The sequence below is a fragment of the Panicum virgatum genome, chromosome 1N (genome assembly GCF_016808335.1).
Source record: "Panicum virgatum strain AP13 chromosome 1N, P.virgatum_v5, whole genome shotgun sequence".
Lineage (NCBI taxonomy): Eukaryota > Viridiplantae > Streptophyta > Magnoliopsida > Poales > Poaceae > Panicum > Panicum virgatum.
The window spans coordinates 44,575,479-44,646,713 of NC_053145.1; the positions used below are offsets into that span (position 1 = coordinate 44,575,479).

Genomic DNA, 71,235 nt, shown 5'->3' on the forward strand with positions numbered 1-71,235 from the left:
TGTTTTACACCATAATTAGCAGACAAAATGTCACTATTCACTAATCAGAACCAAACCAAACAAAGCCTAGCGGCTGGCGGCTGGAATAGTATCGGCTGGCTCCATGCTGTTGCTGCTGGATTGTTTGAACTAGCGGCTGATTGGCTGCATCCAGACGGCAAGCCGCCCACCATTCCCGGCGGCCGGCGCCGAACGGCTGGGCTGAGGCCGGGCTGACCCCAGCCCGTCCAGTCAGCCGAAGAGGCCGAAAATCCAACCCGAGCACTGAGTAGTGCTGCTGTAGCCTGTTGTAGGGAAATAACAATCTTATACGGTGGCCTCGGTAACCAGAGAGGGTTTTGGCATGTTTTCTCTTCTCTTTTTTTATTAGATTTTTTGTGCTTAATATTTTTACTTTGTAACTTTTCGTAAATACTTTTAAACAACTTATGAGCATTATTTTATTTCATACAATTTGTGCATACAATTTATACTTTTTGCATAACTTATGAACAAGAATCTATGTGCATAATTTTTACTGTGGAATTTATGCACATAACTTTTGTATCATACAATTTATGCAAATATTTTTATGCTTTCATGTATAAGAGCATCTCCAAAAGTTTAGCTAAATTCTCATTTAGAGAGCCATTTAGATATTCATTTAGCTTTTTAAAGGGTGGGGCAACCAACAGTTTCACTAAATCGACTATGCATACTCCATCTGTGAGCGGAGCTCCACGCCATGCCGGTGGCTGAGCTCGACGCCGCCATGGGGAAACCAGCGTTCGCCTCGCAGTCTCGCCGAGAACGCAGACGCACGCGGGGGAACGGCTTGCCATCGCTGAGCACACCGTGTTCCTGTGGACCCGCTCCATCGGCGCCGACTCCGGCATCTGGGACGCGGACGCGAGCTACAGCAACACCGCGGTCGATGATGTGCTGCTCCTGGCGGAGGAGGACCCCTTCCCGCTCCCCGAGGCCTCGTCCGCGCGCGTCGCCGTCGACGGTCTCGCGCTGGCGGCTGTCATGCGGGTCCTCTCCGCGACGGCGATGGCTGCGGCCAGCGCGCGTGCTTCCCCCTGCTCCGCGGCAGCTCCGCCGCGCACGAGCTCGGCCCCCGCGCGCACTCCGCCGCTGCAAGATAGCTCCGCAGGCCGCGCGCACGCTCCGCCGCTGCAAGCGAGCTCCGCCCGCCGCGCGCACGCTCCGCAGCCGCAAGCGAGCTCCGCTGTCGGTGGGGCCGGGCCAAGGCAGAAGGTCAACCTCCCGCCGATGCGGGCGCGAGCTCCGCCACCGCCGCGAGCCGGACAAGGCGAGGCGAAGCCGGGCGGCGCGGCCGCCGCTGCCACCATGGGCCGCCGCCATCGCAACCCGCCCTTCCCACCGCCGCAGGCGTAAGCTTCGCCGCCGCGGCCGGACGAGGCGAGGTGAGGCGGAGCCGGCCGGCGCGGTAGTTGCTGCCGCCGAGGGCCGCCACCGCGGACGTCGGAAGTGGGACCCGCGTGTGGGGAGCAGATAGCGAGCTGCTTGCGCTCGGGGAATGAAGCCAGCGGAGGGGAGCACATACAGAACCTGATGGCGCGAGGGGTTGTATAGGGGTTGTATGAAGAGGCTGTTGGAAGATGTGTTTACTCCATCCTATCAAGTTTACCTCGCCAAAATAAGCTACTCTGTTGGACTTGCTCTAACTTATGAAAAAATTATTTATATATAAATTTAATATCTAATAAATAATGTATGTAGTTTTTCGTAAATAGTTTATGCTGACATTGTTTAGTTTTATGTTTTTGTTTTCTAAATTTTTTTTGTTGAGCATGATAAAAGAGAATGGAGATGACGGACTCACCGTGTGTATGTGGGTCGACAGTGCCTTGGATTTTTTTTGGGCAAGACAGTGCGCCTTGGAATTGGATAGGCTCTGGAAGTCGGAACGGATAGCAGATATCTGAATTATCCGATATCTGTATTTGCTTAAACATCAATATGTATATTCGTATCCGTATTTCTCTACTCCTTTAAAGCGTGAGTGGTTCGTGCGTCACCCATCCGACTCGCTCGAGCGGTCCGCCTCTGACAAAAACCGCCCCAGCCCCCACCCATCCGCACGTTCTATCATGGAAACAAAAGAAACCTACCTCCCGATGACCTTGTTCGGTTCCTCGAAGAAAAGGAAACCGATCCTAGATCCCCTGCCGCCGCCTGGCCCTCGCCCACACCACCATCGCGCTCGCCCGCGCTGCAGCGTTGTCCGCCTCCGCGCCGGTGTCGCCCGCCTCGCCCTCCGGCCCCCTCCCTCCAGCGCCGCCACCACGACGTCCGTCTCGCGCCGCCGCCCCCTCCGCCGTGCTCCAGACTTCCAGTATTCCACCTCCCCCGCCGACGCCCTACGCTACCGGCGCGCCCCGTCGGCCGTCGCCTCCCGACTCCGGCGCCGCCCCGGTTACTCCTCCGTACCCTCGTCCTCGAATCCCGCTGATATAGGCCCATCGGCGTACGCTCACATCCTTGCACGCCGCCACCTGCCTCCAAACTCGACCGGTCGACCCACTCACTTCCGCTCCCCCATCCACGAGCGTTATCAGATCCCCGTCGCCGATTCTACCACGACAGCGCGGCTGCGCTCATCGTCTCCGCATGGCTGCGCCTCTCCCTCCCAGCCGTCGTGACTACCATGACCCCATCGCCCACAAGTCCTCACTGTCAATGAGCCTCCACTCTTTGTTCTACCTCGTTGACACAACAAGGTCTGAAGGGGGAGAAGAAGAATAGGGGAGCAGCACGACCACCGACCATCTCTTCTGGCTCGGGCGGCCAAATAGCACAACACCGCCGACTGTCGCCCCGCCTTTCTCCTAGGTATCATATTTTGGATTTATTCTTCCTCTCTTATCTCCCTCATATTCTGCCCACAACTATTGCAGAAAAGAGGATTCGTATAATAGCCCCGAGGTATGCCCCAGCCATATCTTCAATTAATCAATCCTTAGCATCCTACCAGATGATACAACATGTCTAGATGCACAAATAAAAGGGTGTTTGTAATCAATCGCTGGGTGGCTGGCACTGAAAATATATCTCTGTTCTGTGTTTATGGTTATCATTTTTCAGTTGCCTCTTTCAGAGCGAACTTCAGATTCAGTTTCAGCCTTACTGCTTTTTTCTAACACCGATGAATTTTTCTTCTAGCAGTCTTCATTTTCCAGCACAAGATCGAAGTCTTCATTTTTCAGCACAAGATCGATGGTGCCACAGAGCGAGCCTGATGAGTTCACTTGTCACGCTGGACCTTAGCTTGATGATCTATAGGGTCTTTCATCATAATTAGGTAACTGACAATTAGAATGGAAAAACATATGCCAAGCATGGTGAATCAACTACGGCTCATGATTGCTCTGTACATATCCTACTTAAGCTATTTTTATTGATTGCTACTTCTGATGAAATCTCAAACTGAAGTTGCCCCACCATGAATATGGAGTAAATTCCCTCTATGCCACTGAGAAATGTAACTCATCCCTTATGGCATTGAAGGGATGTTCTAATTTTCAATGGCACATAGGGGATGAGTTACATTTCTCAGTGGCATATAGGGAATTTACTCATGAATATGTGATTTGTGCGTACACAGCTCTCTGATTTTTTTAACAAAAAAACTAATACTATCTACAATTATAGGTGCAACAATTGTAAGTTTGTTTAACTTTTTCTTACAGTTCCATTCAACAAAGGTAAAGCATGGGCGTGGGCAAGCGGCGGAGGCAAGAACAGCGGCGCAAGTGGCGGAGCGCCAGCGTGGTTGAATATGCTTTTACTAATTCTACATACAAGGGTGAATATGCTTTTACTAATTCTCTGTAGTTTTTGCAAGGTGATCGGTTTTTTAGACATCGAAGCTCTTGCTTTGGAAGGTTGTCACCATCCCAACCTGGATTTGAGGCTTAACTCCTTGCCCTCAAGTGCAACAAGCTCACCAGCCTATATCTCACTTGCACTATTGGTGAGTGCTGCTGCTTTTCTGATTTCTTCAGCTGTTCTAATAGATTACTGAAAATCATTTCTTCTATTACTGTTAATTTCAGGCTGTGCTGATTCTCTTTTTTCCATAGTTAGGTGAATATCTTGGTATGCATAGATTAGTTCTCATAATCGCATGAACATAAAAAAACTTCAATTCTTAGGATGACCATTCACTCAATGTATGGAACCGTAGCATATAACTTCTGTCATTTTGTTTGTCTATTGGTAGTTTTGGCCAGCCATCAGTACTACTAAATATAATAGTAGATCCATGATTTGTGACTCATATCCTATGTGGTACCAATGTGTTAAAAGTACTGCTCTATGTTCACATATTTGGACTTTCTTTTTGGCTCAAACATGCTTCATCACTACCTGTATGATATCAGAGCAGCATGTTATCCCCCCTCTCCCTCTTTATTCTGATTTGAATAGAGTTCAATTCTTGTCCTTAACATGTGCAGTTTGAGATAAGCCAATAACCATTGGCCTCGAGTGGTGATCGAAGGATTTAATTTGAGAAGCTATTATGCTACAACTGCTGTCACTTTATTTCATTTCAACAGAAGTTTACACCAGTTTAAGACTGAGCTATTGTCAGGTAACCAGCATGTATGTGGTTTTCAAAAATTAGTTGAAGCATGGAAAGGTATAATTATTAATGAATTTGGTCCATGGAATCACGCACCGATTTGATGACCATACTGGTGATTTGGCTTTTCCTCTAGCTAGAAATTACAGATACTTGGCCAGTGCAAGGAATATTAAGACTAAAGTTGCTTGTAGCCATGAAAATAGTATTTTCTAGGTCTAAGTTCTTTCCCTATTTTTGGTAGCATGTTTGAATTACAGAATTATGTTCTTTCTGTCGACATATACACCTTTGAAAATCATAAATTAGAACAATGCTTGTTATTTAGTATATATATATATGTATATATATATCGCGTCAATATTTTATGCCACCGTGACAACGCACGGGCACTCTACTAGTTTGAATTTAATGTGTCACTAAAGTGGATATATCTGAATCCGATTTTTATTGATTTTCTCTGTCCGATTATTCCACATTCGTATTCCACAATATCCGACACTATTTGTATCTGTTTTCATTGAGACACTACTTAAAAGATTATATTTATTTCTCACCACCCATTTTTACTTTTAATTATTCTAATTTTATCTTAAAATTACTTTTATATTTTTTATTTATATAATAAAATTATTTATATGTTTATTGCAATACATTTTTATTTCTAATTTTATTTTATTTTATGTATTTATTTTATGTATTTATTTATTAATATATATATTGATAAATAAATTATTTTTAACTAGCTATCTTTGTTATATTATTATACTTTAATTTGTATATGTATAACGATTTTATAATCTAAAGCTACTAATAAAGAAAATAACTATACGTTAGCTCGTATATCAAGTCAAAATCTGAATTAGAATCCGATCCGAGACATCCGTTTTGCAGTTGTATCCGAGAATATCCGAATCCGTATCTGTATTCGGTTTAAAATGTGGTAAAAAGAATTCGAGGCATCTGTTTTGCATTAGTATCCGAGAATATTCGAATCCGTATCCGTATTCGATTTAAAATGTAGTAAAAGGTGACATCCAAATCTGATTTTATGATAATTCAATCTGTTTCCATCCTTAGTGCGGACTGCGGAGAGGAGCCGGTAATGATGGGTTTTGTCTGATAGATCGGCAGAAGCTATTCTTGTGCGCGCCCGCGAATTAGAAAGCCCCCACGCGAACTACTCTTCTTTCTACGAGGTGTGGTTTCGGGTCAAATACGATGATGCGTCAGATTTCAACACGTGTGACTCACGTGGGAGGCCGTGAGGCTACCTGTACGGTGTGACGTGGCAGTGAGACTGACCTCAGCAGTCCCCCCACCCGTCGCCCTCCCCCCCCCCCCCCCCCCCCCCCCCCCGCCCCCAACCGCACACGTGGCCCAGCCCCGACCCCGCCGCGTCCGCCCCACCCCCCACCACATCACGCCACGTCTGCCTCCGCCACACGCCACAGGGGGACTGCTGAGGTGAGGACACGTAGGGGCGGGGCTTGGGCCTAGGCTTTAGATAGGGCTATTCAAAATTTTCCAAAGCTAAATTTTTTTGGTAGCCTAGAGTATAGAATCATAGCAGATAATTCTATACCAATGATATAAAGTTGTTTCTAACTTGAAATATGTTCAACATGTAGATAACACATGTACTAAATGATCAATATATCAAAATGGGTAGATTTGAAATAAATAGAGGATAAAGTCATAAAATAGAAAATTACATTGATAATGATGCTTACAAATTACAAGACAACTTTACAATCTATCATGGCTTGAAAATGCTTGTCGGGATCCTTAGGCTGCAAATTCTTGAAAAATGACATTGATAATGATAAAGATCCATAGCTAGCTAGAAGTATTCTCTTTCAATGACACAAACTAGCACCAATTTGAGAAGTTTCAAACTACATCGCTGCCCATTTTTCACAAATTTATAGGTAATCGCAAATTGCAGTGGCATATTTTGGCAAAATATTCACCAATTCCTCAATCCTCACTTCGGTGGTTAACACTTCACGCTGCAGTCCGTGGCTTCATGCTCCATAACTTTTGCTGCTATGCGGCTTGCTGGCAGCTGCTGCTGCTGTACTGATCATGAGCTGCTCGACCCGATCGAAAGAAATGCACGGACTAGGCAAGAGCCAATATTTTTTATCAGGCTGGAAGTTCAAGATAGTCTCGGGTTGCAATTTTAGCACGCAGGCCAGTCCGGTTGGTAGGGTCCTTGATCCTACCGCGGCTGCGCAGATTGTTGGGGTGCGAGGAAGGAGGGCGGGGTTTAGGCGGTCGCCGGCAGGCTCGTGCCGTGGCTGCGGGTGGTGGCGGCGTGTGTGGAGAGAGAGATGAGGGTTTGGGGCGGCCCCTTGAGGCCAAGCAAAGATTGATACCCTGTCTAATCTCTTTCCAATAAAACGTACGGGTATTTAACTTACAAAGTGTCTCAACTTATGGAAATTAACTTGACATCTAAGTAAACAAAGATTGTGGCCCATCTAGCCACTTGTATGCCACCCACGACGTTGGTGCGTGATCCATGCCGGGCGGGCGATTGTGCCTGTGCTTGGACCGACTCCTGGGCCCTAACATCTCCCCCCCCCCCCCCGCCGCCTCGGGAAACAGCTCATCCTCGAGCTAGAAGTCGGGGTAGTGCTCGACGAAGGAAGGTCATGGCTCCCACATACCATCGTTCTGAGATAAGCCCTGCCACTCCACGAGGATGTCCTAGGCTAGAAGCGCGTCCGTCGCACTCCGACGGGGGGTTAGGACCAGCCGCCCATCATGTACAGGAAGCAATGATGGCGTGGTCGGCAGTGGGTCGCCATGGAAGGGCTTGAGCAGCCCCGCATGGAAGACATGGTGGAAACGCGACCCTTCCGGAAGCTGTAAACGATAGGCCACCTGCCCAATCCATTCGACCACCTGGAATGGACCTGCATAGCGGGGACCCAACTTGCCCTAGGGTCAGCGTTCCAACAAGTGAGTCGGTCTGTGTAGCAAGCGGAGCTAGACCCAATCGTGCACCGCAAACTCCAGCTAGCGGTGGTGGACATCGTAGTAGTGCTTGATGCGTTGACGGGATGGAGGAGACACCCGCAGACGTCGGCAAGGAAGGTATTGCGGTCGTGGAGCAGCATATCAACCACCTCTGTCTGGGCCGCGCCTGTCAGACCCGGAGCAGCGGGACTGCTTATAGGCATAGAATATTCTAGAGTAAGGAATAACTCATGGATGTACCTTACCTCTCATGTAACTATCCGAATAGGCGTAGAACTAGCTGCAGTACAAATGAAACTACCCGATTGTGTTGTAGTAGAACTCCAACTGTACTCGGCTAGAACTTTCCACGTAACCCTGTCCCCCCGGATATATAAGGGCGGGCAGGGACCCCCTCAAAAGAACATCAATATCTAAGGCAATACAAACAACCACACATGACGTAGGGTATTACGCAACTCGCGGCCCGAACCTGTATAAATCTTTGTGTTCTTTATACCATCGAGTTCCAGAGCAATCGATCCCTACCTACAAACCTTACTGCTAAGGATATCCCTGAGCAGGTTTAGCGGTAAACACCGACAGCTGGCGCGCCAGGTAGGGGGACTCGGCGAGTTCATCGGCGAATTCGATGGCCGGATCAAGCGACGCCAACAACGTGCCTGAGGGCACAACCCTTGTTTTTGGTTCCTGGGCTTGCACGGCTGACGGATCGGGCGGCTTCTCCAGCCACCTTGTCACGCCCAACTCGCCTAAACCGAAAACCACCATCCAACCCGCCGACATCTGCGAGATCACGGATCTCGACGGAAAAAGAGTTCTACTCGAGCTCAGTTCGGATAATGCAGAAAATGTGTCAACTCCAACTTGAATTCTCGGGTCAGCCAAGTTCGACACAAATTCTGACTCCGAAAAACCTCACTTTTCCAAAGCCCTCGGAAAATATGTGACCGATCTCAAGTCAATCAAGCGCCCCAAGATCATCAATCATGAACTACTCGATGGAGTAAATCAGATTTCTCGATCAATAGAGGGATGCATCAAACTTGCAGAATCCGCCCTTGGCTCATCTAAATCACAGCAGAACCCAGAAGCATTGAACCCACCACAGGAATGGTCGGGTGATATGCTCTCAGGGATCGATCGAGTAGATTCCAAACTCGCCGACTGCATTAAGATGGCTGAAGGCACTCTGCAAAACATGAAGCATAAATCGGGAGGAGGAATCCGCGGGAGATCTAAAATGACAAACCCCCGGCTTGCTCGGATGGGACCGTCTTTCTCCAGGAAACCTCAGAATTCTTCACCGAAACCTGCTCACATTCGGATTCCTGAACCAGCCAATTCCTCGTTCGACCAGGAATTCGATCAATTCATGAACAGTATCGACAATTTTGAAACATTTGATGACCTCGAAGACTGGTCAGATAACGTCGACAACTTCCATGGCCCATCCACTCCAGAATGCTGACGCCCTCTGGGAACTCGCCAAGCTCAAAAAGGAAAAATCCAAACCTCCAGAGCAATCCAACAAATCAATTTTTGACAAACCCTGAATTAAGGAGCCTGAAGGATTGACTCCCACGCAATTACGGTTACATTGGATGAATGAGAACGCACTCCGCATAGAGATGGGCATTCCGCTTCTCGCTCACCCAAAACACACATACTCTAAAATCGGTGGACTAACCGATTCCGACTCCGAGTACTCTTCCAACTCGGAGGACGAGCTGAATGACCTAATTCAGTACAGCAAGGAAGTCGAATCCAACTCGACTAAAAATTTCAAGTCTGATTAGGACTCTCTTCCAAACTTAGTCATATATGCAACGCCACACAAGATTCTAACGCATTCAACCCTCGGCCTACGGATCTTCTCTTCGAACAGAGCACCTCGCTAGATCTGTCACGCAATAGAGAAAAAAAACATCTGGATTAGGACGACGGGCACGGGGAGCCATTGACAGCGAAGCCTGTGGCGTAGACGGCCTTGCCCAGGGGAAGTGTGGTTTAGCCGTCGGCGTTGCCGCTGCTGCAGTAAAAAAAATGTACAACTGAAACCCGCTTTGCGAGCAATAGCATGAAGTACAGATCACCTAACCCAGCTCTTTGCATGTGTACTGCAGCTAGTACTGCTGAATGAGCACCACTGAATCAGTACACCATGGCTAGGTACAAATAGGCCACCAGTGACTTGCAGAGCCATGGCCGTGTTGTTAAGCAGTTTTTTAGTAGTAGGGCAGGGATCAGGGTTAGTTTTTCAGGCTGCAGCAGCAGCAGTGGAAGGGGCATGCAGAGGAGCAGGACCTCCGGTTGGAAGCCGACCTGTGTGTGCTACCCTCGCTCGCTCTCCTGTGCCTGCCTCTTCCATTCCTGCTGCTACGCTGTGTTTGCAGGTGTCGGATCGGAGAGGATTGTGAGTAACAGAGGCAGAGATTGCAATCGCCATTTGCCCATTTGTGGCAACGGCATTGGAATTGCGCCTCTGCTACGGCATTGGAAGTTTCTCATACCTATTGGAATCTCTCTTCTTCTTCTTCTTTTTCTTTCTTTCTTTTTTTTGTTAGCATGAGACATGGCACGCAGAGCTTCAGAAATGCAGATGTCGGAAGATAAACGCCTGCAAATGTAACCGCACCGGATTTGGGGCAATAATATCCAAGTATTAAGGGCAAGTACAATAATGTAGACAGGTGCTGTCTATTTGACACAAACAAACAACTTAAATAGACAGATTGTACAATAAGTTGTATGTTTGTCTGTCTGCAAAGTGTTTAATTTATCTTTTGACATACAAATTATGACAATCTAGTGCATACTTGATCTTTGGAGACATTTTGTTGCATATCATAGAATGCACAACACATTCAAACAATTCACATGACTCTTTAAAATGTGAAGTAAACTTTCTGTTATCCCGATTTTGCCCTCCCAACACCTTATCCTCCTCTGTCTTCTCGAGTCTTCTTTGTCCCCCCTGCTCGCGGCAGAGGCGGCGCTCGCGGATCCGGCGAGAAGGCGCGCAGGCGAGCTGAGCGTGCGTGCCCTCGGCGGCGGCTGAGCAGGCGCCCCCGCTGGGCAGTAGCCCCTGGCTCGCGCGCCCCTGAGCGGCGGCCGAGCAGGTCCCCCACGCAAGCAGTGAGAGATGGAGCGCTAGGGAGCTCCAGCGATTCAGCTTGGCTTCCTGAAGGGTAAGTATGCTTGTTGTTCTTCGTTTCATTGTTCTGAATTGAACTGAACCTAGGAAGGTTTGCTGCCAAACAGATCCGCGCGCGCACACTGGATCCCGCCGCCGGCGCCGAGCGACAGCGCGTTGTACAACGGTGCCGGGAGCCGTCGACATCCTGGGGCAACGGGGAAGAAGCCGTAGACGAGGGAAGCGCCGGCTGCTCTCTCTCTCCGTCTTGAAAGCGCTCGGTGAAGACGTATTTTGGTGCTCCCGATGCAAATCGACGACCTCGTCGATCCGTTGTACTTGCCCTAATATATTTTTCCCTAAGGGCATCTTTACTCACATGGGACTTAATGTGTGGTTCCATGCTGAAACTTTAAGATTCCTCCATTTTAGTTAAAAATGAAATACAAGCAAGTGGATATATAGGCATCGATTAGCAGGTCTCTGTATTTCCTGAAGTTACTTTGAGCTGCATCGTTCAGTCCCTCTCTTTTGCTTACAGGGAGTCGAAATGTGCGAATAATTCATTGCGGCAGTCAATACTTAGTAATTCACTTGGTTAATATCAGCTACCTACAGTACAAGCAACAACAAAAAGGAACTAACAATCTTCCCACATTTTGTTTACATCATCCATGTTCTGAACTCACAACAAAAAGGAACTTACAATCTTCCCACATTTTGTTTGCATCATCCATGTTCTGAACTCTGAACTAGTCACTGGACAAACAGAGAGCTTCCTCTTGTCCTACCGCTCCAGTTTCTGAAGACTGCAAAGACGGCCTCCTCTTGATCAGAAACACATAATGTGCATAACGTTGAACATGTCTTGGTTACCTGCAATTGCGTGGAACAGTCCAGGACGCAAATTGCTGATCCTTGCACGGCAACGCCATGAACCTCCTCCAGTCCTGGAGCATGGCGTTGAGGTCGCCGATCTTCCGCCGCAGCCCGATGCAGCAGTACAGTTGGCGTGCATGGTGCAGACCCTGCTCATGTTCCGGCTCGGCTCGCACAGGCCGCCGAAGAGCTCGGTGCTGAGGAACTTGATTTTGATGGCGACGTAGGGGTCGCTCTTGATGGCGTTGAGCACGTCCTGGTCGTGCAGCCCCGGGTGCTTCTCGATCCCGCGCCGCGTACCAGAACCTGTAGAACTCGATCGTCTCCGTGTTGGAACGCACGTACGCGAACCCGCCGTTGGGCGCGTTGCTCAGGTCGTCTGGGTCGCCGGTGAAGCGGTCGCACGCGATCTGCAAGTCCCCGTCCGGGTAGAAGTAGAACTGCGGCAGCGGGTTTCTGAACCACACGATGTCCGTGTCCTGACATGACATGTCGCACACATGTTCATAGTTCAGAACCGACGCACGGCACATTCAGAATGTCGTTTCATCAGAATTAAAATTGTGAAAATGAAGCTGAAGCCTTTCTCAAGGGCTTGCCTGAGGAAGTCGATCCTTCTCCACATCATCTTGAGGTATCCGTCTGTCATGAAGTTCTTCTGCCCGGAGAAGTCGACGCCGTCCGTGACGAGGGCTAGGCAGTGCCGGTGTATCTGCCTACAGCGCGCGTGCGCCGTCGTGTCCAGCGACACGATGACAAGGTGCTCCCTGGTGCTCTCGCCGGTCCTGAAGCTCTCCAGGAAGACGTCCAGCATGGAGCCGATCCGGGCTCCGACCACGCCGAGTTCAGCGTCGTCAGTCAGGATCACCGTGTCGTTCGCCATCGCCGCCCCCCGCAGCACCCGCGCCAGCCTCGCCGTCCTGAATGCATGGCGCCATGGCGGCGAGCGCGTCTGTCAGTTTAATCACGGCACTTGGATTTGCAGACTGTTGGCCTGAATATTCACCATGCTGAATATCATAGCAAGGCGACTACATGTAAGAACAGAGTTCTTGCACGTTGCAACTGGAAGACAAGGTTTCGGCAGCTAAATAAAAAGAAAGGGAGGGATCAAGGGTTAGTCAGTCCCCCATTGATGGTCTGTACTCCATGGAATTGTCAATGTTATTTCACCAGTTTATCCATTCTTCTCCTACTGATCAATCGGAATGTATTCTTTTAAAACGATAGTTGAAATATTCAGCATTGGAGGCGCAGTAAGTCTCAGTGGGCTACAGTTTTCCTTTTCATGGTTCCACTTGAATGAACATCGATCGGCCATGAACAAACATCAAAGTGACTATTATTGCGGATGACCAGGCCCAACCAGATCACAACATTTCACAAACAGATAGAATTTACAACCGTACACCACGAAAATGCTGCATGAAGCTTTCAAATTGTGGTAATGATAAAGATTGACCGACAACACGCATAAAGCCACGGGTATATAATATAATATTCTAGCCCTCCTACCCAAAGCCTCGAATACATCCGCAACCAAATACATCTGGCGAAAGCCCCGAATACATCCGTCGCCCGAACATGTCGAACATCATTGCACCACCCCAAAAACACCGAACACAACCGCATCCCCAGATCGTGTAAATGACCCCAACACAGAACGCATCCGTCATCCAGTGACATTTTCCCTCCAACACATATGCCACTTTGTTTCGCAGCGGTGTATTCATTGTACGTTTTAAGAATAACCGCACATTACACCATTGCATGGCACAAAATAAAATGTCATTAAACGAGGAGAACTTAAAAATGCCTTCGCATGCCTCTGTGAAAGTGCTATGTAGTATGTGTGAAGATCAATGTGAAAAAGTGCTATGTGCATGTCGACGTGCAAAAAGTTATGTGCATAATAATACGAAGGAATTAGTGTATTAAACCATGAAGAAAATGATGCAGAAAGATGGCTTTTCTTTTTGGTTTATCATTTTTGGTAATTTTTTTTCCATTTTGTTAATGGGCTACTGATAAAATGCTATAAAGACAAACTATGATACGTCAATTTCGGATGACTGATCTGAAGCTGGAAAAGGTTTATCGAGAGAATATGCTATCTACGTTGCCTTGTTTGGTTATTTAATTTATAGTTTTTGCCAATATTCTGCATCGAATTTGCCTCATCAAGTAGTGCGTCACTGGCTTGTGTTCATGCTTTCGATAAATTTTTGTGGGCCTAGTTGACGTTGGATGCTTTTTTATGTGCTAGCTCTGTCAACATTTGTTATAGAACGCACATGGGTGACAAAACGCGTCAGGTCTAGAAAACCAATGTGCAGGGCGGGCTTCTAAACCATTATCGTTGTCTTTTCGTAAGTGTTCAGTCTAGATGATCAAATAATGAACGTTCATTCGTTAGTAAAGTCCCTTATGCACGTGATCCAACCCATGTTAATCCAAACAAATTTGAAGACCACCGGTGCATATCCCCCATGATCTGATAGTACTCTGCAAGGACTACCCGTTTTGTGCTAAGTTGGTAGTTCTAGTCCACCTAAATATATAACACCATATAGCTGGTGCCTCACGCACATGCTATTTTTTTTGCTAGGTGGGCCGTCCATCGGCTCTTTTTTTTTTCTCTAGCGGCCCAATTAACATGAAACGAGCCCGTGTGGCTTTAAGAAATGGGCTAATTTGCATTGGGCCACGGTGCCACCTGAGAGTTCCTATTGTTCGCCCTGCCGACGACGACTCATGGGCGGTCTTCCTCCTCACCGTCGGCGCGCCCACCGCCGCCACCCTCCTCCCCCTCCTCGCCGTCGACGAAGACGACCCGGAAGCCCGTTCCGCACTGGTACGTTCCTTCTTGGTCGCTCCGCCCGTGTTCTTCGTCTTCCTTTCCACACTGGTATCGAAAAGTCTCCTTCATGGCCACCACTTGTCCATCGAGGCTAACATCTCCATCCTTATGTGCAATCGCGCTGAAAGCGCACATCATGTACTTGGTCTTGGTCCTATTAAGTCCAAAACCTTTTGACTCTAACATGTCCTTCCACAGCTCTAACTTTCTAATAACTCCTGCCCTACTCTCGTCAACTAGCACCACATCATCAGCAAAGAGTATAAACCAAGGGATATTGACCCTGTTTGTTTCCGCTTTTCTGGACCTCGCTTTTCTGAGAATCAGGATTCTGGGATAAGCCAGCTGTCTGGAGAATCGGCTGTCTGGATAAGCTGGGTGTTTGGCAATCCTGATTATTTTGAGTCGATTCTCTGAGCTGAGTGATAAAATGTCTAAAATACCCTTGAGGCTGATGATATCTCATTTTTTGCTGAATACGAGCAGAATTCAATAATTCTTATATTTTTTTGACAACCTTGACTACATAATTATATTACTATTAGATCAAATAGATTAATATCACAATTATAACAAGAGATGTACCGGCACTAATTTCTAAATATTGAGTACATAAATAATAGATACAACTAATTTCTAAACTAAATCATGAAATCATAGCGGTAGCGATCGCATCATGAAATGCATTCATGTCGACATCATCTCCAGTACCACAATCATCAGTGTTATCATAAGTTGGATGAGGACTATGATCTTCAACGTCTTCTTCGAAATGCGGATCTTCTACACATTCCCTAATGAAATTGTGAAGTGCCATACAAGCAACTATAATCCCTCATGCTCAAATGGTACAAATCTGAAATTAGAAGTACATCCTGCCATGACCAACAAATCTGAAATTAGAAGAATAGGCACGGCGGAAGTACACGTCACGGGTGGTGGCCGCGCACTGCAGGGGTAGGCGGCGTAGATCCGGCGTCAAGCAGGGGCGGCGCACCTTGGGGGCGGCGGCAGCACACGGCGCACTACAGGGCTATGGCAGGCGTCAGTTCGGCCGGTGGTGCTACTCCAATCGGCGAAATAAAGGGGCGGCGGCGGCGCACCTGAATGGGGTCAGCGGCGGCGCACAGCACAGATCCGGGCCGAGGAGGTGCGGCGGGGAACGGGGCGCAGGGGAGGTGGTGGGTCGCGGGAGGAGGGGCGTCGGGGGAGGGGCGCCGGGGAGATGGGTCGGAGGGTACCAGGGAGAGGGGCAGGCGGTGGAAAATCCTTTCGCTTATCCGATACGCGAGTCTGGCGACGCTTACAGGGGAATCGACCCGCACGTTATTTCGGAGCTTCTGTGGTGAGCGGCGGCCGAGACAATTGAAAATTAATCAGACCGTTTGGGTGGGATTATGGATTATTTTCATCCAAAATCGGATTATAAGCGGAAACAAACACCCCCGTTACCTTGTATGTTCCTTGTGACCTCATCTATCACCAAAAGCAAATAAATAAGGGCTCAATGCTGATCCCTGATGTAGTCCTATTTTAATTGGAAAGTCGCGGGCATAAAGAGAAAATATACGTGCCCTGTTTCCCACATATATGCTGATATGAAATAACCTTAATTATAAGCAGCTGCCATAATATCTTGATTTAAAAAGAAAACAACCACAAAAGATATGTACTGTGTTTCCCAATTATAGCAGGAAAACCTCTTGCAGACATTGTCTAGAACTTATAGCTCCAGAGTTTCTCTGGATTCCTTCTGAGATTAAGAATTTCAGTTCTTAGCACACAACAAAATATTCTTTGTTCAATATAGACTTGGGCCATTTAGTGTAAAAACTGAGCAAATCGTTACGCTGTGTCCAGTGTTTTGGACCCTACCGTTGCACTGAAAGCTAGGAGGCGCCTCAACCTGGAAGACATCCCGTCAAATAACCAGGTACCATCATATTTTTTTTGAAGCCATTTGGCGCACTTTATTGATCTTGGAACATTGTTACATCGTTCACCAAAGCTTCTAGGATGTTCCTAGGGGGTTCATCGACCCAATTACATGTCAAATTCGAGGCCATTGCCATTCTAGCTAATTCATCGGCTACACAATTTGTTTCTCTATTACAATGCTCTATTGATATCAAAATAAAATCTTGCCAAATCTGGGCGCATTCGTCGTAGATAGGAGCACTTGCTGTTGCAGACAGGCCACCTTGGTGGATTGTTTCCACGACTTCCGCGCAATCAGATTGAATCATCAAGCGTCGACACCCCACTTGATAAGCTAGTAACATTCCTTCTCTGAGAGCCATCGCTTCTGCCATGTGAGCATCAAGCACATTTTCGTAGTATTTTGTGGCGGCAGCTACGAACACACCCCTTGCATCTCTAATCACCGCTCCTGAGCTTCCTGTACTCGGTTCATAGTTATAACTAGCATCCACATTCAACAATAGAAAATCTTCTGGTGGCCTCTTCCACTGCGTTTTGATTTTTATATTCTTCTTCTCAGCCTTCATATAGTTCGTCGTCAGTGTAGCGATAGACATAGCAGATTTTGCCGGATTTTGAACAGTATCACCATGAACTTGTTTTCTTCTCTCCCACCAGACATACCACCCTCCGGTTAGAAATAATTCAGCCAAACCCACCTGATTCAGATGCTTAATTTGTTTTGACTGTTTAATTATATCAGCCAATAGTACAGACCCCGATCGATCCGTATCAGAGAGTCTGTTTAATTCCTCTGAAACGCCCAGCACTCTCCAAATCTCCTTTGATCCTTCGCAGGAAAACAAAATATGCTTTATATCCTCACATCCTTGTCGACATATAGGACAGCTGCTATCCTCTCCAATGTGCCTGTTAGCTAATATGCCACGACAAGGTAACAAGCCATGCAGAACTCTCCAGCCGAATATTTTTATTTTCGCTGGGACATTCAGCTTCCACAAGGTTTTCCATACTCTTTCTCCCCCTGAACTTCCCGCATTCAGATCCACATTGTTATCCCCAAATTTGTGGAGCCATTGTGTATGGTATGCAGAACCCACTGAAAAGTATCCCTTTCTGTTATAGTGCCAGGCTACCACGTCCTCTCTTCCTTGTACAAGAGGAATTTGCAATATTCTGTTTGCATCAATATCCCAGAACATGCTTTTTATCATCTCTTCATCCCATTTACCTGTCACTGGATCAATCAATTCATCCACTGTCGTGAGCAGGTTGTGACCCCTTGGGGTTAGAACTTTCAGATTGTGACTAGCCGGGACCCAACTATCTTCCCAGATGTTAATCTGTGACCCATCTCCTACTCTCCAAATGTACCCTTTTTTGACACAATCCAGCCCCGCCAATATACTTTGCCAAGTGTATGAACTTCCACTCTTCTATTTAGCATTTAATAATTTTCCATCCGGGTAATATCTTGCCCTTAGGACTCTTGCACATAAAGATTCTGGTTCAAGTAATAATCTCCATACTTGTTTGGCCAGTAAAGCCCGATTAAAAGTTTCTAAATCTCTGAAACCCTTCCCTCATCTACTCTTTGGGATACATAACTTTCACCAAGCTTTCCAGTGTATTCTTCTCTGGTCATCGTCATCACCCCACCAAAATTGTGATATGGCATCTGTCATCCCTTTGCAAATGTTTTTTGGGATTTTGAATACCATCATCGCAAAAGCAGGTACGGCTTGAGCAATTGACTTAATCAGAATCTCTTTGCCACCCATGCTTAGTAGTTTTTCTTTCCACCCTTTTGTTTTAGAACGAACTCTGTCGATCAAATGTTTGAAGCAGTCACTACGATCTATCCCCACCAAAGCCGGCAAGCCCAGATACTTATCACTCAACGATTCTATGACAATGTTCAGGGCTGCACACACCTCCTCCCTCACTGTTACTTCTGTATTTTCACTGAAAAAAATGCTCGACTTTGCATCGCTCACCAACTGGCCGGAATTTGCACAATATCTGTCGAGCAAGCTCTTCAAGTTAACATCCTGATCCTTATTAGCTTCCATCAGGATTAAGGAATCATCTGTAAAGAGAAGATATGAAACAACTGGCGCATTCCGGCAAACTTTCACCCCTTGTATCTCTCCTCTTTCTTCAGCACCCCTCAGTAAACTTGATAATCCTTCCGCAACCAATAGAAATAGGTAGGGAGAGAGGGGGTCTCCCTGCCTCAAACCTCTGGTTGGGCTAAACATTTCAATTTCCATGGAGTTGACCCTGACTTTGTACTTGACAGATTTAACACAAGTCATAATCAGATCAACCCACCTTCTAGCATACCCCATTTTCAGCATAATTTTCTCCAAAAAACACCATTCCACTCTATCATAAGCTTTGTGCATATCCAGCTTAATAGCACAACAACCTTTCTTTCCACGTTTCTTCTTAATGGAGTGAATACTCTCATAAGCTAACAGAATGTTATCAGTAATTAATCTACCCGGCACAAAGGCACTTTGGTTGTCACTAATAACATCTGAAAGAGTAGCTCTGAATCTATTCGCAAGCATTTTGGAAATGACTTTATACACCACATTGCATAAGCTTATCGGCCGAAACTGAGATACCATGGTTGGATTTTTTACCTTTGGGATTAGAACAATTATCGTATCATTCCATCCATCCGGTATTTTGGCCGAATTCACAGCATCCATTACTTCCTTCACCAGGTCATCTCCCAATAGCTCCCAAAACATCTTGTAGAAAATTGCGTGCATTCCATCTGGCCCCGGTGCCTTAAGATCACCAATTTGAAATAGAGCTTTTTTCACCTCCTCACCGGAGAAGGGTTTCGTAAGAGCTTGATTCATGTCGGATGTAACATTGGGCAACACATCTGACATTATATTCTGATCCACCTCCTCAACCTCCGACATAAACAGGTTCTGAAAATAATCTTGGACGATATTACACATTGCCTCCCCATCTTATTGCAGCACACCATTGCTATCCACCAGCCCCTTGATAGTATTCTTCTTCCTCTTTTTTGACGCATAATTGTGAAAAAAACTGGTGTTTCTATCCCCTTCCTTGAGCCAATTTGCCCTGGCTCTCTGTACCCAATAGATCTCCTCCTGTTCAAGCATAAGTTCTAGACGGACCATAATCTCTTTCTGTGCTTCAGTATTGGCATCCGTCATGGGTCCTCTTCTCAATCTCTCTAGTTCTCTTTTTAGGTTGGCCATTCTTTTTTCAGGCTTCTTCAACACCTCTTTATCCCATTTATGCAAATCATCATGGACATCCTTAACCTTCTCTGCAAAGGAAGGACCTTGGCCCCGCGCCTTTGCTCTAGCCCAAGCCGCCTTTATCATCTCTTCTAAAGTATCTTCCTGCAGCCACCTTGCTTCAAATCTTTTTACACCTCTTCCTCCTTGCATTGGCGCTAGATATTGTGTATCTATCACTATGGGTCTATGGTCCGAACGCGTCATCTCACTGTTGATCAACGTTGCTTGCGGATACAAGTTGGACCACTGTAAATTAGCAACTGCCCTGTCCAGTCTTTCTCTGATTTGACCCCTCTGCCATGTATAAATATCTCCTGTAAAACCCATATCGTTTAGTTCACATTCTGACAGTACATCATGAAAAGCTTGTAGTTGCCTCTGTGATCTTGGTCTTCCTCCTTCCTTTTCTGAATTGTACAAAATCTCATTAAAATCACCCATAATTAGCCATGGTGCAACCAAGTCCTGTTTCAGTGACCTGATCGCCTCCCAGGTCCTCGCTTTCTGATTCCAGTCTGGTTCACCATATAGCCCAGTAAATCTCCAACCACCTTCCTCTTCTACCACTACATCAATATAATATTTCGTAATATCTTTCCTGCTGATTTTGATCTCCTCCTTCCACATTAACAATAGGCCTCCACTCCTCCCATCGCTCTCATTCACCAACATATGATCAAAACCAGCCCTCCTTCTCACATCATCTGCCTTAGCATTGTCCAGATGCGTCTCAGACAGAAAGCACACATCCGGATTTACACGCTTCCGGACCTCCAGAAGCTCTCGAACTGCACGGGAGCTCAAGAGCCCCCGGCAGTTCCAGGCGAGGATTTTCATTGTGCCCGGTCACTCTCCTCGAAGGAGAGCGCCGATTTTGCATATGGGGTTTCTTTGTTATCCTCACCATCTTCACTCCTCCTCGGCCTCTTCTTCTCTTGTTTAGCTAACGGACTGACCCCTTCTCTATTCTGAGTGGAATCCTCCAGCATCGGGGTACGCCCAGTGAGATCAGCCGACCTCCCCTCTGCCTGCAACTCAACATCATCAGCCTCCGTTTCCACCGATATGTCCATGCCATATGCTTCATCATAACCTCCGCCTCCTCTTCCAAAACCTCTTCCCCGTCCTCTCCCTCTTCCTCCTCCACGACCACCACGATCATCCCTTGGTATCATTGCCGCCGTGAAAGGAACTTTCAGCCAGTCCCCCCACTCACAGTTTTCTTTCGGATGCACTCCATCTCCACATTCAGCAACTTCATGGCCCAGATAACCACAGAAGAAGCAGAAGCTAGGTAATTTCTCATATTGAACCAAGCATATCATCCTCTCCTTTAAAGTAATTGGAACCATTCGTACAAGAGGCTTGTTCAGATCTATCCAAACTCTCGCCTTCAAGTATGGCGTCGAATTAATCTTTCCATCATTGACTAACAGCATGATGGTCTCCCCCACCTTCTTTGCGACCTTCTCTGCCAGTTCCTTCTTCTTCATTAGCATCTCCGGAACACCCTGGATTCTAGCCCAAATTGGGATTTTATCCAATTTGTACGCCTTGACATTGGAGTATCCATCGTATTCCTCCATCACTATGGCCGCACCTCTGAATAACCACGGTCTGCCATCCATGACTCTCGTCCAATCCCCCAGACAATGAAACTGGACTACAAACAGATTTGGTTCCCGAGCTTTGAATGTCACCTCTTTCGCTGCCGCCCAAGCATTGCGCAAGGTGTTGAACAACGCAGCATGACTGAAAGGTTTCGTCGTATGAACCCTAAACAGGGCAAGCCACCGGACCTCCTTCACGAGTTCCTCGAAATCCTTGGAGAAATCGAGATCATCCTCTTCTTCCCCATGAAGCTTCATCCCTTCCAGGAGCTTCTCCAAACTCGCAGCCCCCTCTCCCCCATCCTTCTCCTTCCCCTTCCCCTTCTCGCTGGAAAGTTTTTCCGCCATGCAGAGCCCCGCCCGAGCGCCCTCTACCCCTGCGCTTGAGATGGCAGGGTCGTCGTCGCGATCTGTAGGTAGGATCACGTCGAGTTCGACGTGAGAAACTTGTGACTCCAGCGCCGCCGCCAGAGGATAGGAAACCCTAGGTTAGGGGACTCGTGTGTGGCTCTTGGATTGTGCTTAAAATGTAGAAGTTACAAATAAAACTTTACCAGGTACCATCATATTTGTTACACGTTCTATTGCATACAGTACACTCCTTTTATATGTAATCTACGGAGGAGCATTAAGGAATGTAAAGGCCACTACTGCATGAATGTCGTCCACTTATTTTGGCCACTTTGTTACATTAGGAAACAACCCAGGCGTAAAGCAGTGCTGTGTTTTGTGCATGCTTGGTCTTTGTCACGACGGAAACACAACTACAGCCGTGCTTCCCACTGCACAAATTTTGAAAGCCAAAGTACATCTGCCGCTCTGTACAGTTCACCACACATGCATGGTCTAAGCATCTACTAATCTGTACATTTAAACTGTGTTAGCCACTCAGAATCCCCCCTTACTGCACTTGGACCTATGTGTGTGTTACTGTCGAACTGAATCAGTGCAATGTCCCTACGAAAAATTGAGCAGGCTACGACCTTTGCTCTACCTGGAAGCTAGCTAGAATGGAACTACATGCCGAACCAAAATAAGGCTTAGACTCATCCAAGCAGAAAACATACCATATTCATATTGCAAATGTTTGTCTATTAATTTACTGCCACAAATATGACCTGTGCATGCCAGATTCTGAAAACACCAACACGATGACGCCTGAAAATATCCGTTGCGCCGTGTGCGCGACACGGACACGCGCGGCAGCTCGACGGCGCCACAGCGGGCACCGGGGCCAGCTAGCTCCCCACGAACGCGTAGTGCGTGGCGTGATCCGTCGACGTTGGCTCGGCGAGCATGGATGACAAGATTAGTTTACGGCCGGGGGAGAGATCGAGGTTGGGATGTGCGAGACAAAATGTTGAAACTAATCTAATCTGAAACTTTTGAAGTCTACTCAAAATAAACCTGCGAGTCATACGCTCATACGAGATAAAAAAGCCCAACAATAGCAGCCCACAAACATGCGCCCACCAGCAGCCCGTCCTAGTTTCCCACCGCGCGTATCAATCTGTTACTGTTTTTTACGACTGCCATATAAATAAAACGCGTCGATATCGTCTCCTCTCTTTCGTTGGCACGCCGCATATATAGGAGGTTTTTCGCGTGCCCGCGCATATGGCGGCCACAATGGAGGGTCTCAACAAGATCAAGGAGGAGTCAATCGATCTGGTTCGATTCGGGCCTTCGTCTCTTCTATTCGTTTATCCCGTTTTGGTTTTTTTACCAATCAATCTGTTGATTTGGTTTATGCTCAACTCTCTTTTTTCTTTTGGTTCGATCGGCCTTCAAACATCCCGGTGGAGGAGGTTTTTGTCAGGCTCAAATGCAGCAGCGAAGGTCTCACTTCCTCGGAAGCCGATGCGCGTACCGCCATGTTTGGCCCCAACAAATTAGAGGAAAAAAAAGGTCTAGTCTCTTTGTTTCCGGCTCTGGAAAAGATAAACAGTTAGATCATGTCTAGGCCCTCGTCTATCTTTCTTGCCCGATGTCTAATGTTTTAGATCTTCAAGATTTTGCATCATGTAACTAGTGTCATACGTGCTGATCCATCAATTCTGCTTTTTTTTCCCCATTGTGTATGTGTATGTTTGCACCGTGTCACTGGATGTTCTGCTTGCAGGAGAGCAAGGTGCTCAAGTTTCTAGGGTTCATGTGGAATCCACTGTCGTGGTGATGGAGGCTGCCGCCGTGATGGCTAGAGCTGAAAGTTGGGCCATGCCGGGCCGGCACGGCACGGACCCATCGTGCTTCGGGCTGAACCGTGACGGGCCGATAAGGCACGGAATTTTACCGGGCCGTGCCGTGCTGGGCCTAAGACCTGAAACCACGGCCCAGCACGGCCCAAAAGCACGTCAGGCCATCTTCGGGCCGTGCCAGCCCAAGCACAGCCCACAGATCATGAATACCACCATTTGAAAGGTTTTTTTCCCACAATGGCAAAAATTACAAAAAATTAACATTAGTGATCCTCCAGATCTGCAGCTGCCGGGCCGGCCCAGGCACGGCCCAGGACACCGTGCCGTGCCGGGCGGCACGATGGGCCGAAATCTCAGGCACGGCCCAGCCCGCCCTTCGTGTCGTGCCAGCACGGCCCAGTTGTTTTCGTGCTGGGCCGGGCTTCGTGCCCAGGTTTTCGGGCCGTGCTCGTGCCAGCCCATTAAGCACGGCCCAGATTTACAGCTCTAGTGATGGCCATCGTGTTCGCCAATAGTGACAACAGGCCGCCGGACTGGCAATCGTCGCGCTTCTTCTCATCAACTCCATCTCGTTTTGGGAAGAGAACAACGCCGGGAGCGCGGCCAAGGAGCTCAATGGCCAATGTCGCCCCTAGGACAAAGGTGCTCCGTGACGGCCGGTGGAGCGACGAGGACGCGGCGATCCTCGTCCTAGGGGACATCATAAGCATCAAGCTCGGCGACATCGTCCCGGCCGATGCACGGCTGCTGCATGCAGGGCGACCCACTCAAGATTGACCAGTCGGCTCTCACCGGCGAGTGCCTTCCGGTCACCAAGAACCCCGGCAACAATGTCTACTCGGGCTCCACATGCAAGCAGGGAGAGATCGAGGCCGTTGTGATTGCCACAGGTGTGCACACTTTTTTCGGCAAGGCCGCACATCTAGTCGACAGCACCAACCAGGTCGGCCACTTCCAGAAGGTGCTGCAGGCCATTGGTAACTTTTGTATCGCCTCGATCGCCATCGGCATCCTCATCGAGGTCATTGTCATGTACCCGGTCCAGCACCGCCGGTACCCCGATGGCATTGACAACCTCCTCGATCGTGCTTCTGATCGGTGGCATCCCCATCGCCATGCCCACTGTGCTTTCAGTCACGATGGCCATTGGCTCGCACCGGCTGTCTAAACAGGGCGCCATCACCAAGCGCATGACGGCCATCGAGGAGATGGTGTACTCTGCAGCGACAAGACCGGCACGCTCACCCTCAACAAGCTCAGCGTCGACCGCAGCCTGGTCGAGATCTTTGCTGCGGGCGTTGAGAAGGACGACGTTGTCTTGTTCGCAGCTAGGGCATCTAGGCTAGAGAACCAAGACGCCATCGACGCCGCCATGGTCGGTATGCTGGATGATCCCAAAGAGGCCAGGGAGGGTATCGAGGAGGTGCACTTGTTCCCCTTTAACCCTGTTGACAAGCGCACAGCCCTCACGTACATTGACCTTGCGGATGGTAGCTGGCACCGTGTCAGCAAGGGCGCTCCTGAGCAGGTAGATTCATCATTGTCTTATTTTCCACTGGAAATTAATGGCTTTTTTTTCCTGCACACATCACACACGTTTCTGGTACTAACCATGGCATGCATATGAATGTAGATCTTGGACCTCTGCAACTGTGGAGATAATGTCAGGAACTTGGTTCACACCGTGATAGACAAGTACGCCGAGCGTGGCCTTCGATCCCTTGCAGTTGCAAGACAGGCATGATTTTACTTTATTCTGAACACCTGGATATGTTAGAATTAATAAGTGGTACATTTTCACATAATAAGAAATATTAATAGAATAGATCAATAGTTTGTTACAAGGAAATGGGAATACGGTAAGATTTATTTAGTTTTAGGATATTGATTAGTAGAGCAACTGTCCTAAAACATTAAAAACATGAAAACCAAGTAGGCCAGCTTTAAAAGACCAAGCATCTGTGTAAAAGACGGATCAAGAAGATCATAAATATTGTGAAGTGTTTGGATTAGTTTCTCTATTGTTAACTGTTTTTCTCCATCACATACGGGAAACCAATCTGGTACATAGGGCCTTTAGAATTATCTGTCTTTTAGCTTATAATTTATTTGTACTCTTTTTGTATTGTAAAAATTATTAATTTTGCATATTGCTTATGATTTTTGTGGTCATATGAGTTTTGCTTCTGTTTGTTAATAATTGTCATGCTTTACTACAGGAAGTGCCAGAGAAGAGCAAAGAAAGCCCTGGAGAGCCTTGGGAGTTTGTTGGCCTGCTCCCTCTGCTTGACCCACCCCGGTCAGACTGTGCTGACACTATCAATCATGCACTCAACCTTGGGGTCAATGTGAGGATGATTACTGGTACAATCCTGTGTTTCCTCATCTATCCACTATTTTGCGCTACATATCTGAGAAATTGTTCAAGCTGAAGTTACTGTGACATCCTTGAAAGTGATCGGGTGCTCTAGCCTAAGAGGGGGAGGGGGTGAATTAGGCACTAATAAAAACTTAGACCTATGGCTCCAACTAGTTTGCACAAAACTTAAACTAAAACATGCTATCAATATGTGCAACTAGGTTGTTCTAGTATAAAACCCCTATCCCAAAAGAGTTTAGCAACCTATAGCCTTTCCTACCAAGAAACTATTCTATGAAAGTAAATACATACAAATTACTAGAAAGAAATGCGGAAGCTTAAAGAGCGGGATAGGAGATAGCAAACTCTTGACGCGGGTGTTTATCCCGTGGTTCGGTTAGCCACAAAGGCACACCTACATCCACGTTGTTGTAGCACTCACTAAGAGTATTGCTACTCGGCCACCAAGTCTCTTCCGTGAACACAATCACGGTCACCTTGGCCCCGGGTTCCACTAAGGAGCTTCTCCACAAAGGATGGGGGTCTCCACGTCCCCCGCACAAAGGTGTCGTCGCCGCTCCACACCAAGTCGGAGGGTCGATGACGTTGCCGGCGAGCTTCACGCTCCAAGGTGCCGGCGCACCAAGCTCTTGTTTTGGTTCGCTAAAGAACCACAGCACAAAGGCTTAAGGCCTTGCAATCTCACTCACTAAGAGCTAATCCTTTACACAACACTCTCAAAGTGTGCTAAGGGCTAAGGATATGATCTTGATGCTTTTGTATGGCTTGGAGATGTTCTTGGGTGTGTGTGGGATGTCCAGCAACTCCAGCAATCTTCAAATGGCCGGGGTGAGGCATATATATAGGCCACCATGTCTTGTAGCCGTTGCTCCAACGGTTAGCTGAAAATCTGCGTACCACCGGAAGAACCGATGCCTCTTGGCGGGGTAGCGTCGGTTCATCCGGTCACTCATAACACGAAGTAGCCGTTGGACTCCTGTCGGCTGACGCAGAGACCACCGGTTGAACCGATGCTTTGCACCGATGCCTCACCGGTTCAACCGGTGCTGAAGGAATCTTCTCCTGGACGCTGACGTCATTACACCGGTGGTATGCACCGATGCCCCGTCGGTTGAACCGGTGCTGAAGAAACTTCTTCTGGGCTCTTGACATCGTCTCTGGAACATAGGACGGCCAATGCACCGATGCCCTTTCTTGGACCGTCGGTTCAACCGGTGCCTATAGGCTGACTTGGCTTCGATTTCCTCCTGTACCAAACATCGTAGCGTCGGTTCTTCCGACAAGCGTCGGATGCACCGGTGCCCCTGGCGTCGGTTCTTCCGGTGCTCCTGATCCGAAGAGCTTTCAGGGCGCTGCCCTGAGACCCGCGAGGGGCGGCTCCCCCTCGACCCCCGTCCGCTAACCGGGTAGCGGAACCCCCGTAGGGGCTGCCCTTCGGGCCTTGCTATGCCTATTTTCTCTTTCTCTTTGTCATCACTTGAACCTAAAAGCCTGAGAATGATCATCTTAACAATCATATTAGTCCAAGTGTTGTGTTGTCATTCGATCACTAAAATCACTCGAAATGGCATAAATGGTGCCATGTTCGTTACAATCCTACAGGTGATCAGCTTGCCATTGCAAAGGAGACCGGGAGACGGCTAGGGATGGGCACTAACATGTACCCACCATCAGCTCTGCTTGGGCAGAACAAAGATGAGGCCACTGCTTCAATCCCAGTGGATGAATTGATCGAGAAGGCTGACGGCTTTGCCGGTGTCTTCCCTTGTGAGCAAGCACATACAAATTGCAACGGCCGCGGTATTTGGGTTGATGTGAACATACAGACTAACGTTGCTGCATTCTTATGCAGAGCACAAGTATGAGATTGTCAAGAAGCTGCAGGAGATGAAACGCATATGTGGAATGACGGGAGACGGTGTGAATGATGCACCTGCACTGAAGAAGGCAGATATCAGAATTGCTGTAGCTGGAGCTACTGATGCAGCAAGAAGTGCCTCTGACATTGTGCTTACCCTAGACGGACTCTGTGTCATCATCAGTGCCGTGGTTACAAGTCGAGCCATCTTCCAGAGGATGAAGAATTACACTGTAAGAATTTAATGCATTACTGCCATGCGTGTAGGAACATGGCTGTTATTTTTTTTTAAAAAAAACTCTTTTCAACAACAATGATTGCTAATATATTTATGCTGTTGTTATTTCTCCCTATTTATGCTGTTGCTATTTCTCCATCAGATATACGCAGTGTCGATCACAATTCGTATTGTGGTAAGTTATTTTCCTAGGACGTACAAAGATCTATCAACAACTCCATTATTTTATTGAGAAAAAAAAACTTTTTTGTTGTCTTGCAGCTTGGATTCATGCTGATTGTGCTGATATGGAAATTTGATTTCTCACCATTCATGATCTTGGTCATTGCGATTCTGAACGATGGTATGACAGGGATAATTGCATATTCAGTATCTTGCTTCAATGCCTCCAGTACTGAATTTATTGTTATTGTATAATTTTAGGCACAATCATGACGATCGCAAAGGACAGAGTAAAACCATCCCCACACCCTGACAGCTGGAAGCTGAATGAGATATTTGCCACCGGCATTGTGTATGGAACCTACTTGGCCGTCATGACTGTTATCTTCTTCTGGGCCATAAGGAGCACTGACTTCTTCTCGGTAAGCACCCTTTTATGAACAGCCTATCCAGATCAAGCATGTAAAACACAAAGGTTTACAGTCAACCTTGTCTTGTCTCAACTGCAGAATACGTTCCACATGCGGTCACTTAGGGGCAGCGACGACGAGATGATTCTGCTCTGTACCTTCAAGTGAGCATCATCAGCCAGGCCCTCATCTTTGTGACGCGGTCACGCAGTTGGTGCTTCATCGATCGCCCCGGTTACATGTTGTGCGCAGCGTTCATCATCGCACAGAATGTAAGCGCGCCAGACCCCTCCACTCCAGCTACTTAAGCATGTGGAACCGTTCTAATCCTGACCCAAAACCTATTGCATGTTTTCAGGTTGCCACTGTCATTGCAGTGTATGCGAACTTCGAATTTGCGAAGATTCAAGGCATTGGATGGGGGTGGGCCGGGGTCATCTGGCTCTACAGCTTCGTCAACTTCGTGCCTCTGGACCTGTTCAACTTCGCCATCCGCTACGTGCTGAGCGGCAAGGCCTGGAACATTGTCCAAAACAAGGTAGAAGAGCTTTTTTCAGTCAGTGTTGCTTATATACAGTCTGTGCGTTCGGTGCTTCGATTCATTATTTTTAAGTCAAGAGCATAGTCACAAAGTTCCTGGGTCGACCGGGTCGAGGAACGGGGTCGAGGGTCGTCACTTTATAAAATTATGGTACGAAGGGGTATACATCTATGGAACGATAAATTATTATGTGGGACGCGACCCTGATTCATCGGGGTCGATATCTTCGGGTCGATAAAGACAAAAACTATATATATGCTACTAATGAAGAAACTAATCTGCACAAGCATATAAGAAACATATAAAAGAGTACATTTAGACCATGCTACACGTACTCAGCTCATTGTCTAACAAAAACCACACCAATCCACTGTCCTTAACCTCCTTATCCCAATTAAATCTGCTAGCAATGGGGCTGCGACCCCTTTCAAACCGGGACATGATCCGACCTTGAATGGGACACTGACCCTTTTCGACCCCGACCCTCGAATCGGAACGACGTTCCCGGGTCGAGGGACGAGGCATCGACCCCGAATCCTGTGACTATGGTCAAGAGTGTTGCTTATATACAGTCTGATGCGTTGGCTCCTGTGTTCTTTTTGTTTCTCACAGACGGCCTTCCCCACGAAGAAGAACTACAGCAGGATGGAGCGCGAGGCGCAGTGGGCGGCAGCCCAGCGCCGCTTGCACGGCCTCCCGGTGCCAGAGTCCGGCGGCAGGGGCAGCAGCTACGCCGCTGCAGGGGCGGATAGGGGGGGGGGCGGACAGGGGCCTGGCCCCCTAATGCTCCCGTAGCTCCATTAGCCGAAGGTGAAACTCACACAGTGATGACCTGCGGTAAAACTATTGGCCCTCCTTAATTACTGCTTCCCCCAATGATCAAATCCCGGCTTTGCCCCTGCGCCGCTGAGCTCTCAGAGATCGTCGAGCAGGCCAGGCATCGAGCTGAAATCGCGAGGTACCGTGAGCAGAGCACGCTGAGGGGCCACCTGGAGTTGTCGGGGAAGCTCAGGGGCATCGACCTTGATGCCGTCAAGTCGCTGTACTACACCGTGTAACAGCTGGGCGGCCAGAGGCGGAGCTTCCCGTACCGCAGGGTGGGGCAGCTGCCCCACCTACCGCCGGAGTAGCTTAGCAAGACCCCCTTCTTCCAGGGAGACCCCCTTCTTCCAGGGAGCCAGCGAGCCACAGAGGAGCGGTGCCTCGGCGGCCGGCGGCAGCGTTCGTTGCCTGCAGTTGCAGAGAGGCAGTCTTGAGGTGAGAAAAAGGCCCAATAAGCCCATTAGGCGTTTAGCTGGCCCAAGTGCCCCATTCCCAACCCTGCTCACTCCTCACGGACAGGATCCCCTGCTCACTGGCCGCCGCCCCCATCCTCAATCCGCGCCGTCGCCGCTGCTGGCAAACTGGCCGCCGCCCGCCGCCTCCCGCCTCTGTGCTCCAGCAGTCCGGCTCTGCTGCTCGCCTGCTGGCTGCTGCGGTGGTCTGCTGCCTGCAGCCGCCCCGCCTCCCCGGCCGGCGGCCGCGGCCTGCGGCCAGGCGGCCGGACGCCCAGATCGCCAGGCGCCAGACGGCCAGAGGCGGCCCGAGCCGGCGAGCCCCCGAGCTAGCAGCCCCGTGACGGCGAGGCTTGAGCTTCGCGACCGTGGGCCCGCGGCACGCCGGCACCGACGGACCGACCCAAGCGCCGGTGGGCGCTGCTCTCTGCTGCTGCCTGGTGCGGTGCTGCCTTCTCAGCTGATTTGTTCACGCAAGTTGATGGAAACTGGAGTACATTACAATTCACAATTTCATATATTATACACCAAGTTAACTGATTTGTTCTTCAAATTTACAGGTTTTTTAGCTCTTGAAATATTAGATTTTGGTCTTTAAATTGGATATTTTTTCTTGTTTGATTGGTCTTTGTTAAATTAATGGACAATTATCTTCAAATAAGAGGTACGATCATCAATTATTGTTTAAATTTGATATAGATTAGCTATTGTTGTGCGTCCTCATGATATCATTAAAAAATTATATTTGCAATGTACCACACCTAAATTTTTATCCTAGCTCTGCCACTGTGGGCGGCTGTGATCGATCAGCTGGGCGGCTGTGATCGATTGGGCTGGCGTGGCTTTGTACTTCGCTGCGCATTTTTAGGAGCAGTACAAGTGCACGTCCTCGTCTCCTAGAAGTGTTAGCCTTAGGTTTTCCTACTAGTTTGCTTGCTAAACATAATTTTTTGGCCTCCCTGAATTTGTCTTAAAGTGTGTCGTCTTGCAACAGTTTACTTCTTGTTTGTTTGTGAACCCAAAATCTGAGGTTATTTCGTCTCTTCTGATCTTCTGATCTGTTGATATTTATTTGCTTTGGATGAATAATTTTTCTTATCGATATCCCATTTACAAATCTGAGCGGGATTGCGTTTGGATGACTATCTACCACCCTGCGCTGCAGCACGCCTGAATTGCGGCGAGCAGAGCTGTTTGCCGCAGCTGTGGATCAGCATCCAAAGTATTGTCCGTTAAAAACTGTTATATACGAATTTTATAAGTCTGTTACACTATCCTCCGTAAAAGAATGCTATACAAATTTTAAAATCTGATAACTTAGGAGGTTATATTAGGGTCTACCTTTAGGAATCTTCGGGATTAACTAGAAAAGCCTCGCGGCGTTGCCGCGTCTGGCCAGTTGTGTCGTAGATGGCCGTCACCATGTGAGTCAGATGTGTTGTGCCTTTTCCAAACTTGGGCTATGAATTCGGCCACTTCGCTCGAATTTTGTTGGCATCAGTTGTATTGCTGACCTGGATCATTCTTGACTATGCCCCAAAACATTTTTTCGCGACCGTGCCAAGCACGTTTTTCATTAAGAGGAGAAGAAGTTTTTACACATGGCGACAATCAAACCCACCTAGGTGAGCTTGATCACGGCTGAACTGAAACTATGCCCCAAAACATGTCGAGAGTTCCGCTTAAAATTGAAGAGTGCCAAATTATGTTTTTTAAAACACCATGTGAGGGTAAGCAATCTATTTTTCTTCTATATTGATTTATAATGTAACCATTTTTTATGAAACTAAAAAGAAAAATGTATCACGTCTAATAGGAGAGGTTATGTTGATATCATGAATCGATAGTCCAAATATATATAGCTGAAAAATGATTTCATGTGAAGAAAAGGTAAAAAAAAATATTCTGAACACTGTATTGCATTAGCCTAAATAAGTATATCAAAGTTACTTGATAATGCCTTTTAACAAAAAAAAAATTCGGAGCAGGCGAGATAGAGATACATGGAATGAAATTCGAAACATATCAAATTATTTATTGTGAACGGTTTTTTATAGTCAATATTATGAACTGGATTCACTTGAACATTCCTTGTAAATATAAAGCTGTAGATGCATTCACCAGAGTGATATAGAGAAAATTCTAAGTGAAGATTAATTTTTCATTGACTATTGATTAAATAAACCTCATATGTGACTTGAATGACACTAAATCCACCAAAACACAGGCTATTTCGGTTTCTATTGTACAAATTATCACATCTGAATGATGAATCGCAAAGGCTATGTGTAAAAATGTCACTCAAAAAATAGCCACACAACAATAACAATGGAGGAAGATTAGGACTGAGAGCATATACCAGCTTGAGTTGCGATGCCTGCAGTAATCTTGATTGAGGTGACCTTTGATAGGCTGGAGAAGCATAGGTGCTCGGTGGGGCACATGTTGACTGGATGGGCGATGCTGGAGGCGAGACCGCTGCATCCTGTGCCCTGCACAGAGCAACCCCCACTTAGCCACTCAGATCGAGAAGCCTGGCAGTCAAGAGGGCTTTTGATTCATGAACATAATTTCGCTATATACTATGATAGTGATGACACAATGGAAAATGGGTTTATTCTGAGCAACACGTCAGGTTAGACTTCGATCAAATGCCATTCATTAGTCAGTAGGTAATTACTTTCTTGTGAGGCAAATCCCAAATTACTGATGTAGACTCTTAAGCAATACATCCAATGCAAGGTAATCTGAAGTTTCGAGGTCCACCGTGAAAGAAGAACTGAATTTCAAAATCATGACATATCATTTTAGAAGTGTCCAATCGACACCAAACCCTGGCCCAATTGTCTTGCAACTTGGTACCACTGATATCATGGAAAAAGGAAGCCATCATTGCTGAAGGCTCAACACAATCATATGAAGAGTCATAGTCCATCATTGAGTTGATCAGCAATTGAAATTCCTATAATTGCAGGTCATACCAAGAATTGTGGAATGAATAGCCAATAAAGGAAAATTGAATGAATACAAACTACAAATCTGAAGAATTATAAGCTTGTAGCCTTCCCAATTATGTACGAAGATCACTTTATGTTGAGACGGATGCTTGTTTTCTGAATAAACCAAATGAATAAATTTAACAGATAGAAGTTGCAATAATATAGGAAAATAAATGGCAATCAATCATCTTGTAACGATAACCATATAATGCCCATGCAACTGAAGCTATATATGTATATATATGTTCTGTTGTAGTACTATAGGCATAAATTATTGGAGAAGGGAGGTTGCTAGTGGCTGCGCTTGGCCATGCACTGCAGCAGGACACCGACAGCAGAGCAAAGTTTTCTTCAAAAGCATGTAGGATTAGGCTCACCTCACCACACATCCCCCGTTGTGGATTGAATGAGGGACTGATTGGGGAACAAAGAAGCAGCAGGCTGCTTCAACAGCAGTGGCATTATATCGAGCACCTTACATGTGGCTAGCTCTTGAATGTCGTGTTCATTTTGGTGATGTGTGCTGTTCCTAGAGGTCGCCGCTGCAAGGGAGGAGCCTGGCGCGGACAAGACCGCCGCCGCACCTCCTGGCCGCGGCGTCCCCGGTGCGACATGGGCGCAGTCATCGCAGGCTCGCAGCACGCCATAGCGGCGGACACGGCTCTAGGCCTGGAGTTTCGCCGGCTGGCAAAGCCATCATGCTTGTGGCTGCTACGGCCGAACGCGAGTGCCCGACGAGCACAACAGCTTTGCGGCGTGCCTCTGGCTCTATTTGTGGGACCAATCGTAAGGAAGAAAGGCCAGGAAGGGTACCTAACCGGACCGCGATGGCGGCGGACATGGCGACGTGCACCCGGAGGCCGGAGCCACACTGGCGGCTGTCAGTCCCGCACTCCCAGCGGACGGGCGTGATCGTGGTAGACGAGCTCCCAGCCCCCAGATGAGGAGGGGCGCTGGAGAGCCCGCAGCGCGGATGCGCGCGTTCGTTGTCGCTCTCGCCGTCAGAACGGTCAGAGCGGTTCGCCATGGATTCCTACGAGGTGGAGTTTCATAGAAAGGAAATTTTACGCACTATACCCCTACCTGGCGCGCCAGCTGATGGTGTATGATTACCGCTAGCAGGGATTACTGTTAACCCTCGTTTAGAGATTCGGCTAGGGGTATAAACCGCGCAAGGATTTCCCCTAAGGAAGCGGATTGAGACGATGGATTTAGACAGGTTCAGACCATCCGGAGGCGTAATACCCTATGTCCTGTGTGTGTATGGATTGGTTCTTTGGTGATCCCGAGTTGGAAAGCCCAAGCCCGGAACCAATGAGCTAGTTAGGTCCCGAAAAGATCGGTCCCCCTTATATGTCATGAGATCTTTTTATTTATAGACTACATCTGCCTTCTCTGTTGCTCTCTAACTAATGTGAACCCACCAGTTGCATGGTGGCGCCGTCTTCCAGACTGTCCTGCCCCTGTCAGGCAGGTAGGCGTCTTGTTGAGCCCGTTGTAGCAGCCACCTGGGGCCCACCGGCCTCAGAGCCGTCCGGGGTTACTTCAGAAGAGCCCGGGGTGGCCGTAGACACTGGACAGTGGACCCTTCATTCTGAGGCACTCCGGGGCCTTCTGTTTGATCCAAGCGTTCCGGGACGTCCCTGAGGGCGCGAGTATGGCCACGTGGTGGCCTCCGGGGTCGTCCGGTGGACCCTCCTGGCCCGCGGCGACCCCGGTCAACCCCGAGGCTTCGTCCGGGGTGACCTCGGCCTTTACCGCGACGGGGGCGCGGTAAATGGAGGTGGGTCCCAACCACTGTCCATCTTCAAGTCGATGGGACGGGCAGCACATGGATAAGCTGTCCACCGCCTATCATCTTATCTTCTGAGCACACGGCATCCCTGTAATCATGATGCTCTTACGGAGAAGCCGCACACTCCCTCGAGCTCTGTATAGAGTCCCGTGGCGAGGCACCTTAACCTCCTGGTAAAGATCTTTTTTACCAGGTGGGTGTCTTCGAGGGGAAGGAAACATCCCCCCCGGTTTAGCGCGCCGGGCCAGGCCCGGCCCGCTCTCGGTGGGTGCCCACACCCTGTGTGCATGTTCGCGGGGCCCACGACCGTGTTCAGCTGACGTCTCCGGTTGACGCGGCCGGCGGGCCCCGCCCTCCTTAATCGTGCATGTGTCCGGGGTTATGGGGACCCGTTTCCATTACGCTGACAATATTCATTTCAAAATTATCTCTATTTTTAAATGACCAATGTTATTGTTTTGCATTACTAAGAAATATAAAGACAAGTTTGATTTAGATACTTTAGTTTGTCTATTTATTGATGAATATTTGAATATTTTTTATTTCTCGGTAGATGTTCATATATTTACTAAAGTATATATTTGTTTATGTTTTTATTGTTCGTATATCTAATTAATGAAATATTTATTGGTAAATGTGCTATTTTACATGAGTTCTCTTTGTGGACATGTGTTATATACTCATACTTTAATCACTACTTACATAATAACTTTGTTGTTATAAGATACATGCTAGCTTTGGAGAGCTATGTCGAAAAATGTTGAGAAAAGTATTAAGCTTTTAGAATGTTGTAATTGAGTTTAAAAACAGATTATAATTTTTAAATGCTGCGAAAGTTAAGCATCAATGTTGCAAACTTTATTTCTACATATTATCATTCTCAGTGGATATTGTAGTAAACATAATGTCATATTGTGGTGGGAATTTTCTATCATAAATTCAGAGACAATGCCATTTTTATAAATATTGTCAATTTTGTAAATGATTATTTCTAATACTGTATCAGTTAAGTTTAAATATTGCGACAGAGCATCTGAAGGGAGGTTTCGCATCAGACTTCCAGGCACTAGTAGTTCTGTTAATTTAAGGAGGTGTAGAGAGAGAGAGAGAGAGAATACATGGCTAACATTACTAATCTGTCACAAGTATTAGTTTGAGGAGCTGGAGGGCCAAATTGCGAAATTAACGTTGCTAAGCCCTTCGGCCTACTCCTTCAATCCCTAGCGCCGCGCCTTTCCCATGACTCAGCTGGTCGGCAGTCCAACAGGGTGGCACAATATAATGAATCTCCACTCCTAATCGTCGTCTTGGACTGTGTTGTAGATAAATAGATAATGTTGCAGCAAAGAGGGTATGTGCTGCTAGCGGCTAGCGCCACCCGTTGGGCTGCTATACCTTGTTTGCCCAATTTGTCAATTGGCTGTGTCATAAAAATGATCAAGTTAGAGGTTCAAGTGTTGCGGATAGGCATAGATCGTAGTACAGAGCAAGCAAGGTATAGCAGCCCAACGGGTGCCTTTACAGAGCTGAACCAAAACAAATTCTATCCTGTTTGCGCTGTTTGTGTTAGAACCAACCAAACACTACCTATGCCTCGCCCATCCCACAGCAGGATGTAGAGAGTGATTTCTACGAGTACCTCGCGCTGTTGCGTTTGTCCATACCCATTCCCGCGTTTTCCGCTCCACTGCTCCCTGTTCCATGGCTCCCACGAACCAGAGTAGCGTTGACGTTGACAGGAGCAATCGAGCATGTTGTCATGGGCAACGGCGACGAGGTTCCGATGTTCCAAGAACCCAAGAACCGACCATTGTCACCGCCGCCCATGAACCCACCCGTCGCGTCCCTCCGGCTCAACATCTCCGGGCACGGCGAGCGGTCAATGGTGCGATTCCAGCCGGAGATGGGCCGCCGAGAGCCCACAGGGGCAGGCCGGTGCCGGAGCGACGACGCGTCCTCCGGGAAATTGAGCTTGGCGCGGCTCCCGCGGAGGCGGAGCGCCGCGGCGTCGAAGGCGCGCGCCGCGTCCTCGGGGGTAACGAACGTGCCGAGCCAGACGCGCGCCGCCTTCTGGGGGTCCCGGATCTCCGCCGCCCACTTGCCCCACGGCCGACGCCTCACCCCGCGGAAGCTACGCGGCGGCGGCGCCATCCCCTGCTCTGCTCCTTGCCGCCACGTCGACGCCATTGGAGCCTGTGCTGGCGACGGCACCAAGCACTGCGCAGGTGCAGAGCGATCCTGCGGTACTGCAGAGCCTGAACGCAACTAGCAACCACATGAGCATCCATTCGGCGAAACGACCGGTAGTGCAGGGGAGCGAACAGAAGTACCCGAAACAATGTGCGCCGACGCCGCCCCCGCCCCTTGACACGCCGCTGGCCCGACGTCCCCATGATGGCTGCCCAGTGCCGCCGGCGGCCACGGCGGCACGACAGGAGACGGCGCGGGGGATCCCGTCGGTCGTGGCGTCGTCAGCGTGGCGCCGCGGCCGCCGGCAACGACCTGAGCCAGGGCGGCCACGATGGCCGCCGCCTCCGTGGCCTCGCGTGACGGCGGCGTCGGAACCGTGGAAGGAGGAGGTGGCCGCATCAGTTGTTGGTGTCACTGCCGGTGATCGTCCCGTATGAAAAGGCTGTGGATCAGATGTGGCAGTATTTATAGTTCACACTCATCCGGCTAATGCTAGCTTTGGCGCAAGTGGCATGTTCGGAAGCGAGCAATACACAAAGAAAGTGGGAAATGTCTGCGCACACGGTCCCCAAGACTGGAAAAAGTTGGATCCAGAGATTCTAGAACCTGGGAAACATTTTTCCACACGGGGAGGGAGTACTTGGGAAGATCTTCAGATAACGCTGTTAGATTTCAAAGCACGTTGTTTTGCATAATAATACCGTAAGATGGTTTTAAAAACAAACAATAGGGATAATACTTTCAATATTAACTGTTTGGTCAGAAATAACTTTTGATGTAGTACTTTTAATAAAAAAAAGTACAACTAAAACTCGGTATGGTTATTGTTTGAAATAAATATACTATGTAGAATCAATCATAATGAACTGCTGTAACAATACAACGGAATGCTGATATATAATGTGGTTAAACAAGATCCAACTAGCAATAGTAAGTTAGTAACATAATACAATGATGGATAGGAAGTAATTAAGTCGTGTTAATTCCAAATGTAGAGTAACAGTGTATATAGTAAAATGATGATGACATATGACCTGATTAAGTAACTGTGAACTCTATATATGAACATGTAGATAAAAAAAACAAATACAATAGCAGAACTTACATGATGAAATAATGCTATATGCAGTTGATTCATGATGAAATAGCAAAAATGAGTGTTTATCTATGAGTTTGTAGTGAGGTATAAAAAGAATTCCTAAAACATTCATACTCATTCAATCTTTGAAGAATTTTTATATGAAGGTTGTAGCTACATCCAGTCGATGTTTACAACTTTAAATTGACAATATTTTAAAATAAAAGTCATTTGGATGCCTAAGTAATCATTCAAAGCGTCGTTCGACTAAAAAATAATAATCTTATTGCTATAAAAATGACATCATACTAGCTCGGCCGTTAGTATCCATTTCTTTAATGATCCTAAAGAACATATCTCTGTTGTCCAATTTTTCACGGCTAGGAATCCATCTGATGGCTATTTACCAGCCATCCATTTTTTTTGCGGCTAAAAGTTTGGATGGATGGATGGATGGATGGATATAGAAATGCAAAGTACATGAAAGAAACCAGCGTGTAGGCTCGAGCTCTAGAGACTGAGTCAGCAAGTCTAGAGTGGCAAGGTGGACACCGGCTGTGCAGTTGACGGCGTTCGTCCTGCTGCAGCAGCGCCGAATGTTCTAGAAAGCTATGATATTCAAAGATCCTTAGAACCTTCTGAAGCATCTACCAGAAGGTTTTCTTTAGAAATTTTCTTGCATGTCTTGGTTCATTTTCCCGTAAGGGAAATGGAAGACTGCCCAGGGACGGAGTACACGTTATCCTCCGCGCCGTTCCTTGGAAATATTGCGCCGACACGTGCAATCATCATTCGTCAGTCGCCACTAGTGGACAAGTAGCTGCCGCAAGCTCGGCTCGCCATTTTGTTATGGCTACACACGATTTGATAGATTGAGGTTTCTAGACTAGAACTCCACCATTAATATACAGTTAGTATACTCCTTTGGAATTCTAACTATTCTATCAAGTGTCAATCTATCTCAACTTTAATTATATATATAAATTAATATGATACAAAATGATTATAATTAGGTTAACCATGAAAATTTGATATATAAGTATTTGGAGTCTTAAAGTTAATAATATTTTTTATAAACTTAGTCATAAAGTTTGACTAGAATTGCATTCTTTTTGGAACAAATATAATATTTAAAACAAGCATAGTTTGATAAAATTTGTAAAAAAATTAAAAGTGCCTATTATTCTGAAACGAGAGGAAAGTGGTTCCCACCCGTTTCCATTTATTGAGAATTTTTGGCACAACAAGAACCAGAATCATTTTATTTCATCAAGTGCCAAAACACCCTTGAGTAAAAAATGTGAGGATACTAAAGTCAACAAATGGCACATTGTCTACTACTCCTGTTTTTATTTACGAGCCTGATTGGTTGGCTTCCAATTTTTACAATGAAAAAAATCATACATGGGAAGCCAACATATTGGCATGCTAAAATTAGGATATGCAAATGTATGGGTAAAAAGTTTAGGTACTCATTTGGTTTAGTGCCAAAATATAACAATTTCCGCCTTTCCGTTTGTAAGGTTTAAGAAGTTTATGGAAACTTGCCATGGTTTTGGTCACAAATATTGCAAGGACAATTTTTAGACATGAACCAAGTGGTGGTCAAAATTTATTGGCATGCTTTGATTTTGGCATGGCAACAATTGGAAGCCAACTAATCAAGCTCCACATGTCGTAATAGGTTTATCCTAAATCAAACTTGGCCAACTTTGATCAAATTTATAGAAAATAATAAAAATAGTAATATTTAAAATACTAAATTTTCTTCATTGGATCCGCTATGAAATATATGCTGATAGTGCATAAGTTGGGTAGTATAATTGTTGCTAATTTTTCTATGGACTTAATCAAAATTAGCAAAATTTGACATAGGACAAACCTAATACAACATGTAAATAAAAAAAGAAGGTAGTACTCAATACATAGACACATTAATTAAACATGCAAGACATTAAACTGTGACTTTGTTTTATTTATTTGGGAGCCTAGTTACCACCACATGTGCTGTAATGTGGTTAACTTATTGATAATCTTAAATATTTTTGGTTTTTGCACTATACTTGTAAATAGTGAAATAAGTAATGTTGGTCAAAAGCTATGTAATTACTACTTTAATTCATTAACGAATTCGGGTTGAAAGGAAGGGGCATTCGATGTCCAAACAACCGGAGGGGATGAATTAGGATCAGTAATCACAAAAACCAACGCCTCGCTCCAGGCCCCCGAGTCGCTCCCCCGCGCGGGAGACTCGGGCGGCGGCCAACCCTAGCGGCTGCCGCCGTCCACCCCACGCCCACACGGTTGTGCCGCCGCTGGAGCAAGCTGCAGGAAGCCCTCGCGGCTTGCTAGGAAGGCGGCTGCGAGGCCTTTCAATGGTTTTTGAGCTGCTCGTGTCCGGATCTGCACGGAGGACAGATGCGGCGGTCATGGCGGCGCCATTGCTGGGCGCGAAGGAGCTGGCGCGCGTGGCGGGAGCTCCAGCTGCTGGGTGACCGCGGCGCGCCCCGGTGGCGGGCGGACGCTGGTGGCGGCCGGCGTGGCCGGTCTTGGGGCCCTAGCGGTTGGGCATTGGGGGCGGCCGGCGTGAAAAGATCCGGGGCCCTGGCGTCTGGATCCGGTTGCGGCGGGTCTGCATGGCGGCGGCGGGCGGCTGGAGCGTTCGTGGCGGTCACCTCGGCGAGGACGAGGGCGGCGGCGGTCCGGCATCGGTGCGGGCGACGTCCCGCGGCCGTCGCAGAGACACGGCGCGACGGCGCCGCCGGCGGTCGTCCACGGCTACAAGGAGGCAGAGGGGCAGCGGTGTGCGACGTCCGACGTGGCTGGCCGACGGTGGGCGCGGTGTCGGCTGCCTGTGGGCTGCGGGAGCGGAGGCGAGCGGGGCAGTGAGCGGGAGCAGGCCACTTCGGCTCCCAGGCTGCGGCGATGCTCGGCGATGCTGTGTTTGGTGCTGCTAGCGGCGAGCAAAGCGTAGGTGGATTTACAGCGGCTTGGCGTGTGGAGGCGCAGTGGTGGTGTCGTCCTGGAAGGTCGTGGCTTTGGTGCCGGTGTCGGCTGCCTGTGGTCTGCGAGAGCGGAGGCGAGCGGGGCAGTGAGCGGGAGCAGGCCATTTTGGCTCCCAGGCTGCGGCGATGCTCGGCGATGCTGTGTTTGGTGCTGCTAGCGGCGAGCAAAGCGTAGGTGGATTTACAGCGGCTTGGCGTGTGGAGGCGCAGTGGTGGTGTCGTCTTGGAAGGTCGTGGCTTTGGTGCCGGATCGCCGCATCGTGCACGTGCAGCTTGAGGTTCGGATGCTCCGGGTGAAAGCCCTTGCCGGCATTGCTGGCTGGATGACGGCGGCGTCCTTGACGTCGTTTCCCCGTTGGGGGCGTCATTTCTAGAGCTACAACTCTGCTGCACAAGGTTCTTTGGGTGAGAACCCTGTCCTCTGGACGAGCGACGGCGGCGATGTTATCGTCGTGCCCTTCTTGGAGGCGTCGTCTCTTAAGACCTTGCTCGGTTTGAGGCATTGCTGGTCCTTTGTCCATACTTCTACCGGGTCGATATTTCCGCCGCGTGGCAAGCTAGAAGGGTGTCGCCGAGCCCACGCGGAGGCGATTGTTGTCTTGGTGGCGGCTTGGGGTTGTCGCTTCGTTGCCGGTTGTCTGCTTGCAACGGACCGCGGCGGCTGGCGTTGCTTCGCAACAGTCATTGCGGTGTGGGACTGCGTTGAAGGACGGCACTTGCGGCAAAGGCTTCGTGGGACAACTAGGCTTGCAGCGGATTGCACAGCATGGCTGGGGCCACCCGGTGCGGTACCACGTTGGAAGACGGCGCAAGTGAATTTTTTGTCTTGCTGCTGTGGCTGCAGTGTCTAGATGCATGGGTAAAGCAATGAGATGAAGTCGAACTGCGGCGTTGGTTTGGCTGTTGATAGGGATCCAGGGGGACGGGGCATCTTTGCTCACCACTTCGACGGCGGCTTCCTAAACGGATCCTGGGCGTGGAGTTCTGTGGCGGGTGTGGCAAGGCCCCCGTGTACGGTGCTCTTTCGAGGCGACACGAGAGGAGTCCAATGGCGGATGCGGCGAGGCCCCCGCGCGTTGTGTTGTCGCGGCGGCGACTGCGAGGCAGTCTGCGAGTGGCTCGGATCCGGTATTGTTCACTCCGTCAGGTGGAGTGTTTTTATTGCAGCGGCATTGCGGCAAAGGGTTCTGCATGGCGGTGACCCTTTTGGTGCGGTGGTGTCCGCTTCCTTTCATTCTCTATCGATGTTTGGTCACGCCGAGGTTTTCGACGACTACAAAAGTGTGGAGTGTGGGTGGGTGCAGTCGTACTGCAGGCTTTGTTGCCGTCTTTGAGTAGCATCCTCGAGTAGATTTGTGTGGCGGTGTTGATGTCCCAATCCAACTGGACTGAGTTGTGTTTAGTTGAGTTGAGCTTGGCGAGTGTTGATACCCCAATCCAACCCGTCGGTGTTGTTTGTTGTTTTTCTTGATTATGACCTCCCAGTGACATAATCTTGTATTTTTTTCTACTATATCAATGAAACACACTCGTCAAGTGTCATTCGTTCAAAAAAAAAGAATTAGGATCAGTGTTTCAAATTACGGGTTACAGCAGGCTAACAACAGCTGCCTCCACGATTGCAGTATTAAATGGCAGGCTATAGCAGCTGACCAAAGCTCTCGCTAGATCTAATCTAAACTATTTAGATGGGCAATAATGTTTAGGAAAAACAATTTGTTAGTCATTTCATCTTCATTTGATGAACATAACCATAAATAATGGCTTACCAGGCCATAGTATGTAGCAACGCGCATGGATGACTTGAGACCTCACCAACGGACACTCAGGCAAATAAATTCTTTGCCGAGTGTCATTAACGGACACTCGGCAAAGAACTAACATTCCGCGCTAGGCTCGACGGCCGTGTGCATGTGGCGGGCACGTGCTGCCCTTTGCCGAGTGAATTTTAGATGACACACGAGGCCTGCGACTTGAAATAGGAGCTGCTGCGTCAAGGGATGTAGCTGGGCAATGATAACACGGGGTGGGTTGTCCTTCGTCCCTGGGGTTGTTGCAAGTGTGTTTGGGTGGTCACTAGGGGCGGGGCCTTGGTTCGCGGTAGGAAGTCGGAGCTGCTCTTCACGCTGCGTTTGAGCTCGGCAACAATGACCTATGTGGCCTCGGTCTTTTGCCAGTCTGCCTGGTGGTGGTCGTCTAGGGTTTTGCTTCGGGAAGTCGGAGTTGTTGGTTTTTCCAACTCGACAATGATGACTCAATGCAGTGGTGTGTTGTGCTGTGCCGCGGCACTTGGGGGTTAGTCATTTTGAGTGGTTTGGCTAACCTTTCTTATATTTAAAACTTCTATTCCTTCTTAATTGAGAGGAGCCATTTGCCTCCAAAAAAAAATTTAGGTGACACTTGGCAAATATAAACTTTGCTGAGTGCCCTGTTTTCTGCACTCGACAAACGACTTGTTTGCCGAGTGTATTATGTTTGTCGTGTGGTTTTTGACTTGCCCTCGTCAAACAACTTATTTGTCCCGAAAGAATGCTCTCGACAAAGATTCAGGCACTCGGCAAACAGCCGGTTTGCAGTAGTGGTTTAGTTATTGTGGTTGCGAACAAATAAAGAGTTTTGCAGCTAAGAACTAATTATAACAAATACTCAACCTAGAGTATCATGTTTAGGAAAAACAAATTATTAGTCACTTCGTTTGATGAACGTATTAGTTTTAGTAAAACCATAAATAATGGCTTAGCTGGACCATAGTATGCAGCAACGCGGATGAATGACTTGAGAGTTGAGACCTCACCGCGCAAGGAAACCGGACGTTCGACGCCTCTCTGGAGTCTGGACTGCCGGGCGCCGGCGGCCTCTTTAATTTGGAGCCCCCGTACGCAAGAGAACCCGTGGAGATAGCTGCGCGAGCGACGTTGGTCATCCGCCGACCGACCACGAGTCCACACGCTCACCTCGCGCGATCCAGGCAGGCAACAAAACGGCCAGAAGTCACCCGCCGCCTTCCTTCTAGTATGCCGGCCAAGCTGTCCATTTCGTACTTGGACCTGACTTGGTCATTATTCGCTGGTCATTATTCGTCGTGCATGCGACGCTCGTCCAGTCCAGGTGCTCCTGGTGGGCCACGCTTAACTCAGACTGGGCCAATCTTTCTTCGGCCTACACCAAACAAATTACTTCTCTAGCCTAATAAGATTCATATTGGATTTTCTCAACTAGGCCAAAATTGAGTCCACCGACGTCGGCCCATCCTCCCCTAGGATTTTAGCTTTCATAAATTCAGTATTTGATATCCACGCTATAGTAGATGAATGATTGTGATAAAATTGGAACCAATTCTATCTTAGATTTCCAAATCAGCCAACAGGGCTAGCATCCTGTTTGAAGTACTCCAGCTCCAATATAGTTTGATATGCCAGCAAACTGCATCCGGAGGCTGTGAGGGTTCCAGTTTGAGGTTTCAAGAAATTCTTCCCTTTTAATCGAAAACGTGCTCAGGCATGATCGCTAAAAAAAGGTTTCGTGAAATTCAATCCTCTCCATTCGCGTGAACTTTTGACATTTTTCTTCTAGCAATCTTTCTAGTTCAGTCCAGTCCAGGTGCTCCTGGTGGGCCACGCCTACTTGAGATTGGGGCAACCTTTCTTCGGCTTGCAACAAACAAATTCCTTCTCCGGCCTAATAAGTTTCTAATTGGGTATCTGAAAGCATCTAGGCCCTCTAGGTATGTTTCGGTGATTAATGACAACCATTATTGTGACTAATGAGTCTGTACAGCTTAATGAAATCTTATCGCTCATTGGATCATATGTTAAAGAGGCCCCTAAATTTCATCATTCAAAAAGGCGATCTTGGTATTCAACTCAAGTATATAACAAGACTAAGGATCTTTCTAGTCCTAAGTGTCGCAAGGTTGAGAAGGACACTTAGGTTAATATATGTTTTATAGTTTTTGTAGAGATCGCACTATTAAGAGGGGTTAAGGCCAAGTAACTTGAGCATGGACATGGTCAATCAAAAAATAGATGCACACATTGGTCACTCAGGTTCTTGGAAGCTCAAACAAGTGCTATTCAACTCATATCTCAAGAATATTTGGATTTCATTCAAGACTCAAATCAAAACAGACAAAATCAAGAAAAAGTCTTATCACCGGTTTAACCGACGACATCAATTTTTTATACGTCGGTTAAATGCTGTCACTGAAGCATGGACACTGAGTACACCGGTTAAACCGACGATATTTGAAATTAACATCGGTGCAGTTGTCCAGAATATTGGTTTTCCAAGGATTTCTAAGCTTATACTCACTGGTTAAACCAACGATGGATTTGAGTTAGCGTGGGTGCAGTTGTCCAGAGAGTTGGTTTTTCAGTTGACCAGTGGACAACTACACGCATCGGTTAAACCGATGATACGTCGGTTAAATTGCCCGAGCTGTAACGGCTAGTTTTTCAAATGGGAAGTTTACATTCATCGGTTAAACTGACGATGACTTTTGGAGGGCCGTCGGATTAACCGGCGTTGCGTACTTTTCTGGCAGCTTTTCTCCAACGGCTCTATCCGCGTGAGCTGTACATATATACCCCTCCAATGGGTCATTTTGAAGTCTCTTGACACCAGACAACACTAATACACTCATTCTATTGTTGAGAGCCACCTTGAGCTTCACATTCCACTCATTTGATATTTCAATCATCCAAGAAGCAAGGCTAAGGACTTGAGTAGAGAGAAGCTTGTGTGCATCCGTTCTTGGTGATCGGTTCTTGCTCAAGTGAAGGCCCTAGCTTGTTACTCTTGGTGATTGGCATCACCTAGGCGATCTTGGTGATTGAGGTGTTTCTTGCGGAGCTTGCCAAGTTGATTGTGGGAGCCCGAAGAAGATTGTACGTGACTTGAGCTCCACCACGCCGGGATGGTGAACGGAGACTCTTAGTGAGCACCCTCGTCTCGGTGACTTGGGAGGTGACAAGACTCTTAGTGAGTGTCACAACGTGGATTAGGGGTGTGTGCCAACACATCGACACCACGGGAAAAAATCCAGTCGCTCTTGCCCACTCTTTACATTCAAAGCACTTACTTTCATGCAATATATTCATGTGCTTGACCCTAGAGATCATAACTTAGCTCTATCTTGCTTAGCTTTATATCTTGTTGTATCCTTTAAAGCTTATGTAGGTTGCTTAGTTAGCCGGTTGGTGAATTGAGTCTTACTAGTATTGCATAGGTTAAGGTTGCTTTATTTTGTTTTAGAAATTTGAAAAAGGCCCAATTCACCCCCCTCTTGGTCCCTCGATCCTTACAGTCTCCTCAACTGGGCCAAAATTGACCACTGATGTCCACCCATGTGAGGGGAATGGTAGGATTTCTATCCACCAGTCCGAGCATTTTAGCTTTCATAACTTCAGTATTTGAGATAGAAGTGCAAAACAACCAACAAGGAGGATAGATCATTAGAAGCGGCGGACAGAGGCCAAGAAATGCAGCAAAAGAGTGGTTACGTGAACGGCTAGTGACTGCCGCCATTCCTAAAGCTCCCAAGCTGTACTCACTTAGGGGGCTAAATGAACTTATAGGGTGACATGATGCGCCCACCCGTCCACCCACGCACCCGGCCTGACAACTAGGATAGGACACCGCCTACAGACAGAGGGTCCACCGCCCATGTAATTTGGTCAGCCGGGCCATCATGACCTCCTCTGATCGATGCCCATGTTGTTTGCCCATGCCCCATCAGATCGACGAAACAGGCCATAAATGGTCGCCCTCCGCTATCAAGCCAAGGGAGGAGAGGCGCGCCGTGCTAGTGGGCCCCTCCATGCACTCCCTCGGCTTAGGGAATAGATGTACGACCATACGACCTCCAGACGGAGTACTAACTCAGCCACGAGGGCTGCTAAGCACGCCCCCACTGATCGGGGTCAATCGTATTACGACCTCATCCACACCATGTCGTGTCGGAGAGTTGGTGGATGGGACTGAAGCAATGCCTGGTACTGTGGCTGACCCGTCGCTTGGTGCCTGGTATCGTGACACGACGTAGCAAAACAACCCTACGAGACCCTAGCTAGGACATACGTAGCGCTCCCGACCTCACCTCCAGGACGTCAACCCCATGGGATGAGGCACCCCTTCCTTACACTGTGACCCAACCCTTAGAGCTATATAAGGGAGCTAGGCCTTCTTTCTTGTGATTTGGCTTTTTTCTTGCACACCACACCTTCGCACACCTGCAAGCACCCCGTTGTAAGCACCCAAAACCAGATCGATAGTAACAAGAACAGACAGCCACACTGGATGTAGGGCATTCGCTTGAACTAGTAACGATTCCTGTGTTTTGAGTGTTGGCCATCGAGCTACGAAGAACCGTAGTGTATATTTTGTAGCTAGTGTACGAAACACCGATACTTTTCTATCAAATGCCAGTAGCACGAGGAAGCGGTAAGAGATCTTGCAAGTATGGATTTCCCCCCTATGTATTGTAAATACCAATAAATTATGCCCATGGGTCTCCTCAATTGCATCAAAATTGACTCCGCCGACGTCGCCATGTGAGAGGAATGGCAGTAGGATTTATGTCCATCCACCCCCAAGATTTTAAGCTTTTTTGCTTTCCAAACTATAGTAGATGAATGGTTGTGATAAAATTGAGGGACCAATTCTATCTTAGATTTCCAAAGCAGCCAACTGGGCTAGCATTCTGTTTCAAGTACTCTAGCTCCAATGCAGTTTGATGTGCCAGCAAATTGCATAAGCAGGCTGTGAGGGTTCCACTTTGAGGTTTCACGAAATTCTCTCCTCTTAATGGAAAACATGCTCAGGCACGGTCGTTAAAAAAGGTTTCGTGAAATTCGGTTCTCTCCATTTGTGTGAACTTTGACGTTTTTCTTCTAGCAATCTTTCTAGTCCAGCCCAGTCCAGTTCAGGTGCTCCTGGTGGGCCACGCCTACCTAAGAGTGGGCCAACCTTTCTTCAGCCTGCAACAAACAAACTCCTTCTCCGGCCTAATAATTCGTATCGGGCCTCCTCAACTGGGCCAAAATTGACTCCACCGTCCACCCATGCGAGAGGTATGGTAGGATTTCTATCCATCTACCCCGAGAATTTTAGCTTTCAAAGCTTCAGTATTTGAGATAGAAGTGCAGAACAGCCAACAAGGTGGATCAAAAGTGGTTGATACAGGCCAAGAAATGCAACAAAAGAGTGGTTATGTGGACGGCTAGCGACTATCGTCATTCCTAAAGCTCCCAAGTTGTATATGTTGACGCAAATATGGTCAACACACAAGTACTAGAATGCACAGATCGCAACAATCAGAACTAGACGAAGCACACCGGCGACCGGTCAGACCAGTCGCGCCAACCGGTCAGACCGGTCGGGCGCAAAGAACTTCGCGAAGACCTAGAACCTCAAGCTCGGGAGGGACCCCGTTGGAGCTCGAAGATCTAGGGTTGTCTTGAGGTCAGCAGGCCACCCAAGATGCCCTTGAATGCTGTCGAGACGAGCGAAGAACAGCACGAGATTGGAAAAGCTAGAGTTTGGAGAAAAATAGGAAAATTTTAAATTGATTGATTCAATTGGGTAGAAAGACCTCAATCGGCCGCGGCCTTTATATTTATAGGCTGGGGAAGACGTACCCCTTCTAAATCGGGTTACAAACGGACTCTACAAATCAGATCTAGCCTAATTTGGATTACATAGGACCAGTCCGGTCTAACCGGTTGGCCCGACCGGTCAGACCGGTCGGCCGCGCACTTTGCCATTTTTGGCCGTCAACATATGCCCCCCTGCCTTTTTGGTGAGTTTTGTAAGCCAAAAAGCAAGTACCAGAAACTAGCCTAGATACATGAGTTTACAAAGAAAATACAAGGCTAAAAATAATGCTAAGGGCGATATTCTATACCGGCCATCTTCATCTTCAAGCGTCTTGCCACACGCTGGGGTAGTATTTCTTAAGTATCTTCCATTAAGAGCTCTTGGAAGACGTTCTCCTTGCATCGTCTCCACCAAATAAGAATTCCCGAAGATAACCTTGATAATCTTATATGGTCCTTTCCAACTGGGCGACCACTTGCCGAACCTATTACTCTTTGTCCCAAGAGGCAATATAGTCTTCCAAACCAGCTCACCAACCTGAAAAGATTTTTCTCTTACCTTCTTGTTGTAAGCCCTAGCCACCCGAAGCTTGTCCTTCTTAATTTCCTTCAAAGCTTGTAACCGCTTGTCGCTCACTTCATCGATATTATCCATCATCAAATCGTAGTAATCAACAGCACTAAGGTCATTTTGTTTAGCCAATGTATAAGCGTCTAGATTCACTTCAACGGGCAAAACGGCCTCTTGACCATATACAAGCTCAAAAGGAGTAACTTTAGTAGCACAATGTCTAGATATACGATGAGCCCATAATGCTTCAGATAGAACCTCATGCCACCTCTTGGGATTCTCCTCTATCTTCTTCTTGATGAGCTTTATCAAGATCTTATTACTAGACTCGGCCTGACCATTGGCCTGAGCATAGTATAGAGATGAATTGAGTATCTTGATCTTATAAGATTCGGCAAAATCACGTACCTCCTTTGAAATAAAATATGAACCTTGATCCATTGTCAAAGTTTGAGGAATACCGAATCTATGAATAATATGCTCTGTAATAAACTCAATTACCTCCTGATGTGTTATATTCTTCAAAGGAACCGCTTCGATCCACTTAGTGAAGTAATCCGTAGCAACCAACACGAAGCGATGTCCCTTTGAAAAAGGGGGGTTAATCTGCCCAATGAAATCCAACCCCCAACCTCTGAATGGCCATGGCTTGATAATAGGATGAAATAGTGCAGCAGGCACCAACTGAACATTACCAAATCGCTGACATTCTTCACACCCTTTATAATATCTAAAACAATCTGCCATCATCGTTGGCCAATAGAAACCGGCTCTCCTAAGCAACCACTTCATTGTAGGAGCCGATTGATGTGTACCACAGATGCCTTCGTGAACTTCTCCCATAGCAACACGGGCCTGATCAGAATCTAAGCACTTAAGAAGTACATCTTCGACGGTTCGACGATTCCTCTCTGCACCACGACCAGGGCCCTTTAAATATGTCACAATAGACACCCTCCAATCAGCAACCTCGGCCTTCCCTTTGGATTTGGAAGTGGCAGCTGACTCGATGTTTTCAGCAGGCTGACCGGTTGGAGCTTCCGGTCTGACCGGTCCATCCAGAACCAGTAACTCGGTTGTTGCTCGCATCGGCTTTCTCATGTTAAAATATTTTTTGGTAACATTGTAGCCAGATGCTTTCTGAGCCAGAGCATTTGCCTTCTTATTACAATCTCTTGGAATATGTCTAATTACAAATTCATCGAAATAAGAGATAATATCAAGGCATCTATCAAGATATGCATTTAAAGATCCATTATAGCATTGGCATAACTTGGATACTTGCTGCACCACCAGAAGTGAATCACCATAAGCTTCCACATATTTAACGCCCATTGATTTCAAGAATTCCAAGCCAAATAGAAGTACTTCATATTCAACTTGGTTATTCGTGCGCTCCTCTTCCAACCGGTTTGAGAACTCAAAAATAGTACCACATGGAGAGATTAGAACGGCACCAATTCCTTGACCATCATCACAAGCTGATCCATCAAAGAACAACTTCCATGGTGTGCAAGTAACATAGCCGACTTCCAAATCATGCTCATCATTAATCTGATGTTCAACAATAAAATCTTCTACAATTTGGCCTCTAACAGCTCTCAAAGACTCATAGGCCAAATCATATTCAACTAGTGCATAAGCCCACTTTCTGATTCTACCACTCAAAATCGGCTTTTGTAGCATATGCTTAATAACATCGGCTTGACAAGTAACTATGCAAGTACTTGATAAAAGATAATGCGTCAACTTGGTACAAGCATAATATAAAGATAAGTACAATTTCTCAATAAATGTATACCTCATTTCCGCATCAATAAGTCGTCGGCCAACATATGTGATAATATAATCCTTTTCTTCGGTTTCTTGAGTCAAAATAGCACCAATAACCTTGTCTTCCGCAGCCACATAAAGTCTAAAAGGAATACCTCTCTTAGGCGCCTTGAGAACCGGTGGTGAAGATAAATATTTCTTGATCTTCTCAAAAACTTGTTGCTGTTCTGCCCCCAAGTAAATTCAGCTTCATCTTTCAACCGAAGAATAGGAGTAAAAACAAATTAGATATAAATCTTCTCAAGTAATTTACTTTGCCCAGAAACTTTTGCAAGTCTTTCTTGCAAGCAGGAGCCTCCACTTTCTTCATGGCTTCAATTCTTTTTGGATCAATCTCTATGCCCTTCTCATGAATAATGAAACCCAAGAACTTCCCAGCCGAAACACCAAAAGCACGCTTGAGCGGGTTCATCTTCAATCCATACTGACGCATCCTCTCAAGAGCAAATCTTAAATCAGCCAAATGATGACTAAAGTTGGCCGATTTAATTACAATATCATCAATATAGACCTCCAATATAGCACCAAGTAAATCATGAAAGATCAAATTCATAGCCCTTTGATAAGTAGCACCAGCATTCTTCAATCCAAAAGTCATAACAACCCACTCAAATAGACCAACGAAATCAGGACACCTAAAGGCCGTTTTAGACGTATCTTCTTCGGCCATAAATATTTAATTGTAACCCACATAACCATCAAGAAAACTGATAACACGATGTCCAGAAGCCTCATTGATCAACATATCGGCTATAGGCATAGGATATTCATCTTTAAAAGTAGCTTTATTAAGACCTCTAAAATCAATGCAAACTCTAATCTTGCTTGAATCCTTCTTTTCAGCGGGCACAATATTAGAGATCCACTCCGCATAACGACAAGACCGAATAAATCTAGCATCTAATAAACGATTGATTTCTTCTTTTATTTGGTCATACATAACGGGATTAAAACGCCTAGAAGATTATTTATAAAGTCTAAAACCGGCCTTAATCGACATATTCTTTTAATAACTTTATTAAATTGGCTTTACAATCATCTAATAAATTTGTATTTACAAAAGCCGGCCTAGGAATAGAACCATCTCCAATATCTACCTTTTCTAAAGGATCAACCGACGTAAAACCTTAGCCTAATTTATCAAAATCACCGAAGTCTTCAATGGCCTCGCACATATCGTTCACCTTGTCCTGATAGTGCTCAATGCACTGCTGCAGCCAGTCTGCATTGGACTGGTCTGACCGGTCTGATGCTCGGGTCTGACCGGTCGGCCGGTCTGACCGGTCGGCTGGTCTGACCGGTCAGAGGTAGCGGTCTGACCGGTCGGCTCTGTATTATCACCCTGCTGCATCATAGAAGTATATGGAGTCGATTCTCCATCGGCTTTAGGACTGCAGACACAAAACTTTCTTTGGTGCTACTGATCAAGTCATAATCGGTCAAGTCTAGGCCCAATAAGCACTTGATGTGATCATGCGCACCAATAAGCTCGGAATCGGCAGTTCCAATGAAAGAAGAGGTATCACCATGCACAACCTCAACTTCATCGCCGATTCACTGAATAAGAAACTAGTTCAAGGAAGATGGTACACATTGATTGGCATGAATCCAATCACGTCCATGTATGAGGTTGAAGCTACCTTGCACCTCGGAGACGAAGAACGCCGTTGCAACCGTCTTGCTTCCAACGGCTAACTCCATCAAAGCAACCCTCTTGGCACCAATGGGATCACCTCCTCCAACACTGCTGACCGTCATGTTCATCTTGATTAGCTCATCGTCCGTCCCGCTAAGCTTCTTCTAAAGTGAATAGGGCATCAAGTTCACAATTGCCTCACTGTCCACAAGCATACGAGAAACTGGCTTCCCGTTGGTATGCCCCCTCAAGTAAAGAGCCTTCAAGTGATTATATGAATCCATGGGCTTCTGAAATATAGCTTAGCGGGGCCCAAAATCCAGATGTGCAGTCTCCTCCACCGAAATCACCCAGTAGTCATCAGAAAAGCGCACAACATTGATCTCCAAGTTTGTGCGTTCCCGAGAAGCCTTGTAATCCACCAACTCCTCATCTTCTGCTGCAGAAGGAGCTGCTGGAACCTCTGGTGCGCCAGGAGCCGAAGTGGAAACAATATCTTCAGCCTTCTGCTCAGGCTCAGGGTCGGACCGGTTGGTCTGAGCGGTCGGATCGGTCCATGACACGGGTCAGACCTGTCGGCTGGAGCGGTCCGACTAGTCCTATGGGCTGGTCAGCTGCCTTGACCTGCCACACCTTGCCTTGAGGAATCCTTGGTCTGTACTTGTCGAACTGCTCATCCCTCATCTTCTCTGCCTCTTTTTCCTTCTGTTCTTGGCGGTGAAGACGCTGCAACCTCCTCTTCTAAGTGTGCGTCAACCCTGGTGGGCACCACCTAGGCTGAAAGTACTTCTCTTTGTCTTGGTCCTTGAGGTTACTGTGGCTGGCCTCATGATCATTGGCCTATACAAGATTTTGAGAAACGTTGACTGGTTTCTCAACGATCACCGGTCCCTCTTGTGCATCTTGAGCTTTACCTTTTCTGTCTTCAACTTGCACAACCTTGACTGGAGCCTTCTCAGAATCAACTTGCATTGGCTCAGACTCATCCTTCTTCTCCTTAACGTGATACTCTTGGCTCACTAGACGAGTTTGGGCCGGCCTCTACTAAGACCGTTCTGACTGGTCGGGGTTGACCGGTCTGACTGGTCGTGGTAGACCGGTCTGACCGATCCGGGGTTTTGCCCCTGACTAGATTGGTGCTGTCCCAATCGGTCATGAACCGGCTGCTTCAACCTGTCAAATACAGGTCCTCTGGAGCTTCCCTCCCCCTAGAAGTGTGGTGGATACGACATCGGATAGCATTGCATCCAAAATCCCCCGTTCTCCCACACGGGAAACTGAGAATCCGACGCCGGTGGAGCCCATGGCATAGTAGCATATATCGGCTGCACCTGCTGAGGAGGGAACAAGATAACCACATCACCCATGCGCTTGCTTGACTCTCTCCTAGGAGATGAAGGCGCGCCTTGACGCGGAGGTGACCTCGGTCCCTTTTTTAGGGGCCGATCATTTCGAATGGTCTTTGAGTACTTGTTCAGCAGTTGGCCAAAGGTAGGCTTCTGATTTACAAGCTTCCCCTGCACCTTTGGCTGATTGGTCTTCCACGTACCCACTTCCGGACGCTTGGTCTTGAATGTCCGGGGCTGACCACCAGGGCGGTCTAACCGGCCGCCAGGACTGGTCTGACCGGTCTCGGCTGAGCAGCAAACCAGTCACCTGAAGAAGAATCTCCTTGCCACCCGAGCATGCGAGGCTTAAGTATGATCCTCAGATTCTTTTTTCCATCAGGAGTCTTCTCCTGAATCACCTCCTTGGCCAGAATCTTGTTATCAACAGTCAACGGCCCATCATCACCAATGACCACATTCTTGCCCTTTGCTTCTTCGGCTTGATCCGGCTGAATCAGCACCTTTGCATTATTGAGATCGATGGTGTGAACTGGGAACGGAGCTTTATCTATTTTCATCTCTGGAAAGGCCAATCATCCTTCATTTATGGCTGATTGTACTTGTCGATGAAACACATTACAATCATTAGTTGCATGAGAAGAAGAATTACGAAACTTGCAATAAGCACGCCACTTTAACTCCTCAAGCGGCGGTATAACATGAGTAATCTTTAAATGCCCAAGTCGTAATAATTCATCAAAAATACGATCGTACTTGGACACGTCAAAAGTCAATTTTATCTCCTCTTGCCGATTCCTTTGAGTCGGCTTGAGAGATGTGCAAGTAGACGGTTTGGCCGAAGCGGGCCAAACAAACTCAGTAGCATATACCTCTTTATCCTCATCGTCCGATGAATCGGAATCATATTCAACAATATGCGTGTTTGAACGATGGGACTTATAGGTGTCTTTTTCCTTTTTAAACTTTGTTTCTTGGCCTAAAGCCCTTGCCTAAACTGATTTATAGAATAAAAACTCGAACCGTCAAGCTTTTCTTTATAACTATAACATAAACCCGCAAGTGCCAAATCGACCAAATTCTTTTTAGAAAGTGACAAATTAAAGCATCAATTTTTGATATCTTTAGATCATTGAAAGTACTCATGGATAGATTCATCTCTACCCTATCTAACCGATGTCAAATCCGTCAACTTAGTTTTGTTATCCCCACTATAAAAGTGATCGTGAAACTTTTGTTCTAATTCGTCCCAAGAACGAATCGAATTCGGGGCTAACGACAAAAACCAAGAAAAAGCTGTTCCAGTCAAAGATAAATTAAACATGCGAACGCGCAAAGACTTGTTAGAACCAGCTTCCCCAAGTTGAGCGATATATTGGCTGATATGCTCCCAAGTGGACCAGTTATCATCACCGCTAAACCTGACAAAATTGGGAACACGCCAACCAGCGGGGTAAGGAATTAAATCGAAAGCATCAACATACGGCCTACGATATAGCTGACTCTTACCCGAAACAAAACTAAGTTTATCTTTAAGCATATCGGCCAGATCTTCCTTCATCCTAGCAAGATCGGCCTCATAGTTGCCTGTAGATATTTGGCCAAAATAATGCGTCGCAGATTAGTAGTGGACATCGTTTGTGTGGCATATTGTGGATTGGCCTTAAGCCAATCATCCCAAATATCTTTGGGCAATGGTGGAGGAAACGGGAGTTCACTGTATGACTTCGTAGTATACAGCGGCACAAAATCCGCCAATTCCTGCTCCAGGCTATATTCAGCCGAAGTAGGAAGAGGCGCAAGTTGTGCCTGTGACGCAGAACCGAGCACCATGGCATCGGTCTGAGTGGCCGGTCTGACCGGTCCGCCCGCTGAGGCACCGGTCTGACAGGTTGGAGCGACCGATCTGACCGGTTCGGCCCTAGACGGTCGAACTGAAGCGCCCTGACCCGTAAATCAAGGCTAAACCATGTATTAATTACCGAATAAGGTCTCCGGCATAATACATGTTATATCAAGTGGAGTCCAGAGTCATACAGAGCTTTATTCAACACGTACACGAGGGGTGAAGTGACAACACAACGCTACACAGAACAACCATAGGATAACGACTAGCATGACGGCATGGAGAACTAGTTGTTCATCCATCACGGCTCCACTCGATCAGCTTGGGTGCGGACACGATCTACCCGTAGTCTTCTGGCACAAAGTCAGGATCCTCTGGAGAAAAATCAACAGGGGTGAGTACAAAAGTACTCAGCAAGCTCCACCTCACCCTACGGGAGGGGAAATGACATGCACGACGCACATTGAGCACAATGCATTAGCAATGCAACTAATGGTATGCAATCCCTTCCCGACACAACCCACAATAGGTAGCTCACTAGTTGTCAGGACCACACCGTAGCCTGTCCATACCGTGGACACGGACCATTCGAATGGATTATACACTCTATAAAGATCGTACACTGTACCCACACGCTCGGCTGCCCGAACGGACAACCAACATAGCCGACACCCAGCCATGGTCACGCCCTAGCCCAGCCGCACAAACCCTCGGGCCCTGACCCCAATGGTCCATACCCGTAAACCATCCCTGCGACTGTCAGGCTAACCAGTGGGATTAGGCTAAGTCCGGCCCATACCGGAACCTGTGGTCGTAATAAAGTAAGCTAGGTGAGATGTCAAAACAACTCGGTCCTTATGGTTCACCAGGGCAACAACCATCCCTTAACATGTCAACTCGAGCCTACCACCACGGTAGCACTCACCTGCCAGTCTACCACCACGGTAGTGCCGGCTCCAGCATACCCATCTGCCTTGGTCTCAGCCAGATCCCTTCGTATCCTATTCTCAGCTCTGGATATGCATGACTACTCAGATGCATGCATGGGCACACTCAATCACTCAAGTACTGGTATATGTAATCGATCCTCGACCCAGGCTACAGCTAAACGTCCTCACATGGATGCAACCGCTCACGTAGGGGTCGATGAAACTTGCCTTTGCTTACGTATGCGTTGTTGGCAACGGCTTCCTGCTCGTGGTACGGGTCTTCTGGCTCCTTCGCAGGCTCCTCCTCGGTCACTCCGTGATCTACGGGCAAAAACAGCACAACCGGCAAACAAACACAAGCAAGCAATAAAATAAGCTCAAATGGAGATGAAAATAGGAGGAATAGATAGTATATGATTTGAGAAGAGTTTAGGAAAAGGAGTTATGTGAAAAGGAGTTGATATGAAGGAGATATTGAGTTTACAGTATTGATTGGTAGAATAATTTGGATTAAGTGCTCACGGCCTGGTGGGTGTTTTGGGCCTTTATTAGTGTTGTGGAGTTAATGGTCGGGGAGCTGCCAGCCAACTCACCTTGGCGCAGAACAGCTCGAGGAAGAGGGTCAACTGTTGGAGCTTCGTCTCGTGAGTGAGCTAGGCTCGGGAGGAGTGGTTAGCTAGCGGAGCGAAGCGGCTCGGTGTGCTTGGGCTGGTGACGGGGCTCGTCACGGCCTTGATCCTTTTATAGGCGAGGAGAGCAGCAGCGGCGTCGCGCAGGGACGGGCGATGGCGTGGGCTGCGGCAGCTCGTCGTCAACGCGAACAGTGGCAGCGCTGAAGGCGCAAGCGTCGAGGCGGCAAAGCCGGCGAGGATGCTGCAGCGGCGTGGGTGAGGTGGGGACGCGGAGGTGGGCGGCACGGCGTGGTGCCAGTGGCAGTGCATGGTCCCGTCGTGGGGCCGGCGTGTTGTGCGTGCGCGAGCGAGAGCGAGCGCGGGTGAGGACAGCAGGGAGGGGCGTCGGCTTCTTGTATAGACGAGGTGACGCGGTTCGCGCGGCGGAGAAAAAATCTCGGCCGGCACTGTGCGCGACGACCCCGATTTATGGCGAGGTGGGTGCCGCTATATTTGCATGACGGGTTATTTAATATTGTGAGCACTCTTGCCGTCTTCCAGAAAATGGAGTGAGTGCTGCCATGACGGGTCATTTCAAGGTCAATGGTGGGGTACTCTGTGGCTTCCAGGGGATGATGAAGTTATGGCGAAGGAGGTAGGCGCTGTCATGGTTGTCTAGGAATTATGGCGTGGTACGGTGACTCAAGAGGCTTCTATGGAAAGAGACGAGATGATATTTGTCGCAGGTGCAAGCATGTGTATGCTGGTTACTGGAGGGAACGAATGTACTAACGCAAGGCAAGAATATAAAATAGTTTGCCTAGTAATTATGTAATACCTCATATGACGTTAGTATTATTTTACGTTACTAGTTTAATTGCAACATAAGTTTTGTTTTAGTGATTGTTGGAAATTGAGGTGGCCCTACTAAGTTGAGGATCTATACCAACTCACTTCAGAGTCAGTTAGCTTCTAGTTACTTCGTGTACCGGGTCCTTTTGACGGCAGAGCCGTCTTTTCCTTCCGGGAGGCTGAGCCTACCAACAGATGAAGCTGGCTTCCGGGTGGCAGAGCTAACCTTCGATGAAGCCCAAACCCTTTTGTGATCCCGGGTGACAGAGCCAACCTTCGATGGATCACAACTTATACACTAAGTACTAAGCTTAACTGGGAGACTAATACTTATAAAGACGCTTACCTTATTGGAGCAACAAAGGAACACACACCTAGCACACTCTACCTATGCTCACTTCTACCATGCCCTTGGATGTGTGTGGGATGGAGTGGAGTAGTATGGCATGGCAAGGGGTGGCACCCTCCTTATATAGGCACCCATACCCTCTTGGATGAGTGACACATGTCACACTCTAGGAAGTTCCCTACAAATATCTATTTCTAGAAAATTCTAAATTTTACCATGACAAGAAAATATCCAAGCTTCATGTCTTCTTATGATTCTTGTGGAACATTCTAGAACCTTGTCATGGTGAACAAAATTATGCCATGGTTTATCCTTATTTTGATAGAACCTTCTAGGAGTTTGCATTATATATTTCAACACTCCCCCTTAATCGTGATGAAAACTGGGATGTTACAAACCTACCCCACATAGGTTGAATCTCGTCCCCGAGATTCTGCTTCACCACTAAAGAGATTGGGAAACTCGGCTTGGAGCGCGTCTTCTCTCTCCCAAGTTGCATCTGCTTCCGAATGCCTGCTCCACTGAACTCGGCAAATCCTGAATTCTGAGTTGCGGGTTCTTCGCGTCACAGTGTCCAGAATTTTTACTGGTACCTCTTGATATCTGAGATCATCCTGCAGGTCGATTGTCTCTGGGGCCACTTGTTCTTCTGGTACTCGCAGGCACTTTCTGAGTTGGGGCACATGGAATACATCGTGTACATCGGACATCTCTGCTGGCAACTGAAGCTTATAGGCTACCGCTCCCACTTTCTTGATAATTGGGAAATGTCCAATGTAACGTGGAGCCAACTTTCCTCGTACCTGGAATCTACGTGTGCCGCGAATTGGGGAAACTTTAAGGTACACATAGTCTCCAACTTCGAAGCTGAGAGTACGTCTTCTTTTATTGGCATAACTTTTCTGGCGGGATTGAGCTGCCTTTAGATTCTCTCTAATTTCTGCTGTCTTGTCTTCTGCTTCTTTAATAAAATCTGGGCCCTCAATAATGCGGTCACCGACTTCGGTCCACATGAGAGGTGTGCGACACTTCCTCCCGTAGAGGGCTTCAAACGGCGACATCTTTAAGCTTGACTGGTAGCTGTTGTTGTAAGAGAACTCAACATATGGCAAACTGTCTTCTCAATTTTTACCATAAGTAAGAACACATGCTCTTAGCATGTCTTCAAAGATCTGATTAACTCTTTTGGTCTAGCCATCAGTCTGAGGATGATAGGCTGAACTGAAGTCCAACTTTGTACCAAGTGCTTCATGTAACCTGCTCTAGAATCTCGAAGTGAACTGGGTGCCTCTATCTGACACAATCCTCTTAGGTACTCCATGCAACTTCACAATACGCTCAATATATAACTTGGCTAATCTATCACCTCCATAAGTGGTACGCACTGGGATGAAGTGTGCCACTTTAGTGAGTCGGTCACAAATCACCCAAACTGAGTCATGACCGCTCTAGGTTCTTAGTAGACCGGTGATAAAATCCAAACTAACTTCATCCCACTTCTATACTGGGATCGCCAATGGCTGGAGTAATCCACTGGGCTTCTGATGCTCTGCCTTAACCCTTTTGCACACATCACAATGTGCGACGAATCGAGCGATATCCCCCTTCATACCATTCCACCAATACTTCTCCTTAAGGTCCAAGTACATTTTCGTAGTGCCAGGGTGAATGGAATAGGCTGAGTTATGGGCTTCATCCAAGATGGTCCTACGGAAATGACCTTGCTTAGGCACACATAATCTCTTCTTGAACCACAAGACTCCATCTTTATCTATTCTGAAATCTGGGGCTTTGCCTTCACTGTTGCGACCTTTAATTCATACCAATCTTTTATCCTCCATCTGAGCTTCCTTTATCTGGTCATCCAGGACGGGATGGACACTAAGGTTATAGTTGCAAGAGCGGCGTACAACCCTTAGGTTCAGCTTCCTCATTTCTTTACTTAGCTCTGGGGCTTGTGTGACTAAGTGATGGCAATATGCTTTACGACTGAGCGCATCAGCCACCACATTAGCCTTTCCAGGGTGGTAATGAATTTCCAAATCATAGTCTTTGATCAACTCCAACCATCTTCTCTGTCTAAGGTTGAGATCCGACTGGGTGAAAATGTACTTCAGGCTCTTGTGATCCGACGGGGAGGTGGCGGCAGTAGGTGTCCATTTTCTGGTGCTTCTGGGGCTACATTCCGAGGGGCTTGGTTTCTCGGGTTGACTTTGTCACCGTCTTCCTGAGCATGGAGTCCCTGGACTCGGCTCGAACGAGGAGACATCTACGGTCAAGGAGGGCAAGATTAGGTGACTCCCCTGGTATATTGCTGGGGTAGATTTGTATATATATAATAGCACACAACACAAACGAATCATTCAAGCACCACACAAGCATTCATTCAAACAAGCAGGGATACATGACACGACGGATTATCATAACATGGCTCGACTTTTAAGGGTCGGCCGGGACGACTCGACTACTGAACCTTACAACACGGTCTTCGGGGTCACTGTTTCCGAGATCTCAGGGAGATGCGGGAGGCGTGGGTGGCACTGATTCACCAATCCTCCTGCGTGGTTGGGACAAGGGATACAGTGGAATTCCCTCTAGGATTGGCGGCTCCGCGGCAGTCCTGGGATGGCATTCCTTGCGCTTGGCATGGTCCACTAGGTAGACACCCCTAAGGAGCTGACTGTGGCGATCTGCCTGCTCCCTAAGGTTCTCTTCAGCCACGGCAAGGTGGCTTTCAGCTTCGGCTCTTCGGGCTTCTGCCTGGGCTACGGCCAGTTTAGCCCTACACCAATGGGACTCCACTCCCTCAGCACGCTGGATTAAATCTCTCCCACGCTGATGCAGTTGGTCGCACAACTCGTCGAGGCTAAGCAAATAGCCAGACATAGCGACAACTGTGGGGTTCTTCTCTGTCCCTGCGGGGCTTTCCAGGTTGCGGATCCTCGCCGCCCAAGTAGGACGGTTTCAATCCAGCGGGGGAAAGTACTTCATGGGAGTGGAACCCAAGTGCCATTCAAACATCTAGCACAGGTACCGCAGCGCCTTGCGAGCTGCAAGTTGAATGGTGTCAGGCATACGGGCTCCAGTGGCGGTAACGCTCCAGGGTTGCATCTCCAAGTACTTATCACTGGCGCCAATATGGATAGTGACCTCACAGCTTTCGGTGCCATGCTCCACGAACTCGCAACCCACGTACTCCGGTCATTCCAGAATACCAAGTCGCACCGTGGCAGCATAAAGCACCCTGGGGAATCCATCTTCGTTGATGCAGTAGGTGGTGGTCCAGTCATCCGCCATCTGATTTTCAAGGGTAGGGTTAGCATGACAACGATAAAGTTTGAGGAGTAATATATTTTCAAGGATTGACCATCTTAGGGCTCCTACGGTCATCGTTTACTACCGGTTCGTGTCCTACAGCCAAGCATGGCTCTGATACCACCTGAAGCGCCCTGACCCGTAGATCAAGGTTAAACCATGTATTAATTACCAAATAAGGTCTCCGGCATAATACATATTACATCAAGTGGAGTCTAGAGTCATACAAAGTTTTATTCAACATGTACACGAGGGGTGAAGTGATAACACAACGCTACACAGAACAACCATAGGATAACGACTAGCATGACGGCATGGAGAACTAGCTCTTCATCCATCACGGCTCCACTCGATTAGCTTGGGTGCGGACATGATCTACTCGTAGTCTTCTGGCACAAAGTCAGGATCCTCTGGAAAAAAATCAACAGGGGTGAGTACAAAAGTACTCAGCAAGCTCCACCTCACCCTACGGGAGGGGAAATGACATCCACGATGCACATTGAGCACAATGCATTAGCAATGCACCTAATGGTATGCAACCCCTTCCCGACACAACCCACAATAGGTAGCTCACTAGTTGTCAGGACCACACCGTAGCCTGTCCATACCGTGGACACGGACCATTCGAATGGATTATACACTCTGCAGAGGTCGTACACTGTACCCACACGCTCGGCTGCCCGAACGGACAACCGACATAGCCGACACCCAGCCGTGGTCACGCCCCAGCCCGGCCGCACAAACCCTCGGGCCCTGACCCCAATGGTCCATACCCGTAAACCATCCCTACGACCGTCAGGCTAACCAGTGGGATTAGGCTAAGTCCGGCCCATACCGGAACCTGTGGTCGTACTAAAGTAAGCTATGTGAGATGTCAAAACAACTCGGTCCTTATGGTTCACCAGGGCAGCAACCATCCCCCAACATGTCAACTCGAGCCTACCATCACGGTAGCACTCACCTGCCAGTCTACCACCACGGTCGCGCCAACCGGTCAGACTGGTCGGGCGCAAAGAACTTCACGAAGACCTAGAACCTCAAGCTCGGGAGGTACCCCATCAGAGCTCGAAGATCTAGGGTTGTCTTGAGGTTGGCAGGCCACCCAAGATGCCTTTGAACACCATCAAGACGAGCAAAGAACAGCACGAGATTGGAAAAGCTAGGGTTTGGAGAAAAATAGGAAAATTGTAAATTGATTGATTCGATTGGGTAGAAAGACCTCAATCGGCTATTGCCTTTATGTTTATAGGCCGGGGAAGACGTACCCCTTCCAAATCGGGTTACAAACGGACTCTACAAATCAGATCTAACATGATTCGGATTACATAGGACCAGACCGGTCTAACCGGTCGGCCGCGCAGTTTGCCAATTTTGGCCGCCAACAGTATCTAACAAGTTTCTTATTGGGTTTCCTCAACTGGTCCAACATTGAGTCGACCGATATCCGCCCAGCCTCTCCTAGGATTTTAGCTTTCATAACTTCAGTATTTGAGCTTCGTGCTATAGTAGATGAATGATTGTGATAAAATTGGAAGCAATTCTATCATAGATTTCCAAATCAGCCAACAAGGCTAGCATCCTGTTTCAAGTACTCCAGTTCCAATGCAATATGATGTGCCAGCAAATTGCATCTGGAGGCTGTGAGGGTTCCACTTTGAGTTTCATGAAATTCTCCTCTCTTAATGGGCTCAAACACGGCGCTAAAAAAGTTTCGTGAAATTCAGTCCTCTCCATTCACGTAAACTTTTGACGTCTTTCTTCTAGCAGCAAGTGCGCCATGGCTCCGGTGCGTGCTTACCCAACCAGGAAATCGGACAGGACAGCCAACATTCTTATTAAGGCCTTGTTTAGATCCCAAAATGCAAAATGCAAAATTTTTGTAAATCGCTTGCATGATGTACTAAATGTAGTCAAAAAATAAATCGCATTACACAAATGGACTGTAAATCGCGAGACAAATCTAATGAGCCTAATTACACTACTAGAAAACAGGCCAAAGATCCCGGCCAAAAATACCAGTTGTTGTTTCAACCGGTACTAATGTGAGGCATCAGCACTAGCTGCAACAGCAGCCGGTACTCGTGGCCTGTACGAGCCCGGCACTGGACATTGGGTACCGGGTCGTGGCATGACCCGGTTCCAATGCTTCAACATGGGCACCGGGTCGTGCCAGAAACCGGTACCAAATGGAGAAGGCGACAAAGACACCGGTTTGTGACATTGACCGGTGCCCATTTTGCAGTCATTGGCACCGGGTGAATGAATGCACCGGGACCAAAAGATGGTGGGCCCCTCCCTTCTCGATATTTTTAAACCTGGCCGGCTCCTCTCATCTATCTCTCTACCTCTCATTTCTCTACCTCTCATCTCACTCTACCTTATCGTTTCTCGCTCAAGAAACCAGGCGTAGATAGAATCCCGGGTAGGCGGCGGCCGCCGCCGTGGAGCACGTGCGCGGCAAGGCGTGCGGGCAGCTGGCTGCTGCCACCGTTGCGGGGCTGCGCAGGGCACCGACCGCAGCAGGCCCGGCCGCCACCGCCGCCGTGGAGCGCGCGGGCAGCAGGCGGGTGGCCGCTGCCGTGGACGCGCAGGCAGATGGTGGGTGGCCGCTGTCGTGGGGACGCGGGAGCCGGCCGTGGAGTGCAGGCGCACAGGCAGCTCGCCGTCGCCATGACCGTGGAGGTGTGCGTGAAGGCCGCCATCAGGGCCCCCGACACACTCGATGACTGTGAGTGCTCCCGTTCTGTTCTTCTCTTCTCATCTCATCTGATTCGCATGTTTGCCCTCCCATTTCCGCGCCTGATTCGACCCACAACCCTAGCGGTTTCTCTGATCTGACTTTGGAACGCTGGCAGGCCCCTTCTCCCAGAGGGTGCTGCCCACGCTGGAGGAGAAGAAGGTCCCCTACGACATGAAGCTCGTCGACCTCAGCAACAAGCTAGGGGAGCCGGCCGCCGCAAAGACCTCGAAGCATAGACCAGGCGCAGGTACACGGGCCACGGGTAGCTGACCGCGGGTCGCCGTTGGGAGAGTGCGCAGGCCGCCGCCATGGGTGATTTTTTTCTTACTTTTTTGAAATAGAGATGCATGTGGAATTGTATGGATTGTATCTATCTTGTGAACGATTCTTTGAATGCTTTGTGGGATCTATGAGTATTTTGTTCGGGTTGATTCAATATTTTGTGGTTGATTTTTTTCGAATGAATCGTTGATACTGCTAGTGGAGGATGGGAGGGGAACGGGAGAGAGTGCAAGGGAACGGGAACGGGAGAGGATGTGAGCGAACGGGCGTAGCGGCCTTTGGTACCGGTTGGTATTCCAACCGGTACCAAAGGAGGTTTTAGGTACTAGGTGATTTACCCGGTGACAAAAACAGACACTTTTGGTACCACTTTGCTAACACCAGTTAGAGAACCGAGACTGAAGCTCGTTTTCAACCGGTACCAAAAGCTCTTTCTCTAGTAGTGTTACGGCGTGATTAGACACTAAATTGCTACAGTAATACTATAGTAAACATGCTCTAATAATAGATTAATTAGGCTCATTAGATTCGTCTCGTAGTTTATAGACGAGATCTGTAATTAGTTTTGTTATTAGTCTACATTTAATACTTCAAATATTGAAGATTCTCTTTTAAAAACACAAAAATGCAAAATGCAAAGTGATCTAAACACACCCTAAGATGGCTGAATGAAGCTTGCGAGGACCATAAAAGTGACCGCTGGCTGTAGACGAAATTGATCACACCCCTTGGCTCTCAGATTAACATTCCGTGCAAACACAACACACCATGGAACATAGAAGTGCAGAACAGCCAACAAGGCGGATCAAAAGCGGCAGACAGAGGCCAACAAATGCAGCAAAAGAGTGGTTATGTGGACGGCTAGAGACTGCCCCATTCCTAAAACTCCCAAGCTATACTATTTAGCATTGCCTTGCCCCCATGGATTATGGATAACCAACCTTGCTTAGGCTGTAAGCTTGAGCTTTCCGAGACGCTAGAATTGAAACGGAAGCACAGACACCGGCATGCAAAGGCAGCTTCTTGTTGCGCTTGGGGCCAAATGCACTAAGCTGTATCCGGCGCAAGCTCATGAGGAGAACGGCGTCGCCTTTGCTTGTGGCCTGGTGTGACCAGCGGCCAGGTGTTTGCTGGCATAGCCAAGGGTGACGACGAGACACCATTGCGTGAAATGTGACCTGCTCACTGTAAAGGGAAAACAGAATTTGTATTTTCACAAGAAAACAACACTTTGGTTCTGTGGGGTGGGGTACTTTTTCTTCCCTTTTTTCTTAAATCTTTTTCTGTATTGATGTGAAGAATGAGGACGCGGTTTTGCTTGGATTCATGCACCGATTTTTGGCAGTAAGTTTCTAAAGTGTAGGGTGTACGTATATTTTTTTCCTATGGATACATGGTATATTGGTACCTGCCTGATGATCTCTCGGAAGGAGAACTACATAGCAGCTTCACGAAAAAAGAAATTTGTTGGAAACTACATACATCGAAAAATTTAGCCGCAGAATCAGTCACATCTTGAGATTATATAGGAAGTTCATAGAAACTTTGGCAAGTAATAACTAAGTAGAGTAAATTACATGATATTAGGTGTGAAAGGAAGTAGTACTTAAAAACATAGCCTAGTATTCTGGGGTAGCAATCATTATTGCTGATTTATCTATAATACTGAGTGAGCATTTGGAGTTGAGGTCGTCATGCAGAAAACACTCCGTTTGGCCCCATAGTTTTCTTGCTGTGTAAATCATTTTTTTAGAGTTGCACATTTACAGCTAATCGGCCCCGAGCCCGGAGACGTTACACATGTTTTTGCGCTGTAATTTGTCTGTTCTGCAGGCATCTCTGACCAGTTGAAGTGAATTAAAAAAAATCAGAAAACACCACATCATGTGGTAAAGTGAATTAAAAAAATCAGAAAACACCACATCATGTGGTAAGTTTCCCATCCTACAAATACAGGCACTACACTCCTGTATTCCTCTCCCAAAATCACATTTCGCCTTCCCTCTCCATCTCATCCAATTCCTCCAAACCTTTGCCCTATGGCTCAAGACGGTCACCAGGACACCACCGCCTCCGACGAGCGCAGCTTCGTGCCACCGACGACCTTGACCTTCCTGGGTCCTGCTAAGAACGAGAGCGACGACGACAACCGTGGATCCAGGATCGCCAGCCCGGTGGGCATGGATGGCCACGAGGGGAAGGACGTCGTCCCGAATGCTGCCATCCAAGGTGGAGATGGCTCGGCCGGTGGCGGCAAGGCCGACTCCGGCACATCCGAAGGTAAGCACTTGGCAACTGGCGCAGCCGCCGCCGCCGCTGCTGGAGACGGCTCCACCTCAAACAAGGGTAAGAGCACCTTGGCTGCTGTCGACGACGGCGAGCTCAAGGTGCACATCATCATGGAGCGAGAGCGTCGGAGGCGGATGAAGGATAAGTTCAACACCCTGCATGAGCTGATGCCCCACGTCTCCAATAAGGTGAGGCTCGATCCTATGCGTTTGCTAGGGCTTGGAGTTTGCTAGCCTAGGAGGAGATCAGGAGCTGACGTAGTGGGTCGTGTGATGTGATCTGTTAATTGTTCTATCAGGTTGGCAAGGCGACCCTGATCGGAGAGACGATCAACTTCATCAAGACCCTAGAGGAGACCAAAGCCCAGCTGGAGAAGAAGAAGCTGGAGCAAGCACTTGCGCGGCAGGCCACCGCTGAGGCTGCCGCCGGCGGGGCGTCCTCTTTCTCAGTGCCGCGCACCGCGCACGGGCTGGCGGCCCTGTCGGACGGCTGGGACCCCGTGCCTCGGCAGCAACCTGCGGCGGCGGGGCCGGTCGGGTTCCAGACCTGGTCCACACCGAATGTCGTGCTGAGTGTGCTGAACAACGAGGCGGTCATCAACGTGTGCGTTCCGCGGCAGCGCGGTGTGCTGACAATGGTGCTGTCCGTGCTGAGCAAGCATGGGATCGACGTGATCTCGATTCAGGTTGGGGCCGACGACGCCCAGAGCTTCTTCAACATCAATACCCGTGTAAGTACGACCCTCCCTACTAGCTCATGATGTTGGGTTTCATTGTTCGGGCAGATGTACATGTACTTGCAGTTGCAGCTCGCACGTTCTGATGATAAACCATGACCAGTGGGGAATCGGTTGATCGGTATCCATTGGGGACAATCTCTTCTTCGCCTCATGTTATAGCAAATCAGCTATTTGGATAGGCAGGAACTCACCCCCACCATCAGGCCATCACACTCGAGGGACCACTAAAATCACTTTTGTTTTCCATCCTGATATGAGGGATTATTGGATCTTATCCTCAACTATATGAACAAACCCAATAGGATATATTTCACTTGAATTGATGGTAGTGTGACTTTACTTTTTAAAAAAGAGCACATATTTTTTCAAATATTTGAACTTGAAAATGACCTTTTTACCGTTGAATCGGAGGCCGAGGCGGGAATGTGAATCCGACAAAAAGGGATCTAGATTGGAATTGAAGTAATAACTGAACTCAATCTAGCTAAATTAGTTGGCACGTGTTGATGAATGGATGTCGGTTTTCAATAAATGTTCACGTGTTGAGGCTTCGTAGTTCTAGTAACCGTAACGAAATAGTATGTTAGAGCTCTACTTTGTCACACTCTAATAGAAAAGGGTGATCCAAATATGGATAACAATAAATCTTGATAAGCTAAAAGTGACATACCGTTACTCTACCTTATTTTATCTTAACCTTTTCGCCAAAGAGGTTGGTAACAAACAGCTTGCACGAGTTGAGGTCACATGTTGTTTTTGGTAACGGTAAGAAAGTAGTACGTTAAAGATCTATTCGGTCGTATTTAATCGGGGAAGGTGATCATCATACCAATCAAAATGAATCCAGCTAAACTAATCAATAGATACCATTACTCTGCCTTGTTGTCTAATCCTTTTAACCAAAGATGCCAGTTTGCCAATGTTGTCATAGATTGAGGTTGCTTGGTTTTGTAACAGTAGAAAATACTCTGACATTAGATGTCTATTTTTGTTGCAGTTTGTATTTTTATGGGAAACTAACTTCTAGAGCTGATCTGTTGGGTAGTAGTAGTATACTGGATATCACAAACTATGCTAATCACAAATAAGTGCCACTGTAGACATCGTGCACGGCCTACAATTGAAGCAGCACATATTTACTTACATATGTTTGTAGAACAATGACAGCAAGTCACCATACATAAGTGCTTTCTTGATAATTTATCCTTTTATAACAATTTTGTAGCACCGATCTTGAATGCATAAGGAAATGCTTAAGCTAGCACACTAACATTTGTCCGTTCTTAAAAATACAGGTGAATGGAGCTGGTGGTGAAAACCAATCGGCGGAGGACATATACAAGCTGGCGGTGTCGGAGATCATGGTGTGGCTCTCTAACTAGACCAGCATCACCATCAGGGCCTCAACAGAGTCTTAAGCTGCGTCAGTTCCCATCAATCTGCTCAGCTTTGCTGCCCTTCTAGACTGAAGCTGTTAGAGTAACGCAGCTAGTTTAATTAATTTGCCTTCACTGTTTCAAGGTTTGAGGATTGTGCATGCTCTATATGCATGTCTCTTGTCATCAGGTCAGGTTGATTTGAGTTCTGGTGCTTGCTTGTGTGTGTATGTCGAAGGTCGTTGACATCGTTCGTCGTGTCATGTCTTAAGTATTGCGTATCATCTTGAGTTGCTAAACCATTTAAATTTCTGGATCATTGGATTTTTTTATATTGTACTTCTGTGAAATGAGCATCACTCCTAATAAATAGGGGGAACAACGATTGTGTAATTCAATATTTTTGGAGGCAAATATACATTGATCAAGATCACCCTATTGTTTTCATTGGCCCAAAGAATGCCAGTCACTATTGCCTACTGCTGTTCGCACATTAAGAATGTAGGAGCCTATGCATCCAACACCTCTCTCGCATGTGCTGAAGATCTTGTGCTCAACATGCCTAAGGAACTGACCATAAGGGTTGGGTGCCACATGCTTCGTGATAGAGGCAGGGTAGAGGGTGTCCATGCATATAAGGAAACTGCAGATAATGGCTGAGACTGTGCAGTTTCGTTCAAACCTCTCTGCAATAAAATTTGTCATGGATCCTAGCAAATGTAGATTGTGACTAGCACCACCAAGGATTATCTGACGTGTTCAAAAAAAAGGAACAATAAAGGAATAGCGTAAGCTGGTGTAATAAAGAACCATGGGATATAAAGTTTGGTTTCATATTCTCAAGTTTTGTGTACAGTTTTTTTTTCCTGGCAGCAGTACAAAAGAATTTTGGCTCCATAAACTATAGGTGAATGTACAAGAATGTGGCGCTCATGTGGATGCATAATTTAAAATTTCATAATCGGGACTCCATGCATACACTGTTGGAACTACCAACAGTAGTGAATAGCATGATAAAACACTACTCGTAACTTCCTATCGGTTGTGAAATTGCCATGCTGTGTTAATACCGGTTTAAGTTACACTGGTTTGATGAGGTGGCACAATTTCATAGTATGCTTCCCCATGAGGAGCATAATACCAAATTTATACAACCATCTCATCTATAAAATGATAGCTGTGATATATTGTGATTGAGTCTAAGGTTGTTAGCCCGAGTGGTGCGAAGCAACCGGCGGCACTCCACAGGTGGGGGGTTCGAACCCCCACCGGGGCGAATTTCCCCGCCTGTGGCAAAAAAAAACCCCTCGTTGTGCTCCTGATAGCTTGGGCTGTGTAGTCAGCCTGGCCCGGCCTGGCGTCACGGTTTCCCGGCCCAGTGGGTAACGGTCCCGGCCCAGGTAACGGTTCCAGGAAATGGCACCAGACCCAAGGTCAGAAAGAGCCGGGGTTCGGGGGGTTTCTCGGCCTTATAAGAATGCTCGGGGGACGGCTAGC

The 71,235-nt window shown here is 47.6% G+C and overlaps 4 protein-coding genes, 4 long non-coding RNA genes and 2 pseudogenes across 9 annotated transcripts; 6 read left to right on the forward strand and 4 right to left on the reverse strand.

Annotated features, from left to right (window-relative positions):
* The first annotated feature begins 690 nt into the window (after nt 1–690).
* Nucleotides 691–1,380, forward strand: LOC120653558 (splicing factor, proline- and glutamine-rich-like). Its single transcript, XM_039931276.1, has 2 exons — nt 691–705; nt 796–1,380. The coding sequence occupies exons 1-2, from the start codon at nt 691–693 to the stop codon at nt 1,378–1,380; spliced, it is 600 nt and encodes a 199-aa protein (XP_039787210.1).
* Nucleotides 1,381–3,755: 2,375 nt separating this feature from the next.
* LOC120656018 lies at nt 3,756–4,679 on the forward strand. The gene is made up of 2 exons (XR_005667798.1): nt 3,756–3,979; nt 4,464–4,679. It is a non-coding gene; the product is annotated as an uncharacterized LOC120656018 (long non-coding RNA).
* A 5,734-nt stretch (nt 4,680–10,413) lies between these two features.
* LOC120656019 lies at nt 10,414–11,253 on the forward strand. The gene is made up of 2 exons (XR_005667799.1): nt 10,414–10,770; nt 10,844–11,253. It is a non-coding gene; the product is annotated as an uncharacterized LOC120656019 (long non-coding RNA).
* A 334-nt stretch (nt 11,254–11,587) lies between these two features.
* On the reverse strand, nt 11,588–19,841 carry LOC120653559 (annotated as a pseudogene).
* Nucleotides 19,842–20,524: 683 nt separating this feature from the next.
* Nucleotides 20,525–21,649, reverse strand: LOC120653560. Its single transcript, XM_039931277.1, has one exon. The coding sequence runs from the start codon at nt 21,647–21,649 to the stop codon at nt 20,525–20,527; it is 1,125 nt and encodes a 374-aa protein (XP_039787211.1).
* Nucleotides 21,650–23,738: 2,089 nt separating this feature from the next.
* LOC120656020 lies at nt 23,739–31,051 on the forward strand (annotated as a pseudogene).
* On the reverse strand, nt 25,044–34,371 carry LOC120656022. Of its 2 annotated transcripts, XR_005667801.1 has the most exons (3): nt 34,175–34,371; nt 32,722–32,854; nt 25,044–25,263 (listed from the first exon to the last, which is right to left on the reverse strand). It is a non-coding gene; the product is annotated as an uncharacterized LOC120656022 (long non-coding RNA). The 2 variants fall into 2 exon arrangements; XR_005667800.1 differs by lacking the exon at nt 25,044–25,263 and having other exon boundaries at nt 32,512–32,854.
* A 2,414-nt stretch (nt 34,372–36,785) lies between these two features.
* Nucleotides 36,786–37,307, reverse strand: LOC120653561 (ethylene-responsive transcription factor ERF115-like). Its single transcript, XM_039931279.1, has one exon. It carries the CDS (start codon nt 37,305–37,307, stop codon nt 36,786–36,788), a length of 522 nt encoding a protein of 173 aa, XP_039787213.1.
* A 3,898-nt stretch (nt 37,308–41,205) lies between these two features.
* Nucleotides 41,206–41,951, forward strand: LOC120654105. Its single transcript, XR_005666987.1, has 2 exons — nt 41,206–41,453; nt 41,660–41,951. It is a non-coding gene; the product is annotated as an uncharacterized LOC120654105 (long non-coding RNA).
* A 25,381-nt stretch (nt 41,952–67,332) lies between these two features.
* Nucleotides 67,333–70,068, forward strand: LOC120654106 (transcription factor bHLH95-like). The gene is made up of 3 exons (XM_039931678.1): nt 67,333–67,811; nt 67,922–68,353; nt 69,658–70,068. The coding sequence occupies exons 1-3, from the start codon at nt 67,374–67,376 to the stop codon at nt 69,742–69,744; spliced, it is 957 nt and encodes a 318-aa protein (XP_039787612.1). The 5' UTR covers nt 67,333–67,373; the 3' UTR covers nt 69,745–70,068.
* Nucleotides 70,069–71,235: the final 1,167 nt, after the last annotated feature.

Bases quoted from the DNA above. Each gene is read 5' to 3' on its own strand.
- LOC120654106 (XM_039931678.1), top strand. From the start codon at position 67,374: ATGGCTCAAGACGGTCACCAGGACACCACCGCCTCCGACGAGCGCAGC. The intron at 67,812-67,921 runs GTGAGGCTCGAT...TTGTTCTATCAG, and splicing joins TGCCCCACGTCTCCAATAAG to GTTGGCAAGGCGACCCTGAT. The intron at 68,354-69,657 runs GTAAGTACGACC...TTAAAAATACAG, and splicing joins TCTTCAACATCAATACCCGT to GTGAATGGAGCTGGTGGTGA.
- LOC120653561 (XM_039931279.1), bottom strand. From the start codon at position 37,307: ATGGCGCCGCCGCCGCGTAGCTTCCGCGGGGTGAGGCGTCGGCCGTGG.
- LOC120653560 (XM_039931277.1), bottom strand. From the start codon at position 21,649: ATGGCGGAAAAACTTTCCAGCGAGAAGGGGAAGGGGAAGGAGAAGGAT.